Source organism: Leuresthes tenuis, unplaced genomic scaffold (genome assembly GCF_036924035.1).
Source record: "Leuresthes tenuis unplaced genomic scaffold, fLeuTen1.0.hap1 SCAF_10, whole genome shotgun sequence".
Classification (NCBI taxonomy): Eukaryota; Metazoa; Chordata; class Actinopteri; order Atheriniformes; family Atherinopsidae; genus Leuresthes; species Leuresthes tenuis.
This window is the reverse complement of record NW_027325364.1, coordinates 23,476-94,643: the sequence shown is the minus strand read 5'-3', so window position 1 is coordinate 94,643 and position 71,168 is coordinate 23,476. Positions and strand designations below refer to the sequence as shown.

Genomic DNA, 71,168 nt, shown 5'->3' with positions numbered 1-71,168 from the left:
ACACCGGACCGTCCTTCAGGAGAGAAAGGAGCTCCGACGCTTCCTTAAGGATCTCCTTTAGGAAACACCGGACCGTCCTTCCTGAGAGAAAGGAGCTCCGACGCTTCCTTAAGGATCTCCTTTAGGAAACACCGGACCGTCCTTCCTGAGAGAAAGGAGCTCCGACGCTTCCTTAAGGATCTCCTTTAGGAAACACCGGACCGTCCTTCCTGAGAGAAAGGAGCTCCGACGCTTCCTTAAGGATCTCCTTTAGGAAACACCGGACCGTCCTTCCTGAGAGAAAGGAGCTCCGACGCTTCCTTAAGGATCTCCTTTAGGAAACACCGGACCGTCCTTCAGGAGAGAAAGGAGCTCCGACGCTTCCTTAAGGATGTCCTTTAGGAAACACCGGACCGTCCTTCAGGAGAGAAAGGAGCTCCGACGCTTCCTTAAGGATCTCCTTTAGGAAACACCGGACCGTCCTTCCTGAGAGAAAGGAGCTCCGACGCTTCCTTAAGGATCTCCTTTAGGAAACACCGGACCGTCCTTCCTGAGAGAAAGGAGCTCCGACGCTTCCTTAAGGATCTCCTTTAGGAAACACCGGACCGTCCTTCAGGAGAGAAAGGAGCTCCGACGCTTCCTTAAGGATCTCCTTTAGGAAACACCGGACCGTCCTTCCTGAGAGAAAGGAGCTCCGACGCTTCCTTAAGGATCTCCTTTAGGAAACACCGGACCGTCCTTCATGAGAGAAAGGAGCTCCGACGCTTCCTTAAGGATTTCCTTTAGGAAACACCGGACCGTCCTTCCTGAGAGAAAGGAGCTCCGACGCTTCCTTAAGGATCTCCTTTAGGAAACACCGGACCGTCCTTCAGGAGAGAAAGGAGCTCCGACGCTTCCTTAAGGATCTCCTTTAGGAAACACCGGACCGTCCTTCCTGAGAGAAAGGAGCTCCGACGCTTCCTTAAGGATCTCCTTTAGGAAACACCGGACCGTCCTTCAGGAGAGAAAGGAGCTCCGACGCTTCCTTAAGGATCTCCTTTAGGAAACACCGGACCGTCCTTCCTGAGAGAAAGGAGCTCCGACGCTTCCTTAAGGATCTCCTTTAGGAAACACCGGACCGTCCTTCCTGAGAGAAAGGAGCTCCGACGCTTCCTTAAGGATCTCCTTTAGGAAACACCGGACCGTCCTTCAGGAGAGAAAGGAGCTCCGACGCTTCCTTAAGGATGTCCTTTAGGAAACACCGGACCGTCCTTCAGGAGAGAAAGGAGCTCCGACGCTTCCTTAAGGATCTCCTTTAGGAAACACCGGACCGTCCTTCCTGAGAGAAAGGAGCTCCGACGCTTCCTTAAGGATCTCCTTTAGGAAACACCGGACCGTCCTTCATGAGAGAAAGGAGCTCCGACGCTTCCTTAAGGATTTCCTTTAGGAAACACCGGACCGTCCTTCCTGAGAGAAAGGAGCTCCGACGCTTCCTTAAGGATCTCCTTTAGGAAACACCGGACCGTCCTTCCTGAGAGAAAGGAGCTCCGACGCTTCCTTAAGGATCTCCTTTAGGAAACACCGGACCGTCCTTCCTGAGAGAAAGGAGCTCCGACGCTTCCTTAAGGATCTCCTTTAGGAAACACCGGACCGTCCTTCAGGAGAGAAAGGAGCTCCGACGCTTCCTTAAGGATCTCCTTTAGGAAACACCGGACCATCTTTTAGGAGAGAAAGGAGCTCATTCTGTCCCATAATTTCTTGCAGCTGCAGCTTTTATAGCGATGCTCCATCATTTTCCTCCAGTCGTTCTAACTGTGATTCATAAATATGAGGACAGGAGGATCAGCAGCCTGTGACTGAACTATATTTACCTTTTTATCTCTATTTTTCACTTCCAAACTCTGATAATAAAGTAATATTCTATATAATCTCAGATAAACTTCCTGTAGCAACATGATCAGATCCATCAGATGAAGCTTCTGCAGCTGTTTCTGCAGAACATTTACTGAACATCTGGAGTTTCAGACCCACTTCACAGCTGACAGTCAGAGAGCTGAAACAGTTTTCCTGCATCTGACTTTAACCTCTTGATGTTTTCGCTGATGAAGAACAAACTTTCTCCTCTTTCAGGAACCAACTGACCTTCAGTTTGATACAATTTGTTACAGATGCGTTACGTCACACGCGCGCACATTAACACGCACACACACACACACTTTGTTGTTGAAAAACTGTTTTCTTTGATAGTTTGCACAGATGTTTACTGACCAGAACATTCAGGATGGGTTAAAGAATTCTGACTCCTTCAAATCAATATTACAGTCACGTGGTGTCATCGATCAGCTGACTCAGTAACTTCTGCTCACCGATTGTGGATCAGATCCGTCACATAATCCTTCCCAGACTTCCGCTTCCCGCTGAAGACCAGAACCAGTTCGGGTCCAGAGACTCGGTCCTCCATCTCTCACTGTCGATCAGCTGCTCTTCAGCCCCGCCTTCCGCCCGCGGGACCAGACCGGAACTGATACCGTAACTGTCTGAGTCGGCAGGAAGCTCCTCAACACAAAAGTACTTTTGGGCCAGTTTTCAGCAGAAACGGGAAGTTCTTCAGAGCATCATCAGTCACCGAAACGACCGCGTGTCGGCTCCGTCACGTGTGACGTATGTTGTTGTAAGGACACAGAAACGCACACAGCCCATTACAGACTTTACGGCGTCACGTGATCCTGATCCGATCCGGACTGAACCACCGCGAGCGGGATGGGGGTCCAAGTTCAAAAGTCCCCCCAGCTTCTAAACCAGGGATGTCAAACTCCGGTCCTCGAGGGCCTGCAGGTTTTAGACGTTCGCCTGCTTCAACGCACCTGAATCAGATCGATGCATTGAGGCTTGTGTAGAACTTAGCAATCTTAGATCCATTGAATCTGAATCAGGTATACGATCATCGATGGAATTAAAATGTTTCCTGTTGATGGTTCTGAGTCCAGACCACACGGCTTGAAGGAAAGGTTCCTGAGAGGCTTATAAACCAAATTCCTAACCCTCTGACAAAGATTCTTCTGATTGGTTTAGTTTATTCCTTTAAACATAAATAAAATATGGAAACTGATTTTACTGAAGCTGTCAACTCCATTTCCCATCAGCCTTTGCGTGATAAAGTTATTGTTGCTTCCTGAAGGTGGATTCTTGTTGTTCAATAAGTTTTTTTCATAGTTCTTCTGTAAAGTTTCTGTTTGTGATAAAGACGGACGGTTGAATACAGGCACACAGGTGTGATGGAGCACCAGCCGCCTTCACCTGCAGGATCATCAGTTCACTCTGTTCATGATGATCCCCAAACAGAAGAAACTAGACTGCAGTTCTTGGTTCTTATTTATTCATTTATTTGCTTATTTAACAGGGACAAATGCAATGGATGTTAACTCATACAAAAAAAAGTTCTGGAATAAAAGGGTCTGATATGCTACCATTAATCTTTTTCCTTGCAAAGACTTGAAATATTGCTACAATAGAATCATGGAATCCAAATTTTCATAGGACCGTATATTAAGGACCACTGACTAAATCAAAATTTTTTCTTGCATCTAAACTTTAAAGGACTGCTTCTATTTAGTTCTGGGTAAGATGTCTGATAATGTGTAGAGACTTCCTAATATAATCTTGTTTTGTCTTTATTTTATGAAACTGGCCTGGTCTGTCAGAGCCAGCTTATATTGCAGTAATCAGTAACATTCTGCAGTAAATCCCAGGGATTTGTTTGCCTTAAGTCTTAAAATTGACAGTTTATTTTGCTCATTAGAGGGCAGATTCAGAGATTCTCCAATTTGGGAGTGGTGAGAGTAGGAATCAAACCACCAACCTTCTGCTTATTGGACGACCCGCTCGAAACACTGAGCCATGGCCACCCTAATTGTAATGAGAGCTTTGAAGGCATCCAATAGTAATAACACTTCCTCATCATCGTTAAATTTCTAAGAAACTTCAGATTTTTAGTCATCCCAGGTCTCTGCCTAAATTTATTTTCCACAATGTTGACTTTAAATGACTAATGAGGCAGATTAAGAGGCTGTGATCTGAGAGAGCAGTGGGGCCTAGTTTATGGTAAATGGACTTGTGCTTTTCTAGTCTAACTGACCACTCCAAGCGCTTCACTACATGCCGCATTCACCCCACTCATAAAGCACGTCTTAAGATACTTAACTACGTGCTTTTTCTAATCATTCACACACATTCATAACGTGGGGTTCAGTGCCTTGCCCAAGGACGCTTCGACATGTAGCCATACTCTCTGCCTGTCTTCGCTATAAACAAAGTAATTATTCTTGAGTATACTGCTTGTAGGGAAGGGTAATATGTGTAATACCAAATTCCTTCATTAATTTATTATTCTTCTAATTTGTGGATGTGGATTCTGGACATACAGGTAACCTGTCCTGGGGCCTCATGAACAAAGGGTACGTACACAAAAAAGTGGCGCACACACTTTTTCACATCAACGATCAGATGCATCAGAGCGAAATGACCGTGGAAATGTGCGGCGCCTCACGCCAACTTCAGGCCTGCGTACGCACTTTTCTACAGCTGCTGATTCTTTGGTGACTCTTAGAGGTGATGTTGGGAAACTGTTATAATAAATGTGTCCTCAGACTGAGTGATGTGCACATCTGAGACACATGAACACTGATGAACAATGAACTGATGAATAATGAACACTGATGAATAATGAACACTGATGTTCCTCAGCTCCTTCAGCTGCAGACTGTTACACCCACAGTGGAAGGAGAGGTTCCTCAGGACCTTCAGCTGCAGACTGTTACACCCACAGTGGAAGGAGAGGTTCCTCAGGACCTTCAGCTGCAGACTGTTACACCCACAGTGGAAGGAGGAGAGGTTCCTCAGGACCTTCAGCTGCAGACTGTTACACCCACAGTGGAAGGAGAGGTTCCTCAGGACCTTCAGCTGCAGACTGTTACACCCACAGTGGAAGGAGAGGTTCCTCAGGACCTTCAGCTGCAGACTGTTACACCCACAGTGGAAGGAGAGGTTCCTCAGCTCCTTCAGCTGCAGACTGTTACACCCACAGTGGAAGGAGAGGTTCCTCAGGTCCTTCAGCTGCAGACTGTTACACCCACAGTGGAAGGAGAGGTTCCTCAGGTCCTTCAGCTGCAGACTGTTACACCCACAGTGGAAGGAGAGGTTCCTCAGGTCCTTCAGCTGCAGACTGTTACACCCACAGTGGAAGGAGAGGTTCCTCAGCTCCTTCAGCTGCAGACTGTTACACCCACAGTGGAAGGAGGAGAGGTTCCTCAGGACCTTCAGCTGCAGACTGTTACACCCACAGTGGAAGGAGAGGTTCCTCAGGACCTTCAGCTGCAGACTGTTACACCCACAGTGGAAGGAGAGGTTCCTCAGCTCCTTCAGCTGCAGACTGTTACACCCACAGTGGAAGGAGAGGTTCCTCAGGTCCTTCAGCTGCAGACTGTTACACCCACAGTGGAAGGAGAGGTTCCTCAGGTCCTTCAGCTGCAGACTGTTACACCCACAGTGGAAGGAGAGGTTCCTCAGGTCCTTCAGCTGCAGACTGTTACACCCACAGTGGAAGGAGAGGTTCCTCAGGACCTTCAGCTGCAGACTGTTACACCCACAGTGGAAGGAGAGGTTCCTCAGGACCTTCAGCTGCAGACTGTTACACCCACAGTGGAAGGAGAGGTTCCTCAGGTCCTTCAGCTGCAGACTGTTACACCCACAGTGGAAGGAGAGGTTCCTCAGGACCTTCAGCTGCAGACTGTTACACCCACAGTGGAAGGAGGAGAGGTTCCTCAGGACCTTCAGCTGCAGACTGTTACACCCACAGTGGAAGGAGAGGTTCCTCAGGACCTTCAGCTGCAGACTGTTACACCCACAGTGGAAGGAGAGGTTCCTCAGGACCTTCAGCTGCAGACTGTTACACCCACAGTGGAAGGAGAGGTTCCTCAGCTCCTTCAGCTGCAGACTGTTACACCCACAGTGGAAGGAGAGGTTCCTCAGGTCCTTCAGCTGCAGACTGTTACACCCACAGTGGAAGGAGAGGTTCCTCAGGTCCTTCAGCTGCAGACTGTTACACCCACAGTGGAAGGAGAGGTTCCTCAGGTCCTTCAGCTGCAGACTGTTACACCCACAGTGGAAGGAGAGGTTCCTCAGCTCCTTCAGCTGCAGACTGTTACACCCACAGTGGAAGGAGAGGTTCCTCAGGTCCTTCAGCTGCAGACTGTTACACCCACAGTGGAAGGAGAGGTTCCTCAGCTCCTTCAGCTGCAGACTGTTACACCCACAGTGGAAGGAGAGGTTCCTCAGGTCCTTCAGCTGCAGACTGTTACACCCACAGTGGAAGGAGAGGTTCCTCAGGTCCTTCAGCTGCAGACTGTTACACCCACAGTGGAAGGAGAGGTTCCTCAGGTCCTTCAGCTGCAGACTGTTACACCCACAGTGGAAGGAGAGGTTCCTCAGCTCCTTCAGCTGCAGACTGTTACACCCACAGTGGAAGGAGAGGTTCCTCAGGTCCTTCAGCTGCAGACTGTTACACCCACAGTGGAAGGAGAGGTTCCTCAGGTCCTTCAGCTGCAGACTGTTACACCCACAGTGGAAGGAGAGGTTCCTCAGGACCTTCAGCTGCAGACTGTTACACCCACAGTGGAAGGAGAGGTTCCTCAGGACCTTCAGCTGCAGACTGTTACACCCACAGTGGAAGGAGGAGAGGTTCCTCAGGTCCTTCAGCTGCAGACTGTTACACCCACAGTGGAAGGAGGAGAGGTTCCTCAGGACCTTCAGCTGCAGACTGTTACACCCACAGTGGAAGGAGAGGTTCCTCAGGACCTTCAGCTGCAGACTGTTACACCCACAGTGGAAGGAGGAGAGGTTCCTCAGCTCCTTCAGCTGCAGACTGTTACACCCACAGTGGAAGGAGGAGAGGTTCCTCAGGACCTTCAGCTGCAGACTGTTACACCCACAGTGGAAGGAGAGGTTCCTCAGGACCTTCAGCTGCAGACTGTTACACCCACAGTGGAAGGAGAGGTTCCTCAGCTCCTTCAGCTGCAGACTGTTACACCCACAGTGGAAGGAGGAGAGGTTCCTCAGGTCCTTCAGCTGCAGACTGTTACACCCACAGTGGAAGGAGGAGAGGTTCCTCAGGACCTTCAGCTGCAGACTGTTACACCCACAGTGGAAGGAGAGGTTCCTCAGGTCCTTCAGCTGCAGACTGTTACACCCACAGTGGAAGGAGAGGTTCCTCAGGTCCTTCAGCTGCAGACTGTTACACCCACAGTGGAAGGAGAGGTTCCTCAGGTCCTTCAGCTGCAGACTGTTACACCCACAGTGGAAGGAGGAGAGGTTCCTCAGGACCTTCAGCTGCAGACTGTTACACCCACAGTGGAAGGAGAGGTTCCTCAGGACCTTCAGCTGCAGACTGTTACACCCACAGTGGAAGGAGGAGAGGTTCCTCAGCTCCTTCAGCTGCAGACTGTTACACCCACAGTGGAAGGAGGAGAGGTTCCTCAGGACCTTCAGCTGCAGACTGTTACACCCACAGTGGAAGGAGAGGTTCCTCAGGTCCTTCAGCTGCAGACTGTTACACCCACAGTGGAAGGAGAGGTTCCTCAGCTCCTTCAGCTGCAGACTGTTACACCCACAGTGGAAGGAGGAGAGGTTCCTCAGGACCTTCAGCTGCAGACTGTTACACCCACAGTGGAAGGAGGAGAGGTTCCTCAGGACCTTCAGCTGCAGACTGTTACACCCACAGTGGAAGGAGAGGTTCCTCAGGACCTTCAGCTGCAGACTGTTACACCCACAGTGGAAGGAGAGGTTCCTCAGGACCTTCAGCTGCAGACTGTTACACCCACAGTGGAAGGAGAGGTTCCTCAGGACCTTCAGCTGCAGACTGTTACACCCACAGTGGAAGGAGGAGAGGTTCCTCAGGACCTTCAGCTGCAGACTGTTACACCCACAGTGGAAGGAGAGGTTCCTCAGGTCCTTCAGCTGCAGACTGTTACACCCACAGTGGAAGGAGAGGTTCCTCAGCTCCTTCAGCTGCAGACTGTTACACCCACAGTGGAAGGAGGAGAGGTTCCTCAGGACCTTCAGCTGCAGACTGTTACACCCACAGTGGAAGGAGGAGAGGTTCCTCAGGACCTTCAGCTGCAGACTGTTACACCCACAGTGGAAGGAGAGGTTCCTCAGGACCTTCAGCTGCAGACTGTTACACCCACAGTGGAAGGAGAGGTTCCTCAGGACCTTCAGCTGCAGACTGTTACACCCACAGTGGAAGGAGAGGTTCCTCAGCTCCTTCAGCTGCAGACTGTTACACCCACAGTGGAAGGAGGAGAGGTTCCTCAGGTCCTTCAGCTGCAGACTGTTACACCCACAGTGGAAGGAGGAGAGGTTCCTCAGGACCTTCAGCTGCAGACTGTTACACCCACAGTGGAAGGAGAGGTTCCTCAGGTCCTTCAGCTGCAGACTGTTACACCCACAGTGGAAGGAGAGGTTCCTCAGGTCCTTCAGCTGCAGACTGTTACACCCACAGTGGAAGGAGAGGTTCCTCAGGTCCTTCAGCTGCAGACTGCTACACCCACAGTGGAAGGAGAGGTTCCTCAGGTCCTTCAGCTGCAGACTGTTACACCCACAGTGGAAGGAGGAGAGGTTCCTCAGGTCCTTCAGCTGCAGACTGTTACACCCACAGTGGAAGGAGAGGTTCCTCAGGTCCTTCAGCTGCAGACTGCTACACCCACAGTGGAAGGAGAGGTTCCTCAGGTCCTTCAGCTGCAGACTGTTACACCCACAGTGGAAGGAGGAGAGGTTCCTCAGGACCTTCAGCTGCAGACTGTTACACCCACAGTGGAAGGAGAGGTTCCTCAGGTCCTTCAGCTGCAGACTGTTACACCCACAGTGGAAGGAGAGGTTCCTCAGGACCTTCAGCTGCAGACTGTTACACCCACAGTGGAAGGAGAGGTTCCTCAGGACCTTCAGCTGCAGACTGTTACACCCACAGTGGAAGGAGGAGAGGTTCCTCAGGTCCTTCAGCTGCAGACTGTTACACCCACAGTGGAAGGAGGAGAGGTTCCTCAGGACCTTCAGCTGCAGACTGTTACACCCACAGTGGAAGGAGAGGTTCCTCAGCTCCTTCAGCTGCAGACTGTTACACCCACAGTGGAAGGAGAGGTTCCTCAGGTCCTTCAGCTGCAGACTGTTACACCCACAGTGGAAGGAGAGGTTCCTCAGCTCCTTCAGCTGCAGACTGTTACACCCACAGTGGAAGGAGGAGAGGTTCCTCAGCTCCTTCAGCTGCAGACTGTTACACCCACAGTGGAAGGAGAGGTTCCTCAGGACCTTCAGCTGCAGACTGTTACACCCACAGTGGAAGGAGAGGTTCCTCAGCTCCTTCAGCTGCAGACTGTTACACCCACAGTGGAAGGAGGAGAGGTTCCTCAGCTCCTTCAGCTGCAGACTGTTACACCCACAGTGGAAGGAGAGGTTCCTCAGGACCTTCAGCTGCAGACTGTTACACCCACAGTGGAAGGAGGAGAGGTTCCTCAGGTCCTTCAGCTGCAGACTGTTACACCCACAGTGGAAGGAGGGGTTCCTCAGGACCTTCAGCTGCAGACTGTTACACCCACAGTGGAAGGAGGAGAGGTTCCTCAGGTCCTTCATCCCGGCTGCTGCCAGGCTCTACAACACCTGCACCACCTGATAATGATGTAGTTTCCTGTTCATCTCTCAACTACTACTCACCATGGCTGTATTTTTATCTTTATTTATTCTGTATTTATATTTATATTTCCACTTACAACATTGCAATATTTTTATTTAATTTATGCCTTGCAATATTATTTATATTATATTTATATTATGGTCACTTTACATTACAATTCTTTTTATATCACATCACTTTCTTTATCCTCAGTACTTTAGACGGGTTCACAGGTTGATTGTTTTCTTGTTTATTGTGTAGGTTATAGATAGTTCTGTACTACACTTTCTGTTATGCTGCTGTAAGTAAATTTCCCCGCGTGGTATGAATAAAGTATGAATCTAATCTATCTTCTCACCTTGCCCTCCCAACTCTAATAGAAGCCTATTAACTTATGCTAAACCGTCCCAAGCACAGTGCCAGCCAGTCAATGTCCACTTCAGGGTCTGACGGACCGTTGTTTTCCACCCAGAACAACTCAAGCACAAGAAGCCCAACACATGAAAGCAGGTTTTATAAAAAGGCAACTCGCCTTCAGAAACAGTAAAGTTAGAGATTAGTTACAAATTAGATTAACATGATTAAAAAATATAACACGCTAAATATGACCGTAAGTAATTAATCGCAATTTACACGATAATTTGACACCCCTACTTTAAATCTGGTTACAGCATTCTCTGACAGACACCTTCTATATGTAAAATTCTTCTCAGAAGCCGTGTAGTCAAGTAATGTAAATTCAAAAGTTATTAAAAAATGTTCAGAGAAGACAGAGTTATGAGGGAACACTGTTAACTGTTCACTCTCAATGCCATAAGTCAAAGGTCAAGGGTATGATTAAGGCAGTGAGTCGGTCTGTGAACACTTTGAGAAAATCCAATAGAGTCTAATATAGAATTAAAGTTAATATTTAGGCTGTCATTTTCAACATCTATCGAAGAGAAGTTTCAGTGCAGTCTGTTGATTTCCTTAACTAGGCTACATTTTAAAATCTATTTACAATCATATCACGTTTTAAATAGTTACATTTGCATATTTAAAGTGCCTTAAAGTTACATTAGCTGTGGTCATATAAACATCTGAAATAATAGGATGAAGTTTCTTTAACCATAACTCACTAAACACACAGAATAAGACAATATTATATCCGACATCATATTTTCTGTTTGACTTTACTCCCCCCTCCTGCATGTTGGTATGTTCCGGTCAGACGTCAGCAGCTCGTGAACAAGATGGCGGCGGCCGTGTTTCGGAGGAAAGTGGAGTCACTGGCAGCGGGAAGAACTTCAGCTCTGCAGGTGAGAAACTAAAACTCACCTTTCTCTCAGGAGTTTATGCGGGAATCCGTCAGCTGGGCCGTCACACAGAAGCATAAAAATATTGCCATTTATCGACCACGTGACCGATCACAAATCTGCGGTTTGCGCCTCACAGCTGATCAGAACTGATCAGAACTTAAATCCGGTTAAAGTAAACAAACTAATCAACTTTTCGGAAAGTTTGACCTTTCACCCAGTTTCCCCCATTTGGACGTGCACGCGCACGGTCGACATGCAGGGTGACTGCTCCCTCTCTGTGTGCGCGCGTGCTGTTTGTTTGTATGTGTTTTTAGGGTGATAGACGGCTCCTAATGGCATCTGATCTAAAATGTCATCACTTAATTTATTATTACATTAAAGACTCTGCCTGCATCACCACAGCGGCTCCTGCTACCACGAGGCAGCAGGGATGTTATCAAATCAAATGTTATTTATGTGGCACCTTTCTTACTTTAAAAGCAACACAAAGTCTCTCACAGAGGCTAAAAACAACAGTGACACAACATACCAACCCTCCCACCCCCATAAATACCCAGAGAGACATACAAGGTCAGACCCTCTGCACCTGTCAGACAGAGGCATGACCGGGCACCTGAAGCAAGGAAAAAGGCACCTGAAGCAAGGAAAAGGCACCTGAAGCAAGGAAAAAGGCACCTGAAGCAAGGAAAAAGGCACCTGAAGCAAGGAAAAAGGCACCTGAAGCAAGGAAAAAGGCACCTGAAGCAAGGAAAAGGCACCTGAAGCAAGGAAAAAGGCACCTGAAGCAAGGAAAAAGGCACCTGAAGCAAGGAAAAAGGCACCTGAAGCAAGGAAAAGGCACCTGAAGCAAGGAAAAAGGCACCTGAAGCAAGGAAAAAGGCACCTGAAGCAAGGAAAAGGCACCTGAAGCAAGTAAAAAGGCACCTGAAGCAAGTAAAAAGGCACCTGAAGCAAGTAAAAAGGCACCTGAAGCAAGGAAAAAGGCACCTGAAGCAAGGAAAAGGCACCTGAAGCAAGTAAAAAGGCACCTGAAGCAAGTAAAAAGGCACCTGAAGCAAGTAAAAAGGCACCTGAAGCAAGGAAAAGGCACCTGAAGCAAGGAAAAGGCACCTGAAGCAAGTAAAAAGGCACCTGAAGCAAGGAAAAAGGCACCTGAAGCAAGGAAAAAGGCACCTGAAGCAAGGAAAAAGGCACCTGAAGCAAGGAAAAAGGCACCTGAAGCAAGGAAAAGGCACCTGAAGCAAGGAAAAAGGCACCTGAAGCAAGGAAAAAGGCACCTGAAGCAAGGAAAAAGGCACCTGAAGCAAGGAAAAGGCACCTGAAGCAAGGAAAAAGGCACCTGAAGCAAGGAAAAAGGCACCTGAAGCAAGGAAAAAGGCACCTGAAGCAAGGAAAAGGCACCTGAAGCAAGGAAAAAGGCACCTGAAGCAAGGAAAAAGGCACCTGAAGCAAGGAAAAGGCACCTGAAGCAAGTAAAAAGGCACCTGAAGCAAGTAAAAAGGCACCTGAAGCAAGTAAAAAGGCACCTGAAGCAAGGAAAAAGGCACCTGAAGCAAGGAAAAGGCACCTGAAGCAAGTAAAAAGGCACCTGAAGCAAGTAAAAAGGCACCTGAAGCAAGTAAAAAGGCACCTGAAGCAAGGAAAAGGCACCTGAAGCAAGGAAAAGGCACCTGAAGCAAGTAAAAAGGCACCTGAAGCAAGTAAAAAGGCACCTGAAGCAAGTAAAAAGGCACCTGAAGCAAGGAAAAGGCACCTGAAGCAAGGAAAAAGGCACCTGAAGCAAGGAAAAAGGCACCTGAAGCAAGGAAAAAGGCACCTGAAGCAAGGAAAAGGCACCTTGGGGGGCCGGCCACGACTACAGGGAGCGCCACAGAGACCGCCCCGACCCGGGAGCCACGAGGCCCTCCAGCCCCCCGGGCCTGAGCAGTCCACAGAACAGCACCCCCCCCCTCAGGGGACCAACAGCAGCTCCCAGGGTGGTGCCAGTTGAAATTGATCCTGAAATGTACAGGAAGCCAATGGAGCGATTTTAAAACCGGTGTAACTCCCAACCCTAAGAGCAGAGAGCAGTTCAGTAAAGAGAGAAAAGCTGCCGCTCTGAGAGAGAAACTCTGGCTGTATTCTTAAGATGGTAAAAAACTATCTTTGTTATGTTTGTTATATTTTATGTGGAATAAAACTGAGCTCAGAGTCAAAAAGCACGCCAGATTTTTTACAGTTTTAGATGATTTAAGATTTTGTAATTTTGTTAAAAGTTTCTCTCTCTGGCCTTCTACCCTAACCCTTCAGAACCAATGAATAAAACCTCAGTTTTGTCCTGGTTGAGCTGCAGGAAGTTCGCTGCCATCCATGACTTGATATCTGAAATGCAGTTAAAAAGGGCATCAAGTGGCCCAGGAGACACGGCTGTGAACAGCTGTGTGTCATCAGCATAACTATGGAAGCTGATGCCGAGCCTCCTGATGACATCCCCGAGGGGAAGCATGTACAGATTAAAAAGAATTGGACCTAAAACTGACCCCTGGGGAACCCCACACTTGATCTCATGGGTCTGTGAGGAACATGTATCCATACTTACAAAGACGTATCGATCTGTGAGGCAGGAGGCAAACGAGTTAAGAACAGTACCAGAGGCAGCCGGGTTCCTCAGTCTGTTTAAGGAAATGTGATGGTCGACTGTATCGAAGGCGGCGGTAAGATCCAGTCGGACTGTGAGTTTCTGGTACTACTGGTACTGGTTGCACCTGGTATCATTCAAAATCTTTAAGAGGGCTGTCTCAGTACTGTGGTTCCTCCTAAAACCAGACTGATACTTCTATAAAATGTTGTTCATGTTTAAAAAATCATTTATTGGTTAAAAAACAGTTTTTCTAATATTTGACTTAAAATGGTAAGTTGGATACAGGCCGGTAATTGTTGAGAATGGTTGGGCCTAAATTGCTCCTCTTCACCACCGCTGCTGTTTAAAAAGAGGTGAGGAAGCCGTCTGGAGAGAGCAGTTCAGTGTTTAAAAGCTGCTCCTAAAGGAATCCATCAAATGTTTTAAAACATTTCCTCAGGTAAAAGCAATGATCCAGGTGTGGTGCCGGCTAAGAACTGTAGAGATAAAAGACTTCTGATGTCATCAGTTTCACTCAGCAAAGTCCTCACAGAGAGCTTCTGATGTTGTTTTGTGGGATCTGCTTAAATTACTCTTAGTTAGAAGAGAAATTTGGTCTTGTTTTTATGGTTGCAGATAACTTTTTTGAAATGGGAAATTCTGGCCTGTTTGATTGCTTTATTGTAGGTTTTGAGTTGTTGGTGTAAAATCTGATAATAAATTGTTAGTTTTGATTTTCTCCAGCTCCTTTGAGCACTCCTGCAGTTTCTTTTCAGTTTCTTTGTTTCCTCATTTCTCCATGGCGATGTAGGTTTTGTTTTAATTGTTTTTGTTAAAAGAGGAGCCACTGAGTCCAGCGCTGACTTAAGATTGCTGTTGAAATTCAATAAAATCACAAGGTGCTGGTAAAATCTCTCTGTAAAATCTGGATAAAATGTGCAGCCACTTCAGGAGTTAGGTAGCGTTTCCTCACTGTTCTCCCCGGGGCCTCCGGCTGATTAAAACTGGTGTTGGGGTTAAAAACGCAGCCAGGTCCACAACAGACAGATCCACGGAGGCCATAGCTTATGACCAGCTCCAGGGTCTGCTGTGGGTCGGCTGTGCTACATGCTGCTTAAAATCCAAGCAGTTTATTAATCAGATTATTGATGAACTGTGATAGAAAGAAACCGTGTACTGTCACCCAAACCAGAACTCTGTGCTTTCTCAGTCATGGTTCCACAGGTCGGCGGGCCTTCAGTTCAGTTCTCTTCCTCAGTCTTCGTTCTTCGCTCCACTCGAAGGTGCTATGCTGCCCTCAGGGAGCTTCAACAACAGAGTGGCCTTCGTCACCGGAGGCGGGACAGGACTGGGCCGGGCCATGACCACCATGCTGTCCCAGCTGGGAGCCCAGTGCGTCATCGCCAGCAGGTCGGCAGTCACATGACCTACACGCACACACACACACATGCACACACATGCACACACATGCACACACACATACACACACGCACACATGCACACACACACACACACCCACACCCACACATGCTTTAAAATCTGGACTTCCTGTTTGTTAAGGAAGTTGGATGTTCTGCAGCAAACAGCTGAAGAGATCACCAGCCAGACTGGAAACAAGGTGACAAAACAGAACCAGAACCTGTTTGACCTGTCTGACCCACTCTGACCCTGATCCCATCCCTTTGTTCTCAGGTACATGCGATCCAGTGTGATGTCAGAGATCCTGAGGGCGTCGCTCACTGCGTGGACCAGATGGAGTCTCTCACTGGTCTTCCTGATGTAACCACACACAACTGTAACACACACCTGTAACACACACCTGTAACACACACCTGTAACACACACCTCTAACACACACCTCTAACACACCTGTAACACACACCTGTAACACACACCTGTAACACACACCTGTAACACACACGTAACACACACCTGTAACACACACCTGTAACACACACCTGTAACACACACCTCTAACACACACCTGTAACACACACCTGTAACACACACCTGTAACACACACCTCTAACACGCCTGTAACACACCTGTAACACACATGTAACACACACCTGTAACACACACCTGTAACACACACCTGTAACACACACCTCTAACACACACCTGTAACACACACCTGTAACACACACCTGTAACACACACCTGTAACACACACCTGTAACACACACACCTGTAACACACACCTGTAACACACCTGTAACACACCTGTAACACACCTGTAACACACCTGTAACACACCTGTAACACACCTGTAACACACTTGTAACACACACCTGTAACACGCCTGTAACACACTTGTAACACACTTGTAACACACACCTGTAACACACACCTGTAACACACACCTGTAACACACACTTCTAACACACACTTCTAACACACACCTGTAACACACACCTGTAACACACACACCTGTAACACACACACCTGTAACACACACACCTGTAACACACACACCTGTAACACACACACCTGTAACACACGCCTGTAACACGCCTGTAACACACACCTGTAACACACACTTGTAACACACACTTGTAACACACACCTGTAACACACCTGTAACACACACCTGTAACACACACCTGTAACACACTTGTAACACACACCTGTAACACACTTGTAACACACACCTGTAACACACTTGTAACACACACCTGTAACACACTTGTAACACACACCTGTAACACACACTTGAAACACACACTTGTAACACACACCTGTAACACACATTTGTAACACACACTTGTAACACACACCTGTAACACACACCTGTAACACACACCTGTAACACACACTTGTAACACACACTTGTAACACACACTTGTAACGCACACCTCTAACGCACACCTCTAACGCACACCTGTAACGCACACTTCTAACGCACACCTGTAACGCACACCTGTAACGCACACCTGTAACGCACACCTGTAACGCACACCTGTAACGCACACCTGTAACGCACACCTCTAACGCACACCTCTAACACACACCTCTAACACACACACTTGTAACGCACACCTGTAACGCACACCTGTAACGCACACTTCTAACGCACACCTGTAACACACACCTCTAACACACACACTTGTAACGCACACCTGTAACGCACACCTGTAACGCACACCTCTAACGCACACCTCTAACACACACCTCTAACACACACACTTGTAACGCACACCTGTAACGCACACCTGTAACACACATTTGTAACACACACTTGTAACACACACTTGTAACACACATTTGTAACACACACTTGTAACACACACTTGTAACACACACTTGTAACACACACCTCTAACACACACCTCTAACGCACACCTGTAACGCACACTTCTAACGCACACTTCTAACGCACACCTGTAACGCACACTTCTAACGCACACCTGTAACACACACACCTCTAACACACCTGTAACACACACACCTCTAACACACCTCTAACACACCTGTAACACACACCTGTAACACACATTTGTAACACACACTTGTAACACACATTTGTAACACACACTTGTAACACACACCTGTAACACACACCTCTAACGCACACCTCTAACGCACACCTGTAACACACACACCTCTAACACACCTGTAACACACACACCTGTAACACACACCTGTAACACACACCTGTAACACACACTTGTAACACACACCTGTAACACACACTTGTAACACACACCTGTAACACACACTTGTAACACACACTTGTAACACACACTTGTAACACACACCTGTAACACACACCTGTAACACACACTTGTAACACACACTTGTAACACACACTTGTAACACACACTTGTAACACACACTTGTAACACACACTTGTAACACACACTTGTAACGCACACTTGTAACGCACACTTGTAACGCACACCTCTAACGCACACCTCTAACGCACACCTCTAACGCACACCTGTAACGCACACCTGTAACGCACACCTGTAACGCACACCTGTAACACACACTTGTAACACACACCTGTAACACACCTCTAACACACACCTCTAACACACACACCTCTAACACACCTGTAACACACACACCTGTAACACACACCTGTAACACACACCTGTAACACACACTTGTAACACACACCTGTAACACACACTTGTAACACACACTTGTAACACACATTTGTAACACACACTTGTAACACACACTTGTAACACACACTTGTAACACACACTTGTAACACACACTTGTAACACACACTTGTAACACACATTTGTAACACACACTTGTAACACACACTTGTAACGCACACTTGTAACGCACACTTGTAACGCACACTTGTAACGCACACTTGTAACGCACACCTGTAACGCACACTTCTAACGCACACCTGTAACACACACACCTCTAACACACCTGTAACACACACACCTGTAACACACCTGTAACACACACACCTGTAACACACCTGTAACACACACACCTGTAACACACCTGTAACACACTTGTAACACACATTTGTAACACACACTTGTAACACACACCTGTAACACACACCTCTAACACACACCTGTAACACACACCTCTAACACACACCTGTAACACACACCTGTAACACACACCTGTAACACACACCTGTAACACACACCTCTAACACACACCTGTAACACACACCTCTAACACACACCTGTAACACACACCTGTAACACACACCTGTAACACACAGACCTGTAACACAGACCTGTAACACACAGACCTGTAACACAGACCTGTAACACACAGACCTGTAACACAGACCTGTAACACACACACCTGTAACACAGACCTGTAACACACACACCTGTAACACAGACCTGTAACACACACACCTGTAACACAGACCTGTAACACACACACCTGTAACACAGACCTGTAACACACACACCTGTAACACAGACCTGTAACACACACACCTGTAACACACACACCTGTAACACACACTTGTAACACACACTTGTAACGCACACTTGTAACGCACACCTGTAACGCACACTTCTAACGCACACCTGTAACACACACACCTCTAACACACCTGTAACACACACACCTGTAACACACACACCTCTAACACACACACCTCTAACACACACACCTCTAACACACACACCTCTAACACACACACCTCTAACACACACACCTCTAACACACACACCTCTAACACACACCTCTAACACACACCTGTAACACACACTTGTAACACACACCTGTAACACACACCTGTAACACACACACCTCTAACACAGACCTGTAACACACACACCTGTAACACAGACCTGTAACACACACACCTGTAACACACACTTGTAACACACACTTGTAACACACACTTGTAACACACATTTGTAACACACACTTGTAACACACACTTGTAACACACACTTGTAACACACACTTGTAACACACACTTGTAACGCACACTTGTAACGCACACCTGTAACGCACACTTCTAACGCACACCTGTAACACACACACCTCTAACACACCTGTAACACACACACCTGTAACACACCTGTAACACACACACCTGTAACACACCTGTAACACACACACCTGTAACACACCTGTAACACACTTGTAACACACATTTGTAACACACACTTGTAACACACACCTGTAACACACACCTCTAACACACACCTGTAACACACACCTCTAACACACACCTGTAACACACACCTGTAACACACACCTCTAACACACACCTGTAACACACACCTCTAACACACACCTGTAACACACACCTGTAACACACACCTGTAACACACACCTGTAACACAGACCTGTAACACACAGACCTGTAACACAGACCTGTAACACACAGACCTGTAACACAGACCTGTAACACACAGACCTGTAACACAGACCTGTAACACACACACCTGTAACACAGACCTGTAACACACACACCTGTAACACAGACCTGTAACACACACACCTGTAACACAGACCTGTAACACACACACCTGTAACACAGACCTGTAACACACACACCTGTAACACAGACCTGTAACACACACACCTGTAACACACACACCTGTAACACACACTTGTAACACACACTTGTAACACACACTTGTAACACACACACCTGTAACACACACACCTGTAACACACACACCTCTAACACACACACCTCTAACACACACACCTCTAACACACACCTCTAACACACACCTGTAACACACACCTGTAACACACACTTGTAACACACACACCTGTAACACACACACCTCTAACACACACCTGTAACACACACCTGTAACACACACCTGTAACACACACACCTCTAACACAGACCTGTAACACACACACCTGTAACACAGACCTGTAACACACACACCTGTAACACAGACCTGTAACACACACCTGTAACACACACCTGTAACACATCTCTGGCAGGCTTCAACTGATTTATGAAATTCAGATTCCGGAGGAGCAGTGTGGTTTTCGTTCAGGTCATGGAACAGTGGACCAGGGGCCTCATGTACAAAGGGCGCCTCACGCCAACTTCAGGGCTGTTGTACGGACTTTTCTACAGCTGCTGATTCTTTGGCGACCAATGAACAATTAACACACCCATGTATCAGCAATTACACGAGTGGATATAAAAGCATGCTGCAGAGCATACCATTAAAAACAACGGCTGCTTTAGCGGTGTTGGAAGACTTTGTAAATGGTGCAATTGGAAGAGAGCGTGTGTTCAGAGACTGAGAGGATTTGCTGGCACATGATGACAATTGGCTCATCAGCCGTTTTGAGGGCAATCCTCCTGGAACTGTGGCAGAGCTGCAGCCGGTGACACAGCGAGGAGCCGTGCGGTGCTCGTGCCACAGGTGACGTGCACACTGGGGTTTAAGCAACCGGGGCATTCAGAGGGAGCCGGCCAACCGATTGTGACTGTGCCAGTCGACCCTGAGCCGAGCCATGCCAGCCGGTAAGGGAAGGAATTATCCTCATCTCAGCAGGTGTATCAAATTCCCACAATGCAGCTGAACAGGCCAACATTGAAGCGCAATTGGAAGCGAGAGCCGGTTTTCCTGATGTAATCGGAGCTATCGACTACACACACAGGGCTATAAAAGCCCATCACATGATGAATTTGTATATCAAGAGGAAACATTTTCATTCCAGGGTTAGGGTGTTTCAGTAGGAAATCCATGCAAGTCTTTGTACATGAGGCCCCAATCTTTACCCTTGCAGTTACTGAAGGGGTCATGGAAGTTTGACCATCCAGTTTACATGTGTTATGAAGACTTGGAAAAGGCCTACGACCAATTCTGTGGGGGGCGCTGAGGGCGCTGCTCCAGTCTGTTGTGGTGAAGAGGGATCTGAGCCAGAAGGAGAAGCTTTCAGTTAACTGCTCCATCTGTGTTCCAACCCTCACCTGTGATCCTATGTGGATGCAAGCGGCTGAAATGAGTTTTCTTCAGAGGGGAGCTGGGCTCGGTCTCAGAGATAGGGGAAAGAGCTCCACCATCCGGAGGGAGCTCAGAGTAGAGCCGCTGCTCCTTCGCATCGAAAGGTGTCGGCTGATTCGTCTGGTTAGGATGCCTCCTGGTTGTCTGACTTTCAAGGTTTTCCGGGCACGTCCTACTGGGAGGAGAACCCGGGGTGGATCCAGGACTCGCTGGAGGGATTATATGTCCCTTCTAGTCTGGAAGCACCTCGGGACTCCCAGGAGGAGCTAGAGAGTGTTGTTGGGGAGGACGATGTCTGGGTTGCTCTCCTGGACCTGTTGCCTCCGCAATCTGAACTTGGATAAGCGGATGAAAATGGGTGGATGGATGGATGGATGGATGGATGATGGATGGTGGGTGGATGGATGGGTGGATGGATGGGTGGGTGGTGGATGGATAGATGATGGATGGTGGGTGGATGGATGGGTGGATGGGTGGATGATGGATGGATGGTGGGTGGGTGGATGGGTGGATGGATGGGTGGGTGGTGGATGGATAGATGATGGATGGTGGGTGGATGGATGGGTGGATGGGTGGATGATGGATGGATGGTGGGTGGGTGGGTGGATGATGGATGGGTGGATGATGGATGGATGGTGGGTGGGTGGATGGGTGGGTGGATGGGTGGGTGGATGGATGGATGGTGGGTGGATGGGTGGATGATGGGTGGATGATGGATGGATGGTTGGTGGATGGATGGTGGGTGGATGGATAGATGATGGATGGTGGGTGGATGGATGGGTGGTGGATGGGTGGATGGTGGGTGGATGATGGGTGGGTGGATGGATGGATGGATGGGTGGATGGTGGGTGGGTGGATGGGTGGTGGGTGGGTGGATAACCATTAATATACATTGTCCTGTTGGTAAATAAATACATAAAAAGTAAACTGTCTCTGTTTGTGATGACGTCAGTGTGCTGTGTCCTGATTGGTGCAGGTCATCATCAACAACGCCGCGGGAAACTTTGTCTGTCCGTCAGAACGCCTGACACCAAACGGCTGGAAGAGCATCACTGACATCGTCCTGAACGGGACGGCGTTTGTCACTTTGGAGCTGGGAAAGAGACTGATCCAGAACCAGAAAGGTCAGAGGTTAGGGAATGATCCAGAACCAGAAAGTTTATAAATTGGGGATTAATCCAGAACCTGAAAGGTCAGGGACTGATCCAGAACCAGGAAGGTCTGACTGGTTTTCAGGGTGGTTATTGTCTGGTCTTCTTGTTGTTTGTATTGTTTTCACAGGAGCCTCCTTCCTCGCCATCACCACCATCTACGCTGAGACTGGTTCTGGTTTTGTGGTTCCAAGTGCGTCAGCGAAGGCTGGAGTTGAGGCGCTGTACAAGTCAGTTTGACCTTCAACACATCGATCAGATGGACTGCTGTGTCACAGGAACAGGTGGTTACTATGGTAACGGGTGTTCTAACTGTGTATCAGGTCTCTGGCAGCAGAGTGGGGCCGCTATGGCCACAGGTTTAACATCATCCAGCCGGGGCCAATCAGAACAAAGGTACCGTCTGCATGGCCACAGCTGCTTGTTTCTCTGATCTTTCTTTGTTGTTGTTGTTTACTTTTGTTTATCGTTCATTTCTTTGTGGTGTCCAGGGAGCCTTCAGCCGTCTGGACCCCACCGGATCCTTTGAGAAGGCCATGATGAATCGTATCCCGGTGGGTCGGCTTGGAAAACCAGCAGAACTCGCGAACCTGGCAGCTTACCTGAGCAGCGACTATGCCACCTGGATGTCTGGAGCCGTGAGTTTACAGAGATCCTGGTTTAAAGACTGGCTTTGGACTGGTTTAATGACTGGGTTCAGAAATATAAAAATAAACTTGTGAAATTTGTGACAGAGAACTGACAGGGACAAAAGGAACTGAAATTTAAACTAATCAAATCGTTCCAAAGAATAGAAAATTAAAAATCTAAGCTGATAAACAGAACAGAAGCTGCTCCTCATCAAATATAAAAATGTTTGCTAAAGAAAAGGATAAAACTGCACAAATGACATGCAGCATCATGTTCTGTATTTTGTTTGTTACAGATCGGTTCTGTGCAACCGATGATTCCACATCCTTTAATATTTAACATGTTTTTTAGCAGGTAAAAACTGCTCTGACTTATGTTAGATTTCATCGTGTGCAGGGCTGGACAGAGGGTTTGAAGTTGAGTGTTGGAACTTATTACCTCAGTTTTCTTTTCATTTGATTAGAGCCCTCATCTAGCATCATCAGATGTAAAACTTTAGTTAATGTAACAGAGGTGAGATGAGTAAAAAATGTAGCTGCAGAATGGGGCCCAGAATGGGGCCCTGGGGGACGCCAGATCAGCTGGCAACAGAGGATGTTGAGCAGCTTCCTGGTCTTACTGAAACAGGAAGAAGTGAACTGTTGATTTGGGCCAACAGGGATTCTGGTCCATAGCCCAGTCAAAGTGTAACTGTTTCATCTCTTTTTAGGTGATTCGCTTTGATGGTGGAGAGTTTGTGTCGATGGCTGGAGAGTTTAACGAGCTGCGCAGGGTGAGTGTCACACTCAAATATTTCCCCCAGAAACACGGTAAACGTGTCGGTTCAGAAGAACTGGGCTGATCACCTGTTAGTGTTTCCAGCTCCGAACCCTGTCCCACACCTTCATAACATTATTTGTGTTTCAGGTGACTCCGGATCAGTGGAAGATGATGGAGGCAATGATCAGAAGCACCAAAGGATCATAAAATGCTGACATTCCATTGGACTTCAGTAACTAATCAGATCACTTTGTTTTGACCCACTCACTACTGAGTCCTAATGAGGGCACAATGTGACCTGCATTAGCTGAGAGCAGAAATGATAATAAACAATGATCTATTAGCTGATCAACAGGAATCAGCTGCTGGTTGTCCAGACTGTGCACATGCTCAGTCTAAGCAAAGATATTTGATAATAAATCGGTGAAACTGAGAAGTTGGTGAGTTTAATTTACCTTCACTGATTAGGAGGTAACCAGTGGGATGACTTTGTTTATGGGGTTAACAGGAAGGAGGGTGGAACATGACCCAGTTCTGCTGAGCAGTGTGTAATCAGCATTTCCATCAGATATCACATCAAAGCATAAACTCATTTCTAACATAAACTTAGATAACATCTGTTTGAAGATACACACATGAAGCTCCAAATAAAATTTCAATGATGAACATGAAGTTTGTGTTTCCTTGTTTAACACGAACGTAGAAGTTGTGGCAAAGCAGCAAAATGGCAGCAGGATACAACACACATCTACCCGTACAAACTGAGATTCATCTCACCTCCCAGAAGAAAGATGTTATAAACTTAGCTCTTCTCCAGCACTTAAATAAAGTTATTTCAGATAACACTAACAATTATTTCTGCCCATGGGCAAGGTGACATCACACCTGCACTACTTATCAAGCTGGACCCAAGAGTTAGCTTATGATACCCAAACATGATAATAATCAAATGGTAAACACTTCCCTAAACTCAATATTTGGCGCATCAAAGAGGATTACAAAGCAAGGATCTGAATAAACAACAAATTCAAGGCTTTTATCTCATAATGACCCCGGAAACAGCTGTAGAAAGAAATACCGTCCTGTGGTCAGTGTGGGCAGTTGACTGGTTCAGACCACCTATAACTGGTTTAAACTGTATCAAAGCACCACTAACCAATTCAAAAAGTACAAACCAGTATAAATTTGTTTAAAACTACTCTAATTAAATCATGTTTGACACCTGAGAGGTGAAAGCAGGACTATTATAAGAGATACGCTGAGGTGTAAGTTAGTTCTCACACGTCACCATGGTAACTGATGTTGTACCAATCGCTGTGGCAACTATTTCTGTTCTTTTTTTCAGGTTAAATGTTGCGCTGATGATCACTGAAATAACATTTAAATGTGGTCTGTACCTCTGACATCAAAACTACACTGAAACAGTCCGATTGATCCAATAACTGACAGGTCATCAATAATTTAACCATCTTAAGGTCAATGAATTCAGACATTAATCAAATGTTTTAACCAGAACCCAATGACACATAATTTAATCTGTGAACTAGTTGGTAAGCTGAATTAAAAATCAGAACTTTGGACCAGAACCTTGGTATCAGAACCTATCAGGGTTCTTTGATACCAAAGAAACTTTAAAGCACCAGTAGAGAATTTTCTTTCTTTCTTGTGCACATTCTCGTGCATAAAACTGCCCCAGAGCAGAAGCAAAAACTGATCGGCTCTCTGGTTCTGACCCGCTTCCTTTGCTTGGTTCTGTCTGTGATGTTGTTGCCAAGCTGGTTCAAATTAATTCAAAGAATCTGATTATTTGCACCGCGGGGAGAACTGTGCCCCAATTTTGTTGTGCTTGTGTACAACTGTGCAATGACAGTAAAGTATATGAAGACGTGTTTCAGACAGAACACCCGACGGCTGAGACTGAGGTGGAAAAACTCTCAGACAGACCTCGGAGCTGAGAAAAGTCGCTGACACCCTGAGGCAGGATGTTCCTGATTTTAACAATATTACGAAGGTGAAAGAAGGCAGAAAACTGTTTTATATGTGAATCAAAGGACAGATCCTGGTCAGAAATAACTCTAAGGTTCCTCACTGTAGAACTAGAAGCCAAGGAAACACCATCTAGAGTAACTATATAACTAGATAATTTCTCCCTGAAGCGCTCAGGTCCAAAGAGAACAACTTCAGTTTGTCTGAATTTAAAAGCAGACAGTTCTGAGTCATCCAGGTCTTTATGTCTTTAAGACAGGCTTGTAGTCTGACCAATTGATTGGTTTCATAGATAAGTACAGCTGAGTATCATCAGCATAGCAATCTATGCCATGCTGTCTGATAATGTTACCTAACGGATGCAATGGATCAAAGCTCTAAGTAATGAAAATGCACTGAAGACCAAAGGAAATGCTAATAGCAAAATTCAAGATGAAAGATCTGAGTAACCTGAAACATTTTCTTGGTATTTATTTTCATCAGACCAATTACTTTGTAAAAATGTCGCAGAGAAGATATGTGGAGAAAATCCTTTAAATATTTCACATGCGAGATTGGAAACCTTGGTTGACTTGGTTCACAATGTGAACAAAAACTGGTTTACACTGATAATGCAGAAATGACAACTAATGTCAGAATATATAGAGATGCTTCTCGAAAATATTCTTATGTACCAAAGAGGGGCCCAGCAGAGACAGTTTGGGAACCACTGCTTTAGGTCCCGCGCTAGCTTTAGCCATATGAAGCCATTAGCGGTTATTATCAGAATCCATGGACTTAATGAGACCTAAGTGGTTTTGGTATATTAGGTAGTCGGGTGCAGCTTCTTTTGAGTTTTCTCTTCATAACTTTCAGAAGATTGCAGCGTCGAGATTTTCACAGCACGTCTGCTCTCTTCGCGATCTTGTCGCCGGAAGCCGCCAGGGATGTTATGAAGGTAATGGAAACTAATGGGGCTTTTATACTGAAGGGCCGCAGCCGGAAGTGGGATTGTTATGAACGGAACAGAAGCTAACGGAGCTAACGGACGGTGTTTGAGTTTCGGAGGGCCTCCGACTTCACTCCGACGGTTAGTTTCTCTCTTCTTGACCAAAAACGGGCTGCATCTCTTCCTTTATGGTTCCGGTTCTGTTTCGTGACGTTATGTGCAAAGTTGGCGCCAAACTAACATACAAAAACGAGCTCTGCGCGTGCTCAGTGGGACAGCCGCTATGTGTTAGCTTTGCTTCGGTTAGCTGCCAGTGGTCGGGTTAGCTGGTTCCGAGGAGGTTCCGAGCCCTAAAATCCCCACAAGCTGTGTCTAGATATTCGGAGGAATCCTTGTATCAGACACCTGCTGTCTGAAGGTGATCCGCTGCTGTCTCCACCTGAAGGAATCCCAGCAGCTCCCAGATGGTCAAAGCTCAAACTTCATGTCTCTGAAATCATTTGAATTACTGCCATTTTATCAGGTTTAGTGGTTAAACTACCCCCTGTAAGATATCCTGGAAGCTTTTTACTGGCAGCACACAAGCTGTTTGTTCCACATATTAACATCTTTCCTTCAGTTCAGATGATTCATGTCGCACTCTAACAGCTGTAGGTCTGTAAAGCATAAAATAATGCAGGCGATATGGGAAAAAGTATCACGATTTAGATCAGTCGATACCGATATATAAAACAAATCACTATTTTGTGAATTTTAAATGGTCCCCGTTACTCTTACTCAGAAGCTTAATTTATAACATTTTGCAAGACAATAATCTACTGCATTTGTAATATCGTGGTGTTTTTTGTCATAAGGCGCTGGATAAAGCAGATAAAGTGGTGTTATTGGGGGAAGATTAGCACGTGTTCCGGGCGGTGTTTGGAAAAGTTTGCTTTCTTCGTGCTCAAACTGCTTCAGGTGATGAAGAAGATGTTTCCTGACTTTGTCGGAACATGTTGCAGTGCACACTGCTCTGTTTCGTGTCGGAGCTAAAAAACCAAAATCCCTCCACACCACCGAACTTTTCGGGCCCTTCTTATCAACAACGCCTTGGGCTGTCTTCCATGGTTTCTTCCGGCTGCAGCAGCACAAACTGCCACGGCTCTATTCCAGCCACGTGATTGGTTCAGCGCGGTGCAACTCTCAGCTGTCATTGGCTGTTTGTATTGTTTGTCAAAAGATGGACGAACGTAATCTATCAAAAAGGATATCGACCATGTTTCATATCTCTATCGAGGAAAAGTTATTCCTCTGGCTCTGGTTTTATCGCCCAGCCCTTTACAGAACATATCTGCCATCTGAAGCGTTAAATAGACACGTAACAACACGCTTCTGGGACGTCCCCAAACCAGCAGTTAAAGATATAAATGTAAATAAATGGTAATCGTTTGGCTGATTTAGGAATTTCAGCTTCAACAGCTCCACTGAAGGTCAAGATCCCCCTGAAGCTTTTTCTGGAAACGTGTTTAAAAACTCTTCAGAGGTTCAGAGACGTTTCAGAGGAGATGTGAACAGAGACGCAGTTTCAGAGCCTCATCAATAATCAATAATCTGGAATAATTAACTAAATATCCAATAACTGTGGAACACTGAGATGTGTTTTATTGTCTTTGGGCCAAAAACTACTGAATTTCTATGTGAAACATTAAATGTGTTTAAATCTAACCCAACCTGTTCTGATCGATCGCTCTGGGTTCTGATCGATCGCTCTGGGTTCTGATCGATCGCTCTGGGTTCTGATCGATCGCTCTGGGTTCTGATCGATCGCTCTGTGTTCTGATCGATCGCTCTGGGTTCTGATCGATCGCTCTGGGTTCTGATCGATCGCTCTGGGTTCTGATCGATCGCTCTGGGTTCTGATCGATCGCTCTGGGTTCTGATCGATCGCTCTGGGTTCTGATCGATCGCTCTGGGTTCTGATCGATCGCTCTGGGTTCTGATCGATCGCTCTGTGTTCTGATCGATCGCTCTGGGTTCTGATCGATCGCTCTGGGTTCTGATCGATCGCTCTGGGTTCTGATCGATCGCTCTGGGTTCTGATCGATCGCTCTGGGTTCTGATCGATCGCTCTGGGTTCTGATCGATCGCTCTGGGTTCTGATCGATCGCTCTGTGTTCTGATCGATCGCTCTGTGTTCTGATCGATCGCTCTGGGTCCTGATCGATCGCTCTGGGTTCTGATCGATCGCTCTGGGTTCTGATCGATCGCTCTGTGTTCTGATTGATCGCTCTGGGTTCTGATCGATCGCTCTGGGTTCTGATCGATCGCTCTGGGTTCTGATCGATCGCTCTGGGTTCTGATTGATCGCTCTGGGTTCTGATTGATCGCTCTGTGTTCTGATTGATCGCTCTGGGTTCTGATCGATCGCTCTGGGTTCTGATCGATCGCTCTGGGTTCTGATCGATCGCTCTGGGTTCTGATCGATCGCTCTGGGTTCTGATCGATCGCTCTGGGTTCTGATCGATCGCTCTGGGTTCTGATTGATCGCTCTGGGTTCTGATCGATCGCTCTGGGTTCTGATCGATCGCTCTGGGTTCTGATTGATCGCTCTGGGTTCTGATCGATCGCTCTGGGTTCTGATTGATCGCTCTGGGTTCTGATTGATCGCTCTGGGTTCTGATTGATCGCTCTGGGTTCCAGAGGATGGAGCGGCGGCGCCCAGCGGAGGACGATGTCTGTCCTTTGCGCGTTAAATCTGTCAGACGTACAGACGCCACACCTGAGGTCACACAGGACGAGTTAGGTGAGTTCAGGGGGACAGGTGCACACCTGAGGAAGGCGGAGCTTCCATTGGGTCATACCTCGGTGATCTTCTGCTCAGGTCCAAGAGCGTGGGCTCAGAACCCGGCTGCCACAGGGGCGGAGTCCAGCGAGGATGAGCTGGGACGACTGGATATCGATCTAAACAGGAAGTCCAGACAGCTCAACCTGACGTCCAGCAACGTGCGCGCCATCCTGCACGTGAGCAGCACAACGTGCACCTTTCACACATCAGAACATGGCAAACGACTCGTGTCCTCAGCAGGTGGTAAAACTCAGGAAACACCTGTGAACACAGGACATATTGCATTATTTATGGAACAAAAACTGAGACAAAACACAGAAGCAGTGAGTGGAAAAACTAAGTGAACCCCCACTGCTTCCACAGGAATTAATCTGAAACAAATGTATAAAACAAAGGCAATACATTCATATGATTTAAAATGTTACTGAATCTGAATAAAAAAATATACAAAACTTATAGAAAATATTAAATCAATAAAAATAGATAAATAATTGCTTTTATTTCAGTTAATGTAGATTTACTTTGACACTCGTTAGGGGTTCACTTTTATTTTTTATTTTAAGTGGTACTTTGTTTCTGTCGTGCTGTAATTTTTATTGATCTATTTATTTTACTTCATTTTAGTAATTTATCTCAGTTATATCCTCCTTTTCTCTCCCTTTTTGTTTTTTCCACGTTTATCCATTCTTCATTCCCCTAAAACGTGCACGTGAATCTGGTGTAAGACCTAAAGATTATGATAAGACATATGATGAACAAACTGTTTGAATGTTTTAATCTTCATCCCAAATGTGTCACAACCAGAGAGCTGATAAGTCGTTACTGACTGACTCTGGATCTGTTTGTCTTCCTCTGAGCAGGAAAATCCAACCATTATTTGTGCTTACGCTCCATCTCATCCTCCTCACCTCCTCTCAAAACCTCGATCCCTCTCTATTAAGCGACATGTTAAAGTAAAACTGTGAACTCCAGTATTTCAGGTCAGTTTAGGCCCATGAATCTGTATAATGAAGTGAATGTACCCCATAAACACTTAGTTTACACTTGGCGAGGAGCAGAATAAGTTCTTTACCTTTGACAGAAATGTGAATGACTGAGTATGATGTTTCCTCGGTAACGGATGCTGTCTGATCCAGGAGGTGATAACCCACAAGCACGTGGTAGCCATGATGAAAGCAGCCATCAGAGACACTCAGGACCTGCCCATGTTTGTGAGTCTGGTTTTATTCTCTCAGAAAAACAAACATGATTCAGAGTTGTTTCCTTCGATGGTTTGAAGTGAATAAACTGTGCTGTGTAGAGTCACCAGAGGGGGCGCTATAGGCTTTGCTGTAATTCAGGAGAAGAAGTACTGTAAATTCCGGACTATAAGCCGCTACGTTTTCCCAGGCTTTGAGCACCGCGGCTAATAACGTCTCGTAACATTAGACCAATAAAATTAATGAATAAAATAAAATTAATAGTGGTCCGATGAAATTGGACGACAAATCAAACACAATTACGCTGCTAAATTACCGTAAATCTGTCATTTGTATTCACCCTCAACATGGAAAACAAACAAAGTGACGAAGTTCTGAGGCTCTTCAATTCGGACACTTAAGAAGATGACTTTGATGGTTATGAATTGGATTATGATCACAATGAATTGAATTCCAATTGGCTTGAATTGGACTATATTATTTAAGTCCCTTGAGATGACAGTTGTTGGCGCTATATAAATTGAATTGAATTGGTTTTAGTGCGCAGAAGAAAGATGAAGATCAATGACTTTTCCTGGTAGGCTACCGTCTTTTCTTTTTTTTTACCAGCCGTGTTACAGGCACTGTTCAGGGGGAAAAGCATTTGCAGTGTGTATTTGTTTATGTTGCCATACACATTTTATTAAAAGTTTAAAATCCTCATGAGTAACATCTTTCTGTGTAAATATCTCTTATTACGATGTGAACACCGTGGCTTATAAACCGGTGCGGCTTATATTCAGGTGCGCTCCATAGTCTGAAATTTATGGTAGTTGTTCTAACCCGGAGAAGGAAAAACCATAGACCCATAAACGTAGACGCCGCCTTGAGCGCTGATTCGTACGTCGACCTCACCGCCATCTTTGATGTGCCAAGTGCAGCGATGGGAGAAAAAGCCTCATGTGCTGCATGGAAGTGCACCAACCGACTCACAGTACAAACCAGATCTCATGGCATTACCTTTCACTGGCAAGAATGAAAAATGACTTTCCATTGTATTTGGCCATTATATCAGCGTTTAACGAACACAATTTGCCGACTTTGTGGCTAATAGTAAGAAGACTTGCCCATAATACTGTGAACGCCCGCGGTGAAACCAGCCTCCAAACAACCAAGAAGTCTTTGCTATTTCACTAAATTGGCCCGAAGTAACTACTCTGATTGTTGTTAGTTGCTTTTATAACTTTACTCAAAGATAAAGAGCTGAGAAAGCAGTGGTGCGGTCTATGAGGAAAGGCGGTGGATCTTCAGACCTGGAACAACAGGTGTATCGGGGCAGAGCGGATCCTCTCAAGCTAACCTAAAGAGCAACTAAGCAAATCAACCTCAATTTCAAACACAACAGTACTTTGGCAGCTGGGCTTCCAACTCACACAGTACGAGTAAATCGGTGGCGATTTGAGGCACAAGCTCATGATTTCTGTGCTCACTGATCCTCGGGTTCGACCTGAGTGCAGTTTTATTTATTCCAGGCTTTAGAATCGCTCCCCTTCCAATATTTAGATGATATATGTTCATCAATGTGAATATAAAAACGAAGAATCAAAATGAGTTGAATATAAATGTTAGTGCTCTTTATTCAGAAAACCCTCATGTCACATCTGCATTTCAGGATCTGGTTATTATAAACACAGATTAAATGTTAAATATGAATATTTCAATATTTATCATCACAGTAACAGTGTTACACACATTAGTTGCTGTAAATACATTAGAAAAGAAATACATACGTTGGTTTGGTGCTTACCTATGTCCTAAAAATAAGGAGTAAACATTTATAATCATCACTTTAATAGTTCCATACGTAGTTTTTGGTACATATTTGTTTCCCAGTTATATTAGTGTCTGTGTGAATGGGTGAATAAGCAGCATTAACTTTAAACATTAACTTAAAGCACAGTGCCTGTAACAGTCATCTTCAAACAGGGCAAATATCTTAACAGGGTGAGTACAAATTAAATTTGTCGTACAATTTCATTGCACCACTACTATTCCTTAATTTTATTGGTCTAATGTTACGAGGCAAAATGTTTTTGGTGGCATGAAAAGAAAAGGAAAAAACATATATTGGCCGCACCGTATTATAAGCCGCGGTGCTCAAAACCTGGGAAAAAGTAGCGGCTTATTGTCCGGAATTTATGGAAACTAATTTTGTTATTGATTAAACTGAAGTGATCAGTTATCAATACATAAACTGATCTCTGTGTGACCAGCTTCCGTCTGTCTTCCATTAGGAGCCAAAGATGACCCGGTCCAGACTGAAACAGGCCGCCCAGCACGTACAGGTGAGCTGAGTCCGATCAGAACCAGAACTGGTTTCACTATCTGTTACCCGTCTGTCTCACATGTTCTTCTGTTTGTTTCAGCCTCTGAGGTGGAGTCAGTCAGCTGTTAATACACTGAAGGTAATATCCGACTCTTAATCACCTTCATCACTCCCCATGACTCTTTGTCTCCTTGAATCTTTATCTCTGACTCTTTGTCTCCCTGAATCTTTATCTCTGACTCTTTGTCTCCCTGAATCTTTATCTGACTCTTTGTCTCCCTGAATCTTTATCTCTGACTCTTTGTCCCCCTGAATCTTTATCTCTGACTCTTTGTCTCCCTGAATCTTTATCTCTGACTCTTTGTCTCCCTGAATCTTTATCTCTGAATCTTTATCTCTGACTCTTTGTCTCCCTGAATCTTTACCTCTGACTCTTTGTCTCCCTGAATCTTTATCTCTGACTCTTTGTCTCCCTGAATCTTTATCTCTGACTCTTTGTCTCCCTGAATCTTTATCTCTGACTCTTTGTCTCCTTGAATCTTTATCTCTGACTCTTTGTCTCCCTGAATCTTTATCTCTGACTCTTTGTCTCCCTGAATCTTTATCTCTGACTCTTTGTCTCCTTGAATCTTTATCTCTGACTCTTTGTCCCCCTGAATCTTTAGCTCTGACTCTTTGTCTCCCTGAATCTTTACCTCTGACTCTTTGTCTCCCTGAATCTTTATCTCTGACTCTTTGTCTCCCTGAATCTTTATCTCTGACTCCTTGTCTCCCTGAATCTTTATCTCTGACTCTTTGTCTCCTTGAATCTTTGTCCCCCTGAATCTTTATCTCTGACTCTTTGTCTCCTTGAATCTTTATCTCTGACTCTTTGTCTCCCTGAATCTTTATCTCTGACTCTTTGTCTCCCTGAATCTTTATCTCTGACTCTTTGTCTCCCTGAATCTTTATCTCTGACTCTTTGTCCCCCTGAATCTTTATCTCTGACTCTTTGTCTCCTTGAATCTTTGTCCCCCTGAATCTTTATCTCTGACTCTTTGTCTCCCTGAATCTTTATCTCTGACTCTTTGTCTCCCTGAATCTTTATCTCTGACTCTTTGTCTCCTTGAATCTTTATCTCTGACTCTTTGTCTCCCTGAATCTTTATCTCTGACTCTTTGTCTCCCTGAATCTTTATCTCTGACTCTTTGTCTCCTTGAATCTTTATCTCTGACTCTTTGTCTCCCTGAATCTTTATCTCTGACTCTTTGTCCCCCTGAATCTTTATCTCTGACTCTTTGTCTCCCTGAATCTTTATCTCTGACTCTTTGTCTCCCTGAATCTTCATCTCTGACTCTTTGTCTCCCTGAATCTTTGTCTCCCTGAATCTTTATCTCTGACTCTTTGTCTCCCTGAATCTTTATCTCTGACTCTTTGTCCCCCTGAATCTTTATCTCTGAGTCTTTGTCTCCCTGAATCTTTATCTCTGACTCTTTGTCCCCCTGAATCTTTATCTGACTCTTTGTCTCCCTGAATCTTTATCTCTGACTCTTTGTCTCCCTGAGTCTTTATATCTGACTCTTTGTCTCCCTGAATCTTTATCTCTGACTCTTTGTCCCCCTGAATCTTTATATCTGACTCTTCGTCTCCCTGAGTCTTTATATCTGACTCTTTGTCTCCCTGAATCTTTATCTCTGACTCTTTGTCCCCCTGAATCTTTATCTCTGACTCTTTGTCCCCCTGAATCTTTATCTCTGAGTCTTTGTCTCCCTGAATCTTTATCTCTGACTCTTTGTCCCCCTGAATCTTTATCTGACTCTTTGTCTCCCTGAATCTTTATCTCTGACTCTTTGTCTCCCTGAGTCTTTATATCTGACTCTTTGTCTCCCTGAATCTTTATCTCTGACTCTTTGTCCCCCTGAATCTTTATATCTGACTCTTTGTCTCCCTGAGTCTTTATATCTGACTCTTTGTCTCCCTGAATCTTTATCTCTGACTCTTTGTCTCCCTGAATCTTTATCTCTGACTCTTTGTCCCCCTGAATCTTTATCTCTGACTCTTTGTCTCCCTGAATCTTTATCTCTGACTCTTTGTCCCCCTGAATCTTTATCTCTGACTCTTTGTCTCCCTGAATCTTTATCTCTGACTCTTTGTCCCCCTGAATCTTTATCTCTGACTCTTTGTCTCCTTGAATCTTTATCTCTGACTCTTTGTCTCCCTGAATCTTTATCTCTGACTCTTTGTCCCCCTGAATCTTTATCTCTGACTCTTTGTCTCCTTGAATCTTTGTCCCCCTGAATCTTTATCTCTGACTCTTTGTCTCCCTGAATCTTTATCTCTGACTCTTTGTCTCCCTGAATCTTTATCTCTGACTCTTTGTCTCCTTGAATCTTTATCTCTGACTCTTTGTCTCCCTGAATCTTTATCTCTGACTCTTTGTCTCCCTGAATCTTTATCTCTGACTCTTTGTCTCCTTGAATCTTTATCTCTGACTCTTTGTCTCCCTGAATCTTTATCTCTGACTCTTTGTCCCCCTGAATCTTTATCTCTGACTCTTTGTCTCCCTGAATCTTTATCTCTGACTCTTTGTCTCCCTGAATCTTCATCTCTGACTCTTTGTCTCCCTGAATCTTTGTCTCCCTGAATCTTTATCTCTGACTCTTTGTCTCCCTGAATCTTTATCTCTGACTCTTTGTCCCCCTGAATCTTTATCTCTGAGTCTTTGTCTCCCTGAATCTTTATCTCTGACTCTTTGTCCCCCTGAATCTTTATCTGACTCTTTGTCTCCCTGAATCTTTATCTCTGACTCTTTGTCTCCCTGAGTCTTTATATCTGACTCTTTGTCTCCCTGAATCTTTATCTCTGACTCTTTGTCCCCCTGAATCTTTATATCTGACTCTTCGTCTCCCTGAGTCTTTATATCTGACTCTTTGTCTCCTTGAATCTTTATCTCTGACTCTTTGTCTCCCTGAATCTTTATCTCTGACTCTTTGTCCCCCTGAATCTTTATCTCTGACTCTTTGTCTCCCTGAATCTTTATCTCTGACTCTTTGTCTCCCTGAATCTTCATCTCTGACTCTTTGTCTCCCTGAATCTTTGTCTCCCTGAATCTTTATCTCTGACTCTTTGTCTCCCTGAATCTTTATCTCTGACTCTTTGTCCCCCTGAATCTTTATCTCTGAGTCTTTGTCTCCCTGAATCTTTATCTCTGACTCTTTGTCCCCCTGAATCTTTATCTGACTCTTTGTCTCCCTGAATCTTTATCTCTGACTCTTTGTCTCCCTGAGTCTTTATATCTGACTCTTTGTCTCCCTGAATCTTTATCTCTGACTCTTTGTCCCCCTGAATCTTTATATCTGACTCTTTGTCTCCCTGAGTCTTTATATCTGACTCTTTGTCTCCCTGAATCTTTATCTCTGACTCTTTGTCTCCCTGAATCTTTATCTCTGACTCTTTGTCCCCCTGAATCTTTATCTCTGACTCTTTGTCTCCCTGAATCTTTATCTCTGACTCTTTGTCCCCCTGAATCTTTATCTCTGACTCTTTGTCTCCCTGAATCTTTATCTCTGACTCTTTGTCCCCCTGAATCTTTATCTCTGACTCTTTGTCTCCTTGAATCTTTATCTCTGACTCTTTGTCCCCCTGAATCTTTATCTCTGACTCTTTGTCTCCCTGAATCTTTATCTCTGACTCTTTGTCTCCCTGAATCTTTATCTCTGACTCTTTGTCTCCCTGAATCTTTATCTCTGACTCTTTATCTCCCTGAATCTTTATCTCTGACTCTTTGTCTCCCTGAATCTTTATCTCTGACTCTTTGTCTCCCTGAATCTTTATCTCTGACTCTTTGTCCCCCTGAATCTTTATCTGACTCTTTGTCTCCCTGAATCTTTATCTCTGACTCTTTGTCTCCCTGAGTCTTTATATCTGACTCTTTGTCTCCCTGAATCTTTATCTCTGACTCTTTGTCCCCCTGAATCTTTATCTCTGACTCTTTGTCTCCCTGACCCTTCCTCTCTTTGTCTCAGCCTCCTCAGTTTGTGGACATCGATCTGGAGGAAGACGAGGACTCCTCTGATGAAGAGTATTGTCCTGATGATGAAGAGGAGGAGGACGAGGACACAGCTGAGGAGGTGTGTCTCCTGATGCCCACCCAGCCGGATGACCCGAATATTCCTCTAACAGCCCTTTTTCTCTGTGTTCAGACCATCCTCAGTGATGGGGACAGCTTGGCTTCACCTCCCAGAATTCATCTTCGGCCCAAACCTCTGGAGGATCGGGGGACCCAGGAACCCCCCCAGGTAAAAGGCATAAAATAATTAATAAAAAGGGAAAAAAACGATTGATAAAGAGATCTCCAGCTGAACTTTTTCCACTCTTAGCTCATAATTCAAGAATGCCCCGTAACACAAAAGGTTACTTATAAATGACTTATAAACAAAATGACTGTTATAAATAGACCATTTACAAAGTTTAGAGGGAAATTATCAGAATAAATCAGCTCTTTATGGGGAAAATAATGAAGTTCATATTTTCAGCTCAGGATCTCAGCGCTGCGTTTGATACTGTAGATCACAGGCTGGAAAACTGGGTTGGACTTTCTGGAGCGCTCCTTAACTGGTTCAGGTCCTGTTTAGAAGGCCGGAGTTATTTTGTTACAATTGGCAGCTATGAATCTGAGTGAGAGGCCATGACTTGTGGAGTCCCCCATGGGTCAATTCTTGGACCTCTTCTATTTAACTTGTACATGCTCCCTTTGGGTCAGATATTGCAGAACTTTAACATGAATTATCACAGTTATACAGATGATACACAGCTTTATGTCTCTGTCACCAGACGACTGCAGCCCAGCAGTGTCAGAGTCTGGAGGAAATAAACTCCTGGATGAGAGAAAATTTTCTACAATTAAATGAAGACAAAACTGAGATCATTCTGTTTGGTAGCAAAGAGAAGAGGGTCAGCGTTGGTAAATATCTGGAGACTCGGGCCCTTACAATCACTGACCAAGTTAACCTTGGAGTGTTGATGGACTCAGATCTGACTTTCAGCAGCCACATCAAAGCTGTCACCAAGGCAGCTTTTTACCAACTCAGAAACATCAACCGAATTAAAGGTTTTCTCTCCCAAAAAGACCAGGAGAAACTCATCCATGCATTCATCTCCAGTAGACTCCATTACTGTAATGGTCTTTTAACTGGACTTCCCAAAAAGAGCATCAAACATCTGCAGCTCATCCAGAACGCTGCTGCTGGAGTTTTAACCAGGACTCAGAGATCTGAACACATCACACCAGCTTTAAAATCTTTACTCTGGCTTCCAGTCAGTCACAGAATAGATTTTAAAAGCCGACTGATGGTTTATAAATCCCAGAATCTGTGATATGTTCAGAGAATATAAACCCAGCAGAGCTCTTAGATCCAAGGACTCAGGTCAGCTGGTCCAGTCCAGAGTCCAGACTAAACATGGAGAAGCAGCATTTAGCTGCTATGCTGCAAACAAGTGGAACAAACTGCCAGAGATAGGGTTAAACTGTCACCAAATGGAGACATTTTTAAATCCAGGTTAAAAACATTTCTGTTCTCATGTGTCTAAGCATGAAATCTGCACGGTAATTGATCTAGACTTTTGCTTGTTTTTAATAATAATTTTAATTTAATTTAAATTGTTTTATTTCTTTATTTTACAATTTTGAATAAATAAAAGACGTAAAGTTCATAAAATAAATGAATAACCCCTGAGGGTTGTCTTCTAAATTGGATAGGACATGTTTTGTAATTATACCGGTGTTAGTGCTGCCAGCGAAGGAAAAGATCAGAGTTCATGTCATCCAGAAAGTGCACGTGGTGTCTGGGGTCCTGGCTGGGCGGTCTCTGCTGGGGAAGCTCCACATCGTTTTAACCCCCTTTTAACCCTTTTCTGTACCCCCTTAATCCAACTCAGGTTTGCGGGGGGGGGTTAAAATGACAGAATAAGCTCTGAAACTACAGATGTACAATAAATATTCTACAGAAACAGCTACAGATATGTCATCTGATGGGATCTGTTACAGGAAGGTCCTCATAAATCCCTCTCACCTCATGACGCTTTTCATTGATGTCAAACCAGCTCAGGAAAACATGACTGACCTCTGACCTCTGTTTTAGAGTGCAGCAGGACACCTGAGTCAACAGGTGAGGTCTTCTTCCTGTGCTCTTCCTGCCGACTGCTCCTTCCTGGAGAGACTGAACGCTGTGGAGGAGGAGCTGGACTCCAGCCCCTCCTACACCTATGATCAGGTAACTCATGTTTGAAATGTCCTCCCACTCTCACCTTAGTCAGTCCACCTGTGACCAGGTGGAGTCAGACCCCACCAGAGCGTCTCATAAAGAGATGCTGACAGAACGCAAACCAAATCTGAAGTAACGTACAGAACCATGTGCTGTTTTTAGTTAAGAACAGTTTAACAGACGACTGTTTAATGCAGAAAACACCAACAGATCAAACAGTTTAATCTTCATCACAGCAGCTGTAACTGTGTGACAATTATTGATTATTTTATTGTTATTTGTGAAAAACTTCCATTATTTAGGAATCCAGCTCCTGTCCAGCTGACCTGAACATGCTCACTGTTCAGACCGAAGAAGTCTCTGATATTCAATTCAATTTAATTTTATTTATATAGCGCCAAATAGCAACAAATGTAATCTCAGGGCATTTAAAAGATACTGTCTTATTCAAGCCAATTAGAATCCAATTCATTGTAATACAATCATAACCCAATCAAATCCAATGCATACAGAGTCAGTTAAAAAAGATAATACTGAACGCATTTTGGTTCTTAAGTCCTCCTACTCTTCAGGGTTGAGACATCAGTTTTATTTGCTCATCAGGAGTTCTACACAGGTCAGAAAGCTCCTGGTTTCTGCTGCAGTGCATGATGGTCTGTGCATGGTACAGCGCACGAGAAGCGTGAAACAACCCAACTACATGGCTGACTTGGTGTGGAGGGAATGAGTGGAAAACGACACTCGTCTGTGTCTCACCTGTCTGTGTCTCACCTGTCTGTGCCTCACCTGTCTGTGTCTCACCTGACTGTGTCTCACCCGTCTGTGTCTCACCTGTCTGTGTCTCACCTGTCTCACCTGTCTGTGCCTCACCTGTCTGTGCCTCACTCATCTGTGCCTCACCTGTCTGTGTCTCACTCATCTGTGCCTCACCTGTCTGTGTCTCACTCATCTGTGCCTCACCTGTCTGTGCCTCACCTGTCTCACCTGTCTGTGTCTCACCCGACTGTATCTCACCTGTCTGTGTCTCACTCATCTGTGCCTCACCTGTCTGTGTCTCACCTGTCTGTGCCTCACCTGTCTGTGTCTCACCTGTCTGTGTCTCACCTGTCTGTGCCTCACCTGTCTGTGTCTCACTCATCTGTGCCTCACCTGTCTGTGCCTCACCTGTCTGTGTCTCACCTGTCTGTGTCTCACCTGTCTGTGCCTCACCTGTCTGTGTCTCACCTGTCTGTGCCTCACCTGTCTGTGTCTCACTCATCTGTGCCTCACCTGTCTGTGCCTCACCTGTCTGTGTCTCACTCATCTGTGCCTCACCTGTCTGTGTCTCACCTGTCTCACCTGTCTGTGCCTCACCTGTCTCTCACCTGTCTGTGCCTCACCTGTCTGTGTCTCACCTGTCTGTGTCTCACTCATCTGTGCCTCACCTGTCTGTGTCTCACCTGTCTCACCTGTCTGTGCCTCACCTGTCTGTGTCTCACTCATCTGTGCCTCACCTGTCTGTGCCTCACCTGTCTGTCTCACCTGTCTGTGTCTCACTCATCTGTGCCTCACCTGACTGGGCCTCACCCGTCTGTGTCTCACCCGACTGTGTCTCACCTGTCTGTGTCTCACCTGTCTCACCTGTCTGTGTCTCACTCATCTGTGCCTCACCTGTCTGTGCCTCACCTGTCTGTGTCTCACCTGACTGTGTCTCACCCGTCTGTGTCTCAGCCGTCTGTGCCTCACTTGTCTGTGCCTCACCTGTCTGTGTCTCACCCGTCTGTGTCTCACCTGTCTCACCTGTCTGTGCCTCACCTGTCTGTGTCTCACCTGTCTGTGTCTCACCTGTCTCACTCATCTGTGCCTCACCTGACTGGGCCTCACCTGTCTGTGTCTCACCCGTCTGTGCCTGACCTGTCTGTGTCTCACCCGACTGTGTCTCACCCATCTGTGCCTCACCTGTCTGTGTCTCACCTGTCTGTGTCTCACCTGTCTCACTCATCTGTGCCTCACCTGTCTGTGCCTCACCTGTCTGTGTCTCACCTGTCTGTGTCTCACCTGTCTGTGTCTCACCTGTCTCACTCATCTGTGCCTCACCTGACTGGGCCTCACCCGTCTGTGCCTCACTTGTCTGTGTCTCACCTGTCTGTGTCTCACTCATCTGTGCCTCACCTGTCTGTGCCTCACCTGTCTGTGTCTCACTCATCTGTGCCTCACCTGTCTGTGCCTCACCTGTCTGTCTCACCTGTCTGTGTCTCACTCATCTGTGCCTCACTTGTCTGTGTCTCACCTGTCTGTGCCTCACCTGTCTGTGTCTCACTCATCTGTGCCTCACCTGACTGGGCCTCACCCGTCTGTGTCTCACCCGACTGTGTCTCACCTGTCTGTGTCTCACCTGTCTGTGTCTCACTCATCTGTGCCTCACCTGACTGGGCCTCACCTGTCTGTGCCTCACCTGTCTGTGTCTCACCTGACTGTGTCTCACCCGTCTGTGTCTCACCCGTCTGTGCCTCACTTGTCTGTGCCTCACCTGTCTGTGTCTCACCCGTCTGTGTCTCACCTGTCTCACCTGTCTGTGCCTCACCTGTCTGTGTCTCACCTGTCTGTGTCTCACCTGTCTCACTCATCTGTGCCTCACCTGACTGGGCCTCACCTGTCTGTGCCTCACTTGTCTGTGTCTCACCCGTCTGTGCCTGACCTGTCTGTGTCTCACCCGACTGTGTCTCACCCATCTGTGCCTCACCTGTCTGTGTCTCACCTGTCTGTGTCTCACCTGTCTCACTCATCTGTGCCTCACCTGACTGGGCCTCACCCGTCTGTGCCTCACTTGTCTGTGTCTCACCCATCTGTGCCTCACTTGTCTGTGTCTCACCTGTCTGTGCCTCACTTGTCTCACCCGTCTGTGCCTCACCCGTCTGTGCCTCACCTGTCTGTGTCTCACCTGTCTCACCCGTCTGTGCCTCACCCGTCTGTGCCTCACCTGTCTGTGTCTCACCCGTCTGTGCCTCACTTGTCTGTGTCTCACCTGTCTGTGCCTCACTTGTCTGTGTCTCACCTGTCTCACCTGTCTATGCCTCACCCGTCTGTGCCTCACCTGTCTGTGCCTCACCTGTCTGTCTCACCTGTCTGTGCCTCACCTGTCTGTCTCACTTGTCTGTGTCTCACCCGTCTCACCTGTCTGTGCCTCACCTGTCTGTGTCTCACCCGACTGTGTCTCACCCGCCTCACCTGTCTGTGCCTCACCTGTCTGTGCCTAACCTGTCTCACCTGTCTGTGCCTCACCTGTCTGTTCCTCACCTGTCTGTGTCTCACCCGTCTGTGTCTCACCTGTCTGTGTCTCACCCGTCTGTGTCTCACCTGTCTGTGCCTCACCTGTCTCACCTGTCTGTGTCTCACCCGTCTGTGTCTCACCTGTCTCACCTGTCTGTGTCTCACCTGTTTGTGCCTCACCTGTCTGTGCCTCACCCGTCTGTGTCTCACCTGCCTCACCTGTCTGTGTCTCACCTGTCTCACCCGCCTGTGTCTCACCTGTCTCACCTGTCTGTGTCTCACCTGACTGTGTCTCACCTGACTGTGTCTCACCTGTCTGTGCCTCACCTGTCTGTGTCTCACCTGTCTGTGCCTCACCTGACTGTGTCTCACCTGTCTGTGCCTCACCTGACTGGGCCTCACCTGTCTGTGCCTCACCTGTCTGTGTCTCACCTGACTGTGTCTCACCCGTCTGTGTCTCACCCGTCTGTGCCTCACTTGTCTGTGCCTCACCTGTCTGTGTCTCACCCGTCTGTGTCTCACCTGTCTCACCTGTCTGTGCCTCACCTGTCTGTGTCTCACCTGTCTGTGTCTCACCTGTCTCACTCATCTGTGCCTCACCTGACTGGGCCTCACCTGTCTGTGCCTCACTTGTCTGTGTCTCACCCGTCTGTGCCTGACCTGTCTGTGTCTCACCCGACTGTGTCTCACCCATCTGTGCCTCACCTGTCTGTGTCTCACCTGTCTGTGTCTCACCTGTCTCACTCATCTGTGCCTCACCTGACTGGGCCTCACCCGTCTGTGCCTCACTTGTCTGTGTCTCACCCATCTGTGCCTCACTTGTCTGTGTCTCACCTGTCTGTGCCTCACTTGTCTCACCCGTCTGTGCCTCACCCATCTGTGCCTCACCTGTCTGTGTCTCACCTGTCTCACCCGTCTGTGCCTCACCCGTCTGTGCCTCACCTGTCTGTGTCTCACCCGTCTGTGCCTCACTTGTCTGTGTCTCACCTGTCTGTGCCTCACTTGTCTGTGTCTCACCTGTCTATGCCTCACCCGTCTGTGCCTCACCTGTCTGTCTCACCTGTCTGTGCCTCACCTGTCTGTCTCACTTGTCTGTGTCTCACCCGTCTCACCTGTCTGTGCCTCACCTGTCTGTGTCTCACCCGACTGTGTCTCACCCGCCTCACCTGTCTGTGCCTCACCTGTCTGTGCCTCACCTGTCTCACCTGTCTGTGCCTCACCTGTCTCACCTGTCTGTGCCTCACCTGTCTGTTCCTCACCTGTCTGTGTCTCACCTGTCTGTGTCTCACCCGTCTGTGTCTCACCTGTCTGTGCCTCACCTGTCTGTGCCTCACCTGTCTCACCTGTCTGTGTCTCACCCGTCTGTGTCTCACCTGTCTCACCTGTCTGTGTCTCACCTGTTTGTGCCTCACCTGTCTGTGCCTCACCCGTCTGTGTCTCACCTGCCTCACCTGTCTGTGTCTCACCTGTCTCACCCGCCTGTGTCTCACCTGTCTCACCTGTCTGTGCCTCACCTGTCTGTGTCTCACCTGACTGTGTCTCACCTGACTGTGTCTCACCTGTCTGTGCCTCACCTGACTGTGTCTCACCTGACTGTGTCTCACCTGTCAGTGCCTCACCTGACTGTGCCTCACCTGACTGTGTCTCACCCGTCTGTGTCTCACCTGTCTCACCTGTCTATGCCTCACCTGTCTGTGCCTCACCCGTCTGTGTCTCACCTGCCTCACCTGTCTGTGTCTCACCTGTCTCACCCGTCTGTGTCTCACCTGTCTCACCTGTCTGTGCCTCACCTGTCTGTGTCTCACCTGACTGTGTCTCACCTGACTGTGTCTCACCCGTCTGTGTCTCACCTGTCTCACCTGTCTATGCCTCACCTGTCTGTGTCTCACCTGTCTTTGTCTCACCTGTCTGTGTCTCACCTGTCTGTGTCTCACCCGTCTGTGTCTCACCTGTCTCACCCGCCTGTGTCTCACCTGTCTGTGCCTCACCTGTCTGTGTCTCACCTGACTGTGTCTCACCTGACTGTGTCTCACCCGTCTGTGTCTCACCTGTCTCACCTGTCTATGCCTCACCTGTCTGTGTCTCACCCGTCTGTGTCTCACCTGTCTTTGTCTCACCTGTCTCACCTGTCTGTGTCTCACCCGTCTGTGTCTCACCTGTCTCACCTGACTGTGCCTCACCCGTCTGTGTCTCACCTGTCTGTGTCTCACCTGACTGTGCCTCACCCATCTGTGTCTCACCTGCCTCACCTGTCTGTGTCTCACCTGTCTCACCCGCCTGTGTCTCACCTGCCTCACCTGTCTGTGCCTCACCTGTCTCACCCGTCTGTGTCTCACCTGTCTCACCTGTCTGTGCCTCACCTGTCTCACCTGTCTGTCTCAGTCTCTGGACAGAAAAGCTGATGATGGCGGTGGTGATGACGGCATCGGCTGTTTGGCGTTTCGCACGCGTTCCAAGCTCCCTCTGGTTAACGTCCCTCTCGATCAGCTGGAGGCGGAGCTTCTCGCCCCTGACATCACGGATGACATGTACGACCAGAGCTCTGCCCAGCGTGACGAGGATCGTCATTGGACCAAGTGGCTTCAGGGTCTCATGGCGCCCGACTATGAAGGTCAGAAGTCATGCCGGCAGTTTCAACTCTAACCTTAAAGGCTGACATGTGTTCAACCCCAAATGCTTGGTTTTTGTCCCTATATGCTGCCTTTTTTCAGGGGTTACCAGATCAGCTGTACTGTCACCTGATATGAAGGCCATGTTAGTTCTGGGCCTACTAGGTCATCCGTGGTTTCCTCTTGGGAAAGATCCTGATGTCCTTCCTGATGGAGACGTTCTCTAAGCAGCATCTGATGTAAAGTTCTACATCCAGATCAGAAAAAAGGTCCCAGTTTGTCTGCTGTCCAGCAACTTTGATCACGCCATCAGGATCTGATTCTGCTGTTAGTTTATGGCCCTCAGCATGGAGCTGACTGTTAGCCTGGCGTTTGTTTCTGCTGGACCGCTCTGACAATAACAACAGATAATTCCCGCGGTATCAGTGGAATGGTTCACATTTAACAGCGAGAAACTGAGCAGTGTTTGTCTATGATGTCCGTATTTGTGCAGCAGCTGTTATTTTCATAGACCGCCGCCTCGGTTCTTACCAGAGTTTTCGTACCTGTCGCCGCGGTGGATGGAGCAACCCACTAGCTCAATGGCTGCATCTGGTATCTCCGGGTTGAGGCAGGTTTCCGTGATGATTATCACACAGCTGATCGTGATGATAAATCCAGTCTGAGCTCTTGTTACACAGGGACCTGGTGTCCTCAACAAAGAGGCCAGGCAGCAGTGGTCTTCTTCTGAGACCCAACCCTAACCCTCTTTAGCCCAGCCAGGTGTCAAGACCGGCAACCCATCTTTTGTTTTTTTTTGTTCCCTCCTCCACCCCTGAGGCCTTCCTCCCGGTGGAACACCATGGAGAGGCCAGTGGTCTCGCTATCTGTTAGGGTGTCTCTGCTGTGAGTTCCCATTGAACTCTGGCTGCAGGGTTTTGGATCAGCTGGAGGCTTTTCAGAGAATCTGTGGGACGGCCCAATAATAAGGAATTACAGTAGTTCAGTCCTGAAGGAACAGATGCATGGAGCAGTTTCTCTGCCCTGAGACAGGATGGTCCTGATTTTAATGATATTACGAAGGTGAAAGAAGGCAGAAACTGTTTTATATGTGAGTCAGAGGGCAGATCCTGGGCAGAAGTAACTCCAGAAAATGATAGTAACTACATGCTTGTTTGTAGTTGGAGGACATGGTTGATGAGAAGTTTTTTGTTGGAGAGGTTTGGACCTGTGGGTAGAACACGAAGACCACTGAAATCCGAATGTTCTGTTTAACTGACAGAACCAACATGAGCGACCCGCTCCGACATAGCAGATGGCGTTACACACCAGACAAACTGCAGGAGGCATTCAGATGACGTCTGCAGTATCGAAGGGTTAAATTAGGGTTTCTGGAACTTCTGGAAATCAATTTGGAGTCAAATGTTTGTGATCAAAGTGATCGATCAGCAGGTGTCATGTAACAGCCGAACTGCAGAAACGGAAAGGATGCTTCAGCATGACTGACTCGGACTGCTTTTTCCTCAGATGAAGCCGATGATGACGACGACCCAGAGTACAATTTTCTGGAGGATCTAGATGAACCGGACCTGGAGGACTACAGGACAGACCGGGCTGTGCGGATCACCAGTAGGTGGTTTGGACTCGTGATGTGGAGTAGGTCGGGTACTGTGGTCTGCTCAGGTTGAACTCTGATTCTTTTACAGAAAAGGAAGTCAACGAGCTCCTGGAGGAACTGTTTGACACGGTGAGTTTCCTTCACCCTGAAGTTTCATGTGCTCTTCCTTCAGACTTTTGAATTAATTGATATTGAGGCAAAGTTCACTTTTTGACTCTGTTTGGATAAAAAAACAAAGACCTTCTACTCTGTGTTTACTGTGCAGCTCCAGGAGGAAAACGCAGCAGCTGAGGATGAGGAGCAGGAGGAAGAGGAGGCACCGTCTGCACCTAAATTCAACATCCCCCAGACTCTACGGTAACACTGCTGACCTCGGACTGATTGATCATGATGGGGAAGCCAGCCGCTGTTCACTCATACATATTCTGATTGGCTTATGGATACTTTAAGTATAAATAACATATATACTTTTATATGTAAGTACAGTCCATTTACTAGAGCTGCAGAAAGTGTATGAAACTCAATTTAAAGGGGACGTATTGTGCAAAAATCACTTTTGAAGCTCTTCTACACTAATATATTTGAATTTGGGATCCGTAACAACCCCCCAAAGTGTTAAAAACAACAACCGCGTCCATTTGGCGTGCGCTGCTGTGGCCACTTCCTCTCTTGGCCCTCGTCTGGGCAAACCATTGAGATCCCTCTCCCCTTCCTACGTAGAAAGGGGAGTGAAATCTGAACTCTCCAGCAGTGGCCAACACCCAGTCTCCACCCACCACGCCCTAGAGGTTATAAAAGAGCTCAGGTGAGGCGCCCATATTCCATTCATGGCAGCAAAGAAAAACAGTTGGCAGGACGGCGAATCTGAGCATGTAAGTTGCTCTGTTGTTGGATGCAGTGACCGGCACAAGACCCTGCATAAGACCCCAGTCTCAGAGGACCTACGACGGGAGCAGATAAAGTTTATTTAGACGCGAAGTTCCGTCATCTGTGTGTGCCAAACATTTTGACATTGACTGCTTCCACAATTTGGGTCAGTACAATGCAGGAGTGGCAGCAAAACTTTCCCTAAAAGAGGGATCGATGCTGACCATCCGCGGGGAAAGGACAGACGATGTAAGTGTGCTTTGGTGTTACTTTTGTCCGATTACCACGAGCTAATGCTAACCGCTAGTTCATGCAGGTACAAATGATGGTCAAACATATATGGTTGCAGCGGTGTGTGGAAATCTGAGTGGCTGAGCGCTACAAAGAGTGTACAGAGAGGGCTGCTGTGCTTGATCCGTGAGGAATTTGACCAAATGATTTCACAGACATGTCACTAAGGTGCCTGGGACCTGTGTGAACTGGTGGAAAAGGGGTTTAATTATTCTCCTTTAGGAGTTGATTTGACAACAATGCAAAGGCTGAAGTTATCCATCCATAAAAAGGCATGTTCTGCTGTAAAAACATGTCAGATCGTGTGAGATTGAATGGGGGTTAATGAGTTAAATGAATTCTGTTATGCTGAAGTTACATTTAATAAAACTGATGTTATGCAAGGTTCTGAAATGTTACACCTCTTACAACTGAGTCAATTCCCTGCAGAGGTCTCTTTAACAACAAAACAGTGATGAATTACTTTGGCTCTACTGGATCAGAAATCCCTTGTTTTCACTGCTGATGACAGTCGGCAGAAGTTCAGGCTACAATCACATAACTTTCCTGCACCAAAGCTTTTCTAACAGGATTATAAAGGAGAAGCTATAGTATTGTTAATGGAGTCTTTCCACAGACATAAAGTTGATTGCTTTTTGGGGTGGTTAAGCCTAACTGTACAAATAATACAGAAGGTGGAACTACTCTGAAGCTGAGACTGATCAGCAGTGTTGGCTATGATTCACTGCGAGGCTTCTGATAAAGTCCTGATGTTTTTAAGCTTGTGCCATGAAGCTCCTCCCACTTACAGACTGAACATGTATTTACCTGAAATACGATCACTGAGAGGAAGGCAGATGTGGCACAAAGGCACTGCCACTTCTCTTCCTCCCATTTTACCTCAATCTGATGATCTGATGTCACTGGGAAGCTTGAAGACTCCTGTCTGTGAAAGAGCTGAGGTTTGTCCTCTAGTTTTAGACATTCTTTTATTCCCATCACATTCCCTCTAACTAGGACAGCAGAAATCTCTTGTTCCGGTAGCCCATTCCTCTCTGTGCCTCTTACCAAAGAAAACCGCTTACTTCCCCGGATGATGGCTAAATCAGGCCATAAATCGGATGTTCTGATCTCTGATAAATTGACTGTACTTACGTTTCTGGTCCAGGTGAGCAGCTGAAGCACTTTTTACTGTAACCGACGCAGTCAGGCAGCACGTTTTAGGCTACTTGGTGGTTTTATCTCCATCAGGCTTATGTCGGGGACCTTTAGCGGCCGCTCTTCCTCCTGAGCTGACGAACACCGCAGTCCTCCCGTTGGGACAGTGCAGCAGAGAAGTGCTGCGGCTGTTTGGGTCGGGAGGAACAGAAATCTCCTCTGCTGGTTCTTCTCCACACAGAAAACATGAAGAAGAAGTCAGCTCAGAGGAAACATCCAGTTTCAAAATGCGTCAGATTTAAGCTCCACTCACTTCCACAAACTCATTAAACATTTCAGGGTTCAACGCTAAGTTCCATCCTGTAAGAGTGCTGAATGACCTTTGTTCTCTGCAGTCTGCTGCCACTCAGGCAGGTGTGTGGTATCAATCAGTGACTCACCTGGATACAGAGTTTGGCTCTTCTTCTGTCCACAGCTTCGAGGCTCCGTTAGCCAGCATGCTAACCGAGCGGCGGAAGACTGTTAGAAAACAGTACGAAGCTGCTCAGCAGAGGAGAGCGCTGAACGACACCATCAGCCATTTCCAGAACAGCACCACCCTAAAAGACCCGCCCATCACCTCCATCTTAGTGCTGCCAGGACAGGTGTGCCCAGCCCTCCACCTGGACCACGCTCAGAAGCTGCAGCTTCAGCAGCAGCTGCAACAGGTATGCATGACACCACACAGCTGAACAGGCCGGGTCAAACTGAGCCAGGCCAGGTCAAACCAGGCCGGTCCAGGTCAAACCAGGCCTGTCCAGGTCAAACCAGGCCTGTCCAGGTCAAACCGGGCCCGTCCAGGTAAAACCAGGCCTGTCCAGGTAAAACCAGGCCTGTCCAGGTCAAACTGAGCCAGGCCAGGTCAAACCAGGCCGGTCCAGGTAAAACCAGGCCGGTCCAGGTCAAACCAGGCCGGTCCAGGTCAAACCGAGCCAGTCCAGGTCAAACCAGGCCTGTCCAGGTCAAACCGGGCCCGTCCAGGTAAAACTGAGCCAGGCCAGGTCAAACCAGGCCGGTCCAGGTAAAACTGAGCCAGGCCAGGGCAAACCAGGCCGGTCCAGGTCAAACTGAGCCAGTCCAGGTAAAAGCAGGCTGGTTCAGGTCAAACTGAGCCAGTCCAGGTCAAACCAGGCCGGTCCAGGTAGATCAGCCACACAGACTCTGATTCTGCAGGAACAGATTAAAGAGACTTCTGCCTCTGAGATCTTTATTTAAGAAATATCAAATACTGCCTTAAAGCTAATGAATACTTTTAATATTATTCACAGGATAAATAATAACCTCATCATTAATATTCTTATTCATAAGATTATTATTTACACTGTATTAATTAAGCTTTAGTGAAATGTTCATCGGTATTATGACAGCATCTTCCAACTGTCCTTCCTGATAACTGATGACTGAGGATCAACACTTTGTTTTTAACCCAGAGAGACTCCTCAGATTAAAAATTTAATTTCTAAGAGTCCTGGAGAGTCAGCTGCTCAGGTCAGCTCAACCAACCCCTAACCCTAACCCAGCCTAACCCTAACCCTCAGCTCAACCTAACCCTAACCCTCAGCTCAACCAACCCCTAACCCTAACCCAGCCTAACCCTAACCCCAACCCCTACCCAACCCCTACCCTAACCCTCAGCTCAACCTAACCCTAACCCTCAGCTCAACCTAACCCTAACCCTCAGCTCAACCTAACCCTAACCCCTAACCCTCAGGTCAGCTCAACCAACCCCTACCCTAACCCAGCCTAACCCTAACCCTCAGCTCAACCTAACCCTAACCCTCAGCTCAACCAACCCCTAACCTACCCCTACCCTAACCCTACCCTACCCTGACCCTCAGGTCAGCTCAACCAACCCCTACCCTAACCCTAACCCTCAGCTCAACATCTGAAATGATTTCACACAGAATTATAATTTCAGACATTAAAATCTCTGAGCATTCAGTCACAACAACCAGAATCAGTCTGAATCCAGCTTCACGTTTTTGTGAGCTACCCTCCAAACAGCATTTCTGAATGACTCTTCCCAGTTTATTATGAGATAGACAAAAATAATCATTCATTTGAACAAAGATAATAACTTCCTGTGGTTTACTGAAGGATGTGAGCTGGAAGCAGACCAAGCCTTGCATGTAAATAACATCTCAGCAGCAACATCTGCATCAGCCTCAAATACAGGCGACACCTGGCTCTAAAGAAGAAAGGATTAATGTGAGCTGGAAAGGATATGGATTCCTTGGTTTCTGTTGGGATACTGACTCTGAGTCTGAAACTTGGACAGGTGGAAGATTCAGAAGCTTCACTCCCCGGTTTTATTTAGTTGGGATTCAGAATGGGTTTTAAATCACAAGCTGAACAGCAGTAAAAGATTGTTGTAGATAAATGAACTGTTTTACAAAAACTCGTTTTACATGTTTTCATTGAACGTTTTGTTAAAAGCTTAATTTGTCATTTAATTTGTTATCTTCTTTATTGATTTAATATCATATTGTTAGTTAATTTATTCTTACATTTACCCTTTGCTTGCAGCTGGAAATAGAAGCAGCAGCTCAAAAATCTCTGCTTAAATCAAATTTAACAATGATGGGTTGTAAAGTTTACAGAAATGAATTGTTTTCTCTCAGAACTCATCTCAGCATGTTCTGATTTTACTGTCATGTTGGTCTCTGCTGCAGAAACACCTGCTGCTGTGCACCAGTCTGTTGAGCTTTAATGAAGAGTGTTTAAAGTCCACAGATCTTCTGTGGGGATAAGATCGGTGCATCTTGAACTGGGTGACAGTTTAATTTTGAACATAGTAGGCAGGTGATTTCATATCTCATCCTTATCTTTAACACGATACTGTGGAGTTACGCCAACAGCTCCTTTCTTTTACAAAGATGAACTGATCAAAGTCCGGTGAAGCCAGCAGGCTGATGGTGCTGACCCCCACCGTTGGTGTTATGTTGAAAATGAGACCAAGACAAATCTCCAGGGTCAGCCTCCTGGTGTTTTATTATTGACTGATTCCAGAGATAAGAAGTGGTTGCAGTCTGAATCTCTCAGAATAATGAAAGAAAACATGTTAAGTTTTATGCAGCGACAGGAGTGGTTCAATTTGGTAACAACTACAGTTTGGGCCAAACCCGTCTGCAGCAGCACTGGTGAAGTCGTCAGGAGGCAGAGGCGTTCTGCAGATTAATATCTGATTAAACGCAGCATGTTGAAAACCCTGATCTGGATGTGATCAGTTCCACTTTAGATTAAGAGCAGTAGAGCAGTCAGATGTCCATGGGGGAGACACGAAACCACACCAGGTGTGTTCATCAGGGTGGGAGTGTGTGAATGATTAAACCAGGACATAACCGTTTTAAAGGGAAATTATGTTGTTGCAGGATGAAATAAACAATGTTCATTAGTCACTGGTCGCTATAAACAGTCTGGGTTGTTTCTGTGGACAGGAATGACCTCCTTTGAAGAGATAAAGAAGAGTGGTGGGGGGTCGATGAATGCTCTGTTTCTCTGTGGTGTCCCAAACTAGAACAGCCAAACAGTCCTCTTCACCTCTGTAAATATCCTAATGTTTCTTCATGTGGGAAGGTTCCCTACACACTGAACTGTCTGCTGGGAGGCTTTTCCTTCATCGTGAACACACAGTTTACCTGAGAGCAGCCGCCTCAGGTGAGTCTCACTCTACAGGACTGAATGTTTCTGTGTGTTTCAGCATGTGCAGCTGCTGACTCAGGTTCACCTGCTGAGCCGCCACGTCAGTGCCCTGCAGCACGAAGCCAGCATCACCAAACGCTACCTGGTGAGGAAACAAACACTGAGCAACACAATCATCAAAGCAGTTGTGCTGATTTTATTAAATGGATGTGCTGCAGGTGGATGATTGTAAGAAAGTATGTTAAATGCAATGCTGACTGTTTTAAATGCTCCTTGAAGCACATTTTGTTCCAACATTTAAAAGTCAGCAGGAACAGCTTTCAGAGGAATCTCTATGGAGTGAGAATCCTGCCAAAACCTTTCAAGCAAGCAAAACATGTTTCACTCGCGATTCACAAACATAGTGTGGTTTTTCAAAGAGAGATATCTGCAATTGCACAAATGCCTGTAATGCTTGCGAGTTATGAGTGATGCACTGACACTTCATTGTGCCTGAGTGGAGCAGGTCCAAGATGGCGGCCCCACGACGCGCCAGTTCCAATAGGCAGTAGTGATGCAGCATCTATTCTTTATGTCTATGGTCCTGGGGGCCTTAAATTTAATCAACAGAATTACAGGCATTTCACTGACAAATGTCCTCTCAAGGCACTTCAATAATATGGTCCAATTAAAGCCAATTGGAGTTCAATTCAATCAAGCTGGGTTTGGATCCTTCCTGCATGTAAACACATATAGAGGCGTGGCTGGAACTGTAGCTCAGACTGAAGCTGTGAAGGTGATCTTTCTGAGGACAGATGTCTTCTAGTCTCAGGTTTGTCTGTGACCAGCTCCGCTGTCGTCCCCTCCAGGAGGAGCTTCAGAGGTTCGCCAGCTGTCGAGAGGAGATGTGTCTCCCCAGCAGTTTCAGAGTGTGTAACCTTCAGGGGGCGTTGAATATTCTACAAGACGTGGAGCAGAGAGCGGAGCCTCCACCACCTCCACCTGCAGCCTCCAGACGATGGCTGCCTGCTATGAATCCTGCTACTAGCAGTAAGAAGACATTTTCTCTGCGGTTAAACGTCAGATCAGTGTTAACACAGACTTCAGCTTCCTCTGGTTCTGTTCAGGTTACGCCTTCCCGCTGATGCCTGCGGATGCCGCCTGGCTGTTTGCCACTAGACCAGTCTTCCTGTACCCAGAACTACTTCCTGTTTGCAGCCTGGACCCAGCTCTGCACAGCAGACATCAAAGGAGTGTTTACACAGCAGGAGAGGACGGGTAGGTACTTTCAGCATGCTAAAAATGAGTTTGGATATTTTAATGGTGCCTCTCAGAAGCAGATCCAGACAGAGCCTAATGGTTGGGTCTGACTGCACAGCCCCGACACCAGGCTCAGTCTGTGCCGCAGGGCCACATCACATCATCATCATAATCATCACCATCGTCCTCACAAGCTGATCAGTGGTGACGATGATATCTTTAATCCCACCCCCCCCCAAAAAAAACCTCCAGAAGTTTCTGTAAAACTCTCAGGCAGTTCCTGCTGTTCTATCAGCATCTTAAGGTTTTTAAGGCTTTGTTGGCGCACCCCACCCCCTCTGCAGCAGAGTTAAACACTCAGCCTGACACTCTTCTCTCCATCACGTCTTGCTGCAGGCTGATTGTCCTTGGTCTGAAGCACTTTGAGGGGGCGGTTCAGTCGGATCAGCTGATCAGCTCTTATCTGCTCTGTAAGAGTCGCTGGAACTTCAGGAAACACATCAGAGAGATGAGTGGTCCAAGAGCCCCGCCCACCAGTATCATCAAGGTGGCGTCACCACATCCTGAATGTCATCATTGGAGGACAGAACAGGTAATGGTGCAGCAGGTGAATGTAAATGGTTTCTTTTCATCATCTTTTCAGATGTTCCTGACTCAGGGAGTCATCCCCCCGCTGCCATGCGCCTGCAACAGAGTTCATACTGACGACCAGCGCCCCCCAGTGGACAGAAACACTCTCAACATGCCAAACTGGCTCAAGGTGTGACATCGCAAACCTGATCAGATGTATCTGTTAAAGACCTGTTAACAGACCCATCTTACTGAATATAACCTGTTAACTGACCCATCTTACTGAATATAACCTGTTAACTGACCCATCTTACAGAATATAAGCTGTTAACTGACCCGTCTTACTGAATAAAACATGTTAACTGACCCATCTTACTGAATATAACCTGTTAACTGACCCATCTTACAGAATATAAGCTGTTAACTGACCCGTCTTACTGAATATAACATGTTAACTGACCCATCTTACTGAATATAACCTGTTAACTTACCCGTCTTACTGAATATAACCTGTTAACTTACCCGTCTTACTGAATATAACCTGTTAACTGACCCGTCTTACTGAATATAACCTGTTAACTTACCCGTCTTACTGAATATAACCTGTTAACTTACCCGTCTTACTGAATATAACCCGTTAACTGACCCATCTTACAGAATATAAGCTGTTAACTGACCCGTCTTACTGAATATAACATGTTAACTGACCCATCTTACTGAATATAACCTGTTAACTGACCCGTCTTACTGAATATAACCTATTAACTGACCCGTCTTACTGAATATAACCTGTTAACTGATCATCTTACTGAATATAACCTGTTAACTGACCCGTCTTACTGAATATAACCTGTTAACTGACCCGTCTTACTGAATATAACCTGTTAACTGACCCATCTTACTGAATATAACCTATTAACTGACCTGTCTTACTGAATATAACATGTTAACGGACCCATCTTACTGAATATAACCCGTTAACTGACCCATCTTACAGAATATAAGCTGTTAACTGACCCATCTTACTGAATATAACCTGTTAACTGATCCGTCTTACTGAATATAACCTATTAACTGACCCGTCTTACTGAATATAACCTGTTAACTGATCATCTTACTGAATATAACCTATTAACTGACCTGTCTTACTGAATATAACCTGTTAACTGATCATCTTACTGAATATAACCTGTTAACTGACCCGTCTTACTGAATATAACCTGTTAACTGATCATCTTACTGAATATAACCTATTAACTGACCTGTCTTACTGAATATAACCTGTTAACTGATCATCTTACTGAATATAACCTGTTAACTGACCCGTCTTACTGAATATAACCTGTTAACTGACCCGTCTTACTGAATATAACCTATTAACTGACCTGTCTTACTGAATATAACCTGTTAACTGATCATCTTACTGAATATAACCTGTTAACTGACCCGTCTTACTGAATATAACCTGTTAACTGACCCATCTTACTGAATATAACCTATTAACTGACCTGTCTTACTGAATATAAACTATTAACTGACCTGTCTTACTGAATATAACCTGTTAACTGACCCGTCTTACTGAATATAAACTATTAACTTACCCGTCTTACTGAATATAACATGTTAACTGACCCATCTTACTGAATATAACCCGTTAATTGACCTTTTATACAGAATATAAGCTGTTAACTGACCCGTCTTACTTAATATAATATTTTAACTGACCCGTCTTACTGAATATAACCTGTTAACTGACCCATCTTACTGAATATAACCTGTTAACTGACCCATCTTACTGAATATAACCTGTTAACTTACCCGTCTTACTGAATATAACCTGTTAACTTACCCGTCTTGCTGAATATAACCTGTTAACTGACCCGTCTTACTGAATATAACCTGTTAACTTACCCGTCTTACTGAATATAACCTGTTAACTGACCCGTCTTACTGAATATAACCTGTTAACTTACCCGTCTTACTGAATATAACCTGTTAACTTGCCCGTCTTACTGAATATAACCTGTTTGTACAGATTTAACCTTGTTTATTCTCATCTGCAGAACAGTCGCCTGATCATCCAGAAGACCAAACTCGATGCTGCTTGTTACCCCTCCTCCCTCCCCCCAGGATGTACCCTTAGGCTCCACCCTTATTACGTCAGTAAGTCCCGCTCCCGGGGCCACAGCCGTAGGCGTCTCTTCACCCTGGCCCACAATGCATCTCTGCTCCCCCTTGCCAAAGCCCCGGCAGACAGGCAGGTGGATCTGCAGCCAATCAGCCGTCTGTCCCCCCCTCCAGGTGTCTCATTACTCTCCCCCTCTCCAGTTATGTCAGGAGCCCTTCCATTTGTTCCTTCTCCAGCTTGTGGGGCCGTCCCATTGACTGCCGCTTCCATGTCTGCTGACATCATCCAGCATGGCCTTCCTATTGGTCAAACTGCACAGCAGGATGGCACCACCTCCCTCCCCCTGTTCTTGCCCATCCACTCCCTGTCCAACACTACATCTCCCATCACTCCCAGCTCAGTGGCTGCAGAGAAGTCCGGCTACTTTCTCCTACAGATGGTGTGGCCGCCACCGGCTCCCAGCAGCGCCACCTCCCAGCATGCACTGGTGCACCATTTCCATGAACCAGTAAAAGAGGAACATGAGGTGGAGACCATCGCAAAGCTCCGCCCCATTTCTGAGGAGGAGATGAAGGTGGGGGTGAGTCAGGTGGAAAGCTATTCATCAACACCGTCGTCAGACCGCACAAGTGGTGAGGAAGAGCAGGAGGAGGAAGAGGAGTGGGCAGTACCTGCTGTCAGCCTGAGTGGAGGAGAGAATGGGGCGGGAGGAGATCCAGAGAGGAGCGACAAAGATGGTGCAGAAGGAGAAGGAGAGGGGGAGGGGGTGGAAGAAGGAGAGGAGGACGACAGAGAGCGGGAGGAGGGGGAAGGAGAAAGAGAGGAGGAGGGAGATGGAGATAAAGATGAAGACCAGGACCGTCAGGGTGAGGAGGAAGAGGAGGAGGAGGAGGAGGATGAGGAGGACTTTGATGACCTCACACAGGATGAAGATGAGGAAGAGGTGATGTCATCAGCGTCAGAGGAGTCGGTGCTGTCGGTTCCTGAGTTACAGGTAAACAGAAAGTAATGGTGGGGTTAAAGGTGCCAGGACATAATTAAACTCCCCTGGTCTGAAAATGTGGTTAAAAACTGCTTTTATAGAGGTGCTCACACTACCAATGATCAATTAATCAGTGCATTGATCAGCAGCTCCTGGCTGCTACTTACCCTCTTAATTCCTGTGGAAGCAGTGAGGGTTCACTTAGTTTTTCACACTCTGCTTCTGTGTTTTGTCTCAGTTTTTGTTCAATAAATAATGACCTGCAGAGGAACAGACGGTTTTTATTCTCTTCTCATAAGTCAGATTTTAGAGCTGCCGTTTTCCTTTTCACTCGACTCTTCATAAGATCACCTTATTTGAGTTAAATGCAGGTGAGTGATGATGTCATCAAAGGTTCTGACTACAACTTGGTGTCCCGCAGGAGACCATGAAGCAGCTGACGTGGCTGGCTGCAGAGCGGCAGCTCTGTGTGGACGCTGACTCGGAGGAGGATCATTCTCCTACCTCCCCTGGCTCTCAGGAGGAGGAGGAGGAGGAAGAGGAGGGGTCAAAGGGCGAAGAGTCAGGAGAGGGGAGGAGAGGCAAGGTGGGCTTAGACGAGGAGAGGCCTTCAGGACAGGGAACAGCCAGAGGAGGAGGGAGGTGTCCCGGACGAGGACGAGGTCAGAGCTGCTCTGATGGCCGTCTGCTGCAGAGTTAAAGGTCACAATGAGCAAACGTCACCTGTTTCCCGTCTCTACAGGGCGCAGCCGACCTCATCGAGGGCTGAGGAGGAGTCGCCAAGAGCGCCACAGCAAAGACGCCACCAAACTACTACTGCTGTATGACGAGAACCTCCTGGACAACGACCCGCACAGAGAGAGCAAAGACATGGCATTCGCTCAGAGTTACCTGAACAGGGTGAGACCAACTTCCTGTCTTGACCCCACATCATGAACTCTCCTGTTCGCCGAGGTCTGTTTATTAAGGATGAACCGGGCCGACACAGAGACCACAAACAGCATGAAACACTCAGGTTTTGGTTCTGTGTGATTTAAACACAGTGAAGGCTCAGGACACCGGGTTAGGGTCAGAGGGTTAGGAAAAGGAAAGAAAACGTCATCTGTGTCGCTGAGTTAATGTGAGGACACGTGCAAGTGTGTTAACGATGGAAGATAAGTGGCTCCCCCAGCTGCTGTCTGTATTGATCAGCTAATAAACCATCTTACTGACCTCCAATGTTTAATATTTCTGCTTTTGGCAGACGCTTTTATCCAAAGCGACTTACACTCATACCCCAGGTAGGCAGGTAGCGTAAGGGGGTCTTGCCTAAGGACCCCTACTGGAGGTAGAACCTTTCATGCAGGGGGTCAGGATTCGAATTGAATTCTAGTCACCTACATGAAGGGCAGCAATCTTACCATTGCACTATCCAGTTTCTGTCATATGTTACCTGTCGTTACCTGGAACGTGTATGTTATCTGCGCATATCTACTATAAATAGCACCCAGTAGCCTACATTCAGTGTCTTTGATCTTCTGGCCTAGCTTTATTCCTAGCTCCATAAATCCGTTTTTCACGTCTTTATTTGACTTTACTGTTCTGTGTTGGTCATCCTGCCTGGGACTGTATTTTCAGAGTGGAATTCGTTTCCTTCTTAGGCTGTGGCTGACGAGCTATTTTACCTCTGCTTCTGCTTTACTTATCTGGAGGTTTTCAGGCTACACCAAGTCTTAATCAGTGTTTTGTGCTAATTGGGTCCTCTTCCTGTTAGTTGCAAGTTGCATGCAACTGTAGCTCTTATCTGGATCTTGTAAGTCTTGTCTCTGGGATAGGACTAATAGTAGGTAGGATAAGCCTTGCACTTAGCTTCATTTTGACACATGCCATAATACCACATAGGGTCATTTTCTGGAAGTTCCATTGATGTTCGACGGCCAGCCACTGTTCTTGCTTGGATTATCTGGCTATCCACTCACAGAAGTTAGTAGAGTGGGCTCCTAGACAGACTAGTTGACCTGCCTTTCTAACTAGCTAGCTGCTAGCTCTCTGTGGTTAACTTTTCTGGATGCTTTGATTTGCATTCTGTTGCATAGTCGTGGTTCTCACTCAAATTTCCTGGCTTTATCTCCTTTTACCAGTGGGACAATGTTATTATGGACTTCGTTTGTGGCTCATCTTCAGGTTGAGGAAGGCACAAGTTGTGTCCCAAATGTCTGAACATCCAGCTCCAGGCTTCCCTGGCTACGATTGGGTTGGATGATGTATCAATTTCTCATTGGGTGGGAAACCCTCCCAAGGGCAAACAGGTGCTCATCCGGACAACTCAGCTGCGTTTTATGTCAATCATCGAGAGGGGACCAGGTCACTAGAATCCCTGAGGTGGACCCAAAAGCTGGGCTGTGGGCTTATCCTCGGTTAGCCTCCCTGACAGCGATGCATCTGCCAGGCAAGAGGAACTCATGCCAGCAGCTCCCTCCTGGGAATGGAGGTTGCACCCTGAGGTAGTGCAGATGATTTGGGTTCAGGTTTTTTTCTTTTGTCTCAGAGCACACAGCCTGATGTCCCCTGTGTTTTTTTTCTATGTCAGAAACAGGTGACATACTGGGAATGGAAGCTTCTGCCAACGCCTGTCTGAGGGGTCTTCTCTATGCGAAAAAAGATGTTCCATTATTTATCTGGATCTGCGTTTCTTTTGGCAGTGACAACAATCGTGTGAGCGAGCTTCAAGAGGAAAGTGCTAGTTTGTTGTGTCCAGTCCAGGCTTTACGGCTATACATTTCTCAGATGCTTGGATTAACTATTTGTGTGCTACAGTGGGCAGCACAAGGGTCTTGTGCTGTCTAAGCACGGGCTTAGACTTGGGCAGCAATGAAGGCCATGTCATTGAGAGAAATTTATATTTTTTGGCAGCATCTTGGGTAACGCCCTGCCCGTTTTCAAGGGTTTACCATCTTGGTGTGGCCTTGGTGTTGGGTATAAGTTTGTTGCTGGTATGAGTCATCCACTTTGTTTCAGCAAGGATTAAACTGAACGGACTTTACGTAGCTGGATATGGTTCTGTGAGTTCCTGGATGACTATCAGTCACGCCGACCACTTTTTCAATGTTTTCTTGTGCAAGAACATTTTGGGAGAGTTAATGTGGGCTACTAGGAACAAACTATAGCGGGAATGCACAGGTAGCCTCCACATCACATACGTGACCTAAGAGCTTGACCTTCATGCAACATGAAGAGACGCATCCACTTTGTTTACCGCCACCGGCAGGCACCAACATAACTTCAGATGTGAATTGTTGTAGCAGCCTGGTGCTTTATGTGGAATGAAAATGGGAGTAAGACAACAATGAAATTAAAGGTGCCGTGCACAAAAAAGACACTTAAGAATGAAGCAGGTAAGGCACGTTAGTAGATTAGGTGCACTGATAATTACTGATAATAGTGTACTATGGCATAGACACACAGGTGCATGAAATGTAATATTGTTACATTCACCCGATGATCAACATCAGCGTTGTGCGTCTTATTGAGTGACAGATGATGTAATTGGTTCGCTCCAGTGTTCCGCACTGATGCTCAAACCTGATCCCACTGTGTGTTCTCAGGTGCGTGAGGCCCTGCAGGATACACCTGGGCAGGTGGAGGAGTTTGTGTCTCTTCTGAACAGGTTCGAACAGGTGGGAGACGGACAGCAAGTGACGCTGTTGTTCAGGAAGCTGCACTGCATCCTGGGAAACCGGACAGACCTCCTGCGGGACTTTGCTGCATTCCTGCATCCTGAGCAGGCGCTGCAGTGTGGGCTGGTGAGTTGGGGGACGCTGGGATGGAGGGTATATATAATATGTATATGTATGTATATATCCTGTATAAAGCTCAGTGAATGGGGAAACACACAAAAGCCCAAATTAGGAATAGGTCAGCTGGAAATAGGTCAGTATGCTCACCCGGTCGGTCTAACTGAATTAGATTAGATTAGAAGAGAGCACCCACCCCAAGCCAATCAGAGTCCAATTCATTGTAATCATAATACAATCAAATTCAATTAATTACATTAAAAATTCATACAGACAGTCAATTCAAAAACAATTTCCTAGCCAAGGAAACCAACAGATTAAACTTCTCTTTGGTCAAATCTCATGGTTCTGTGTTATATGCAATGAAACTGTAGTGCTGTCAACAAGAGAGTCAAGTTTTACTGAAGTGAAGTTTAGGTAGCTGACCTAAACTTAGAATGGAATTAACTCTTTAAATCTGGTTACAGCATTCTCTGATAGACCAATTGGGGTAACCGGGTGTCATTACTGCCGACGTGAATCACTATTTTACCGTATTTACGCTTATCATTAGCCAGCAGTGGAGGAGGAAATGTGGACAGGCTGATGGTGAACCACGGACTTGTCTTTAGGTCTATGACTCCTCTTCCTGACAGTCATCCAGCAAGCCTGGAATCAAGACTGCTCAGGACATGCTGATGGCAGCTAACGGGATAGCTCCACACCGGCTACAGGGACCTGGCCAGCTATTGGGTGGTTTTCAATGGTACGGAGCTGAGATTCCAATTCAGATAACCTCGCCTCCAAAACTACAAAAAGACTACATTTGTTACATGTAAAGAAGGCAGATGGTTAACTAAACATCTGACACACGGAGCTGGTGAAAGCAGGAGATGGAGGGAGAGAACTGATTGCCATGCTAAGCTAGAGAACCATGCATCGCTAAAAAGTGAAAATAAACACCAAATGTCTGTAGGAGTGATAGAATACAACAAATAGTGTGTGATAGGGTACAATATGCAAAAGTATGTCACTTACAAGAAGAAATTCAGTGGCATTTTATAATCCAAGAGAAGTGGGAGGTTCCATAGAACACAGGTTACAGGAAGTGATGCAATATGTCTTACCGCGAAACATCAGCACATAGCAGCCTTCCAGGGAACGTTTTCTGACGTAGACCCATTTTGCATCATTGGGCGTATACCTGCTGTATATCAGACACTCCTTTGCCACAGCAGGATGTGGCTACGTCTGTCAGGGTCTCCAACCTTTCAGCCCCATCCATCTCTACCGTCTGAGCTCATCCTGGAAGACTCCCCCAGGACTAAAGTAGGTTTCCCAGCCAAGCTCCCACATCATCTGATCCGGGTTTCAGAAGTTCGATTTGGGTCAAACTAACATGCTGATGGGCATGTCAAAAGTCCAGTTTTAGTCTAACACAGTGATCTAGATTTTTCATGTTTTCTTGTCCTGAACTTTATCGTGTCGTCTGAGCAGTTCGAGGAGCAGCAGGCGTTCGAGCGCAGCCGCCGCTTCCTGCGACAGTTGGAGATCAGCTTTGGAGACAATCCGTCACATTACCAGAAGATCATCAAGGTTCTGCAGACCGGCCTGGACCTGAGTCCAAACAGCATCCACGAGGTGCGCTTCAGAGGCCTGATCACCCCCACCACACTGATCAGTGTTATTGATCGGTATGGCTAACAGACGCTATTTGATGTTTTTCAGCTCAAAGCTCAGATGGCCGCACTGCTGAAAGGACACACCCACCTGCAAACTGAATTCTGGGTGTTTTTTGATGAGCTCCGCCCACCTCCAGCCTGCCCAGGAGAATTTGAAGAAGCCCATTGGCCGGAAGAAGGAGAAGGGGGAGAGGGTGTTGGTCTGAGATCAGGGGGCGGAGCCAGCGGCGGCTTTGAGGATGTGACACTACCAGAGCTTGAAGATGAGGAGGAGGGGCAAAAGATCCAGCCAATGACGAGCCGCCGCCAGAGGAGGAAGATGGACGCCCACAGGAGCTACAAGGTCTGCACAGAACCTGAGTCCTTGAGAGGACCTGGTCCTTAAAACTGTTGTGTTCTGCCTATTTAAAAAATAGACACTTTCTGAGGTCTTATTGAGATGTATGAGACAGACTTTGATCAGAACACCTGTTGGTTTAAGCTCAGCGGCTCGCTGTCTGAACCCTGTTTTAACACCTCTTTGTTAACAGTCTGTTTTAACGGTGGAGACTTAACAAGAGCTCAACTCCACCCTTTCTGTGAGGTCAGCAGCTACTCATTACTTTATCAGAAACATGCCGATAATGTAACGCTAACACAGCGAGAGTGAGGAGAGGACCGGTGTTGTGTTGGAAACACACCTTAAACACAGCTGCAGGTTGTCTGAGTTACAGAACGGAACCGTTCAGCTAGAAAGCTTCAGCTAACAAAGTAATGTGGGAACAATAATGTTCATCTTTCAGGAAGGAACAGCAGTAACTCCTTAGAAGTTGGTGTACATCATCTTCTTTAGCTAAGCTGTTAGCGTTAGCTGCTGCTAAAGGAAGAAATAAATCAGTAAATAAACCATGAGGAGTTATTTCATTAGCTAAGCTGTTAGCGTTAGCTGCTGCTAAAGGAAGAAATAAATCAGTAAATAAACCATGAGGAGTTATTTCATTAGCTAAGCTGTTAGCGTTAGCTGCTGCTAAAGGAAGAAATAAATCAGTAAATAAACCATGAGGAGTTATTTAATTACCTAAGCTGTTAGCGTTAGCTGCTGCTAAAGGAGGAAATAAATCAGTAAATAAACCATGAGGAGTTATTTCATTAGCTAAGCTGTTAGCGTTAGCTGCTGCTAAAGGAAGAAATAAATCAGTAAATAAACCATGAGGAGTTATTTAATTAGCTAAGCTGTTAGCGTTAGCTGCTGCTAAAGGAGGAAATAAATCAGTAAATAAACCATGAGGAGTTATTTTATTAGCTAAGCTGTTAGCATTAGCTGCTGCTAAAGGAAGAAATAAATCAGTAAATAAACCATGAGGAGTTATTTAATTAGCTAAGCTGTTAGCGTTAGCTGCTGCTAAAGGAGGAAATAAATCAGTAAATAAACCATGAGGAGTTATTTTATTAGCTAAGCTGTTAGCATTAGCTGCTGCTAAAGGAAGAAATAAATCAGTAAATAAACCATGAGGAGTTATTTAATTAGCTAAGCTGTTAGCGTTAGCTGCTGCTAAAGGAGGAAATAAATCAGTAAATAAACCATGAGGAGTTATTTTATTAGCTAAGCTGTTAGCATTAGCTGCTGCTAAAGGAAGAAATAAATCAGTAAATAAACCATGAGGAGTTATTTAATTAGCTAAGCTGTTAGCGTTAGCTGCTGCTAAAGGAGGAAATAAATCAGTAAATAAACCATGAGGAGTTATTTCATTAGCTAAGCTGTTAGCGTTAGCTGCTGCTAAAGGAGGAAATAAATCAGTAAATAAACCATGAGGAGTTATTTCATTAGCTAAGCTGTTAGCGTTAGCTGCTGCTAAAGGAGGAAATAAATCAGTAAATAAACCATGAGGAGTTATTTCATTAGCTAAGCTGTTAGCTGCTGTTAAAGGAAGAAATAAATCAGTAAATAAACCATGAGGAGTTATTCCTCAGATGCTTCCATTTCCGTTCAGGCTCTGAGAGTTGGAACTGATCCTCTTTGTGGCTCAGTTCCTTCAGTCCAGCGTTGAACTGGACCAAGTTGTTAAAACAGTGGGATGAAAAGTGTTTGCTGCACATTCACAGTCTTTAGCTAACTCTGCTGGAACATTAGCCTCAGATATAGTTTATCCACTGGGCTCTTCTATCCTCTGAGGCTGCTGCTGGATGGAAGATGCATGCTCCTCAGTGCAGCTGACAGCAGAACATTTCCACCAGAAGCTGGCTTAATTTTTTACACCGGCTGGTGACTTCAGAGACCCTGACATATGCTCCCAGGAGCAGGAAGGAGGGATTTTTACACAATATGTTGCCTTTTAAAGAGTCCAGATCTTAAAACGGGTGTTTTTAAAGTTCCTGGTTCTCTAATGAGTTGTGCTTCCAGGACTGTGATTGGTCAGATAAAGAGTGGCCCTGTCTCTGTCGGGATGTGAAACTCCGTAGGCATACGAGGAAAGGATGCTCTCGCTGCCATGGCAACCAGGTATGTCCTGATATTTGATCACAGGTTACTGAGTTACTTGTGGGTCACACCTGAAAATCAGCTGTTCTGTTCTAAGCGTTCTCTCCTTGGAGCTAAGCCTCCTGTATCATAAAGACCTGTCTGTACAGAGTCAATCAGACTTGTTCCCATAAAATCTCTAAATATTCTGAGAAACAGGTTTCTGGACCCGTCTCATCTCGACCTCACCGTGAGCTGTACTGGTAACTCTGCCCTGACGCACCTGCTTGTCTCCCACAGACCTCAGGGGGCGTGTCCAGGGCCATGAAAAGCCTTGACCCACTCTACGCCCAGATAACCCGTGCCCACGATCCACCAGGTGAGAAAAACCTGGACGTGAAGGAGGTTGATGGCAGTCCACAGCCAGGTGTGTGACATCATCATATGCTTGTGATTTACCTGTCAGACGGGTGTGTGGTCGTCCTGAATAACTTTACTTGAATCGGCAGATCGCAGCGGTGCATCATGGGCAGGTTCATACCCGGAGGAGGAAGAGGAGGAGCTGGACGATGAAGAAGGAGATGAAGAGGAAGAGAGGAAGAAGAGAAGGGAGGACATGTTACAACACCATACGTGTCCTACCATACCTGCCTCCTCCATCACTCCTGCCTCCACCTTACCTGTGTCCAACTCCTCCTCCATCACTCCTGCCTCCACCTTACCTGTGTCCAACTCCTCCTCCATCACTCCTGCCTCCACCTTACCTGTGTCCAACTCCTCCTCCATCACTCCTGCCTCCACCTTACCTGTGTCCAACTCCTCCTCCATCACTCCTGCCTCCATCTTACCTGTGTCCAACTCCTCCTCCATCACTCCTGCCTCCACCTTACCTGTGTCCAACTCCTCCTCCATCACTCCTGCCTCCTCCTCCATCACTCCTGCATCCTCCTCCTCCATCTTACCTGCATCCCCCTCCTCCATCTTACTTGCATCCTCCTCCTCCATCTTACCTGCCTCCACCTTACCTGTGTCCAACTCCTCCTCCATCACTCCTGCCTCCACCTTACCTGTGTCCAACTCCTCCTCCATCACTCCTGCCTCCACCTTACCTGTGTCCAACTCCTCCTCCATCTCACCTGCCTCCTCCTCCATCTCACCTGCCTCCTCCTCCATCTCACCTGCCTCCTCCTCCATCTTACCTTCCTCCTCCTCCATCACTCCTTCCTCCACCTTACCTGTGTCCAACTCCTCCTCCATCACTCCTGCCTCCACCTTACCTGTGTCCAACTCCTCCTCCATCACTCCTGCTTCCTCCTCCATCTCACCTGCCTCCTCCTCCATCTTACCTTCCTCCTCCTCCATCTTACCTGCCTCCTCCTCCTCCCCGGCTCTTCCTCGGCCCAGTCCTCCTCTGGACCTCCCCGTCTGTGCTAAAAACATTTCTCTGACAGCGAGTGGAGAGAAAGTAATCCTCTGGACCAGGTACACCTCCTGCTGCTCCTCACACACATATTTTACAGTTCTGGTTCTGTTCTAAAGGGGTTCTCCAACATGTTTGGACCTCCCTCCAAATTTTATTTATATAGCACCAAACTAAAAGAAATGTTATCTCAGGGAACTTCAAAGATACAGTCTAAATCTAGTTTATTTAAATTCCAGTTTATGCAGAGCCAATTAAAACAGTAGCTGATCTAAGGAAACCAACAGATTGCACCGAAACGTCTCTTTGAGCCAATCTCCCATCCTGAGTTGCACGAGGCGACTGTGGAGAGAAAAAACTTGGTTTTAACAGGAAGAAACTTCCATCAGAACCAGGAAGGGTGACCATCTACCTTGACCAACTGGGGGTTGAGAGGACAGGACAGAAGCTGTTCACCTGTTTATCAGAAACATGCTTAGAAATATCTTTCCAGACTAATTGAGACTCTTCTAAATTAGAGGAACACCATTGTCTCTCCAGCTTTCTTGCAGTCTGCTTTAAAACATACAGCTGTGAAATGTACCAAGGACCAATTATACCAAGGACTGTAAGAATTAAAGTTAATTCAGCAATAACTAGGATAAAAACAGAATTCAGACAGAAACTCAGAATAAAGGACAGATGGACGATACTCAACAACAGGTAGAAGAGGTTTTTGTGATTTCCAATTAGGAAAGAACTTAGAATCAGAGATTCAAAAGAGCTCAAACTAATCTTGGGTCTAGGACTGATTAGTAACCCTGATCTGAAGATAGCTGCCACTCCTCCTCCTCTGCCTGTGGTTGGAGGAACATTTAAATAGTCAGAGGGAGTTGATTCATTAATGCTAACATGATCCTCCTGCTGCAGCCAGGTTTCTGTAAGACAAAATATATCAATATGATGATCACAGATCAAATCATTCACTAACAGAGACTTCCAAAGGAGAGATCTAATATTCAGCAAACCACATTTAATAGTTTGTTTATGTTTTTGTTCAGTTAAAGTTTTCTGTTCATTTCCGGATTTGCTCCTGTTGTGTATTTAATTTGGATGGTGTGGGAGCAGACAGTCATTATGGGGTTTTAGGGGTGGCAGCAGGTGGGAAGCTGTAGAGAAGTAACGCTACAATTCTTAACCCACATCTCTGGGACACTTTTTCTTATCAACTGTGTTGGGGACATGGAACCTGAATAGACCATGTTCAGGACCTCCATCGTGGATGCAGCTTCCAGGAGCTGTAGCCTGAATGTTTTGTCGGTGCCTGTCGTGGCGGTAACTGGAGGACCCAGTGGTGAGGGTAGCTGTCAAACTGGTGAAGGAGGCCTTTCAGGCGCGGTTGTCCCGGGGGTCACCTGACGGGTAAGGATTAGTTATATTGGCTTCAAGGATATTCTTGTAAACCATTTGGCTCAGGAGGAGAAAGCGCGTCCGTCCCAGATTGTGTTGGCCCTGGGTGGAGAACTGCTGACCTGAACTGAGGATATCATTGGATGGTGGAAGGAGCATTTTGAAATTCTCCTTAATCCAGCCAGCATGTCCTCCACTGAGGAGGCTGAGTCTGAGGACTTGGAGGAAGTCTCACCCACTACCATGTCAGAGATGGTGGCGGTAGTTATTTAGCTTCCCCTGCGGTAAGGCACCGGGTGGACGAGTTTCACCCTGAGATGCTGAAGCCTCCGGACATGTTCAAGAATCAAGAGTCTTTATTGTCATTACTCAAGATGACATTTTCCTCAGGTTCACGGCTTAAAGGCATACGTTAAAGTAAAAAACTTCTTAAATGTTGCATGGAGGTCTGGGTGTAGTGGCAGATTGGGGTGGTGGTTCCCATTTTTAAGGAAGTGGACCGGAGAGTGTGTTCCAACTACAGGGGGATCACATCACTCAGCCTCCCTGGGAATGTTTACTCCAGGGTGTTGGAGAGGTGGACCAGATCTTTACCCTCACAGTTACTGAGGGATCATTGAAGTTTGACCATGTTTATGTTTATGCATTTATCAGACGCTTTTATCCAAAGCGACTTACAAATGAAGATATAACAGCTTTATAAAAAGCTAACAATAAGCTAACAAAAAGCTCCATAGAAGGAACCCAGGAGTCCGACTCTGTCAGAGGGGACAGAGTAGAGATAGGGTGCAGGCATAGAAGGAAGAGCAGAAAGATAAAGTGCAGAGATAGAGGGGGGAGGGAAGTACAAGGTAAGTGCTGGGATAGGAGATGCTCTCTGAAGAGCTGGGTTTTCAGGAGCTTCTTGAAGATAGACAGGGACGCCCCTGTTCTGGTAGCGCTCGGTAGGTCATTCCACCATCGTGGGACGACACATGAACAGAGTTTGGATTGTCTTAGGCGTGGTGTAGGAGCTGCTAGACGACAATCCTGGGACCAACGGAGGGACCCAGTTGGGACAGAAGCCTTTGCAAGAGCATTCAAGTAGATGGAGCCGTTCCATTAAGCTCTTTGTAGCTAACATCAGGGACTTGAACCTGATGCAGGCGGCTAAGGGCAGCCAGAGGAGCTCAATGAACAGAGGGGGGACGTGTTCTTTTAGGCTGATCCAAGACCAGACGCACCGCCGCGTTCTGGACCATCTGCAGAGGTTTCACAGGCTGGAGACCAGTTAGGAGAGCAGTTAGGAAACCAGTTAGGAAACCAGTTAGGAGACCAGTTAGGAGACCAGTTAGGAAACCAGTTAGGAGACCAGTTAGGAAACCAGTTAGGAGACCAGTTAGGAAACCAGTTAGGAAACCAGTTAGGAGAGCAGTTAGGAAACCAGTTAGGAGAGCGTTGCAGTAGTTAAGGTGGGAGATGACCATGGCCTGCAGCAGGAGCTGGGGGGCATGTTGGGTCAGGTATGGTCTGATCTTTCTTATGTTTAGTAATGCAAAGCGGCACGAACAAGCAACCGAGGTAACGTGATCTTTGAAGGTTAGTTGGTCATCAATCATGACACCCAAGTTTCTGGCTACTTTTGATGGATCAAGAGATAGGGATTCAGTTTGGATGCAGATGCTGTGGTGTATGGTTGGTTTGGGAAGACCAGCAGTTCAGTTTTTGGGAGGTTAAGTTGGAGGTGATGGGCTTTCATCCATGTTGATATGTCAGAGAGACAGTCTGAGATTCGTGCTGAGACCGTGTGGTCGTTAGGTGGGAATGACAGATAGAGCTGGGTATCATCAGCATAACATTGGTATGAGAAGCCAAGTGATCAGATGATCTGGCCCGGTGAGGTGGTGGATATGGCAAAGAGAAGAGGTTCCCAGTACTGAGCCTTGGGGGACCCCTGTGGTAAGGTGGTGCGCTGCAGAAGTGTGACCAAGCCAGGATACTTTGAATGATCGACCAGAGAGGTATGATTCAAACCAGGAGTGTGCTCTCCCTGTGATGCTAGAGAGTATGGACAAAAGGATGCTGTGGTTGACAGTGTCAAATGCAGCCGATAAGTTGAGCAGGATAAGAACGGATAGACCAACCAGTCTACATGTGTTTGTGCATTTGGAGAGAGTTTACGACCGTGTCCCACAAGGGATTTTTAAATCTAAAACAACATTTAGAGATTTTGGCAACACATTTTACATCTTTAACTTTACATTGCATTAGATAACCTTGGTGTTGACTCCGCCTCTTCATGGTAATCGTTTTTTTTTCAGAGAGGCTGATCGTGTCATCCTGACCATGTGTCAGCAGGAAGGAGCCAATCAGAACACTTTTCAGGCCATCTCCAGTCTGCTCAGCAACAAGACTCCCAATGAGGTGATTGGCTATTCATTCCTCTGTTGACCTATGATTGGTTCATTGATGACACGTCAGTGTGAACCTTCCCTTGTGTCTCTAGGTATCTCGCAGATTTCGGGATTTGATGCGATTGTTTAGGACAGCAGCTCGTCAAACCAGCTCAGAGGATGAGGCTCCACCCACTGAGCCAAGAGCAGCCAATGAGACAGAAGACTGATACAGTCAATCAGAAAAGCAGCAAGAAAAAAAGATTGTTTATGAAGGTGTCATAATTAAAAGACTTGTAAGAAATTAATGTAAATAAGACCTTTGAGATTATTTAAAGTTTTTTTTTTTTAAATGTGACAATAAATCTGTTTTTTTACCAGTCAGTCTCCTTTCTTTGATCAGTCCACTGAAGGCCGCTACAGGGCACTTCATAGACATAAATACCTGGATGACTCAGAACTTTCTGCTTCTAAATTCAGACAAACTTAAGTTGTTATCTTTGGACCTGAATGCTTCTTCTCCTCACATATAAAGCTCTTAATGACCAAGCTCCATCATATCTTAAAGATCTCACAGTTGGATATTTCCCCAACAGAGCACTTTGCTCTCAGACTGCAGGTTTCCTTGTGGTTCCCAGAGTTTCTAAAAGCAGAATGGGAGGCAGAGCCTTCAGTTATCAGGCCCCTAAAAGCAGAATGGGAGGCAGAGCCTTCAGTTATCAGGCCCCTAAAA

At 46.4% G+C, this 71,168-nt stretch overlaps 3 protein-coding genes across 11 annotated transcripts in view; 2 read left to right on the top strand and 1 right to left on the bottom strand.

The window, feature by feature from the left end:
- Nucleotides 1–2,542, bottom strand: part of LOC140315836 (phosphomevalonate kinase-like) — a 4,272-nt gene extending 1,730 nt beyond the window's left edge. Inside the window, exon 1 of the mRNA XM_072393409.1 lies at nt 2,325–2,542. Within this exon, the coding sequence (XP_072249510.1) occupies nt 2,325–2,419 (95 nt within the window). The 5' untranslated portion in view covers nt 2,420–2,542. The remainder of the gene's footprint in view (nt 1–2,324) is intronic.
- An 8,334-nt stretch (nt 2,543–10,876) lies between these two features.
- Nucleotides 10,877–23,985, top strand: decr1 (2,4-dienoyl CoA reductase 1, mitochondrial). The gene is made up of 10 exons (XM_072393451.1): nt 10,877–10,974; nt 14,784–14,983; nt 15,134–15,191; nt 15,266–15,352; nt 21,986–22,133; nt 22,291–22,390; nt 22,484–22,556; nt 22,652–22,798; nt 23,500–23,562; nt 23,697–23,985. The coding sequence occupies exons 1-10, from the start codon at nt 10,909–10,911 to the stop codon at nt 23,754–23,756; spliced, it is 1,002 nt and encodes a 333-aa protein (XP_072249552.1). The 5' UTR covers nt 10,877–10,908; the 3' UTR covers nt 23,757–23,985.
- Nucleotides 23,986–26,532: 2,547 nt separating this feature from the next.
- gon4lb (gon-4 like b) lies at nt 26,533–70,810 on the top strand. 9 transcript variants are annotated; one of them, XM_072393441.1, is made up of 32 exons: nt 26,533–26,604; nt 29,143–29,245; nt 29,324–29,463; nt 30,424–30,498; nt 32,760–32,810; nt 32,892–32,930; nt 36,796–36,900; nt 36,973–37,068; nt 38,911–39,042; nt 44,665–44,893; nt 46,398–46,499; nt 46,577–46,617; nt 46,754–46,845; nt 49,259–49,490; nt 52,523–52,609; nt 53,313–53,493; nt 53,571–53,721; nt 54,100–54,250; nt 54,347–54,463; nt 56,337–57,395; nt 57,805–58,045; nt 58,126–58,283; nt 60,968–61,165; nt 62,633–62,776; nt 62,864–63,160; nt 65,198–65,296; nt 65,555–65,681; nt 65,764–66,279; nt 66,412–66,432; nt 66,622–66,736; nt 70,364–70,466; nt 70,549–70,810. In XM_072393441.1, exons 2-32 carry the CDS (start codon nt 29,146–29,148, stop codon nt 70,663–70,665), a joined length of 5,316 nt encoding a protein of 1,771 aa, XP_072249542.1. In that variant the 5' UTR covers nt 26,533–26,604; nt 29,143–29,145; the 3' UTR covers nt 70,666–70,810. The 9 variants fall into 9 exon arrangements, with proteins under 9 accessions (XP_072249542.1, XP_072249545.1, XP_072249543.1 ...); XM_072393444.1 differs by lacking the exon at nt 66,412–66,432 and having other exon boundaries at nt 65,764–65,901; nt 66,601–66,736; XM_072393442.1 differs by lacking the exon at nt 66,412–66,432 and having other exon boundaries at nt 65,764–65,901; nt 66,433–66,736.
- Nucleotides 70,811–71,168: the final 358 nt, after the last annotated feature.

What these genes read in the sequence shown, in the direction of transcription:
- decr1 (XM_072393451.1), top strand. Translation starts at nt 10,909, where the DNA reads ATGGCGGCGGCCGTGTTTCGGAGGAAAGTGGAGTCACTGGCAGCGGGA. An exon ending in GAAGAACTTCAGCTCTGCAG is followed by an intron (nt 10,975 to 14,783) that starts GTGAGAAACTAA and finishes GTGCTTTCTCAG; the next exon opens with TCATGGTTCCACAGGTCGGC. An exon ending in ACTGATCCAGAACCAGAAAG is followed by an intron (nt 22,134 to 22,290) that starts GTCAGAGGTTAG and finishes TTGTTTTCACAG; the next exon opens with GAGCCTCCTTCCTCGCCATC.
- gon4lb (XM_072393436.1), top strand. Translation starts at nt 29,146, where the DNA reads ATGGAGCGGCGGCGCCCAGCGGAGGACGATGTCTGTCCTTTGCGCGTT. An exon ending in CCGGGCTGTGCGGATCACCA is followed by an intron (nt 46,500 to 46,576) that starts GTAGGTGGTTTG and finishes ATTCTTTTACAG; the next exon opens with AAAAGGAAGTCAACGAGCTC. An exon ending in TATGAATCCTGCTACTAGCA is followed by an intron (nt 53,494 to 53,570) that starts GTAAGAAGACAT and finishes GGTTCTGTTCAG; the next exon opens with GTTACGCCTTCCCGCTGATG.